Source organism: Lepidochelys olivacea (assembly GCF_965140295.1).
Source record: "Lepidochelys olivacea isolate rLepOli2 genome assembly, chromosome: 3".
Classification (NCBI taxonomy): Eukaryota; Metazoa; Chordata; order Testudines; family Cheloniidae; genus Lepidochelys; species Lepidochelys olivacea.
This window is the reverse complement of record NC_140413.1, coordinates 143,521,634-143,583,444: the sequence shown is the minus strand read 5'-3', so window position 1 is coordinate 143,583,444 and position 61,811 is coordinate 143,521,634. Positions and strand designations below refer to the sequence as shown.

Sequence of the window (61,811 nt, the reverse complement as noted above, 5' to 3'; positions counted from 1 at the left end):
CTGCAGTTCAGTTCAGGTGTGTATGATATTAGTATTCAGGTTCTCCAAAGACATCCTCCAATCAAAGACCCTGATTCATTAGCCACTTAAGTCCCACATTTTTAATGTGTCTTAAAAATCTGTGCGTCAGCACTTTGTTACATCTGATTCAAAGAGGGACCTTATTCCTGTTCTTTCAAAAGTAAAGTAAATAAAAAAGCAAAGATTTTGTTTAAAAATAACTTCAAGTACATCTGCAATTACATTAGAAAGAAGCAGTAATGGACGAGGGGTAATCATATTCTTTTAGCTTTGCAGTTCACCATTAAAAAATAGAACCAGTGTCTTTTTCTCTGTACAAGATTGCTTTGTTAAGCCTTCATATAATTATGAATATTTACTTTACTTTATCATTTGACTTTTACTGGTTTAGTTAAAATGGAACAGTGACTCAACCTTCATTTAAAAATGCTTTTTTTAGAAAAGGAAAAAGTAGAAAAAATAAAAGCATTTTCAGATGTTTGTAATCCCTGTGTGTAAAATACATGTTTTTTCACTTTGTCACAAAATGATCAATAAAAATGTATTGTTCTTTAGTACAGCATTAATGCACTTGCTTTATATGTACAATTATATCTTGGTAGTAGAAAAACACAATAACTGCTAGAGGCCTAAACTTGCACTCCTTAAGCAAGCAAAAATCTAATTAATTTTAATAGGAGTTTTGTCTGAGGAATGCCTCGAGATTTGTCTGGCATTAGGATCTTCCACCTGGGTTCTGTGTCTTTGCATCATACCCTGTAGCCAATAGTAAATAAATGTTTTTATACTGTTCAATAACTGACAGCCATTTTCAATTGTTGTCTTCAATTGTCAGCTCCATCTATCTACCTGCCAAATAATTGTGACACAAATCAGTTGTTTGTGTGCATTGCCATATTTCTGGGTTGGTCACACTTTCATTGTTGTTTTGTTGATATTGGTTGGAAATACACAAATAAATTCACAATATTAAGAAATGTTAATTTATGCCAAAACATGGGGAAAAAACACATCCAAAAGTCAGAAAATATTTGGTGTTGTCTAGTTCAAAAAACACTTAATTCCTTAAAGGACTGATTTTCTCATACTGCATAAAGCAAGAATGGGGAAAAGCCCTCTGGGAATAATTTTCTCTCATAACAAACTCAGTGTATAGGCTGCAATCCTGCAAGCTGATGCATGTGATGGCCCCTTGTGTCCATGTGGAGCATGGTTAATTGGGGAATCTACCATGTAAATCAGCTTGCAGAATCAGGGCCATAAACCATAACTCTGCACAACGGGAAAGCAGCCTTTTAACACAGAAGTAAGCAGGCAATGCTTTAAAAAACGTCACCAAGGTCTCAACCCTACAAACACTCTTTTAGGACATTGCTAGGGACATGTGCTGCTGCTGTTACCGTCTCATGGTTATTGAGAAGTTCAACTATTTAAATGCCGACAAATAACAGACAGCTGTAGTCATGTTTAATCATTGTTTAATGCAGGATGGTTGTAGGGCCTATTTTTCAGAAGTGTCCTAGTGTTGTCTTTTTAAAAGTGCTGAGCTACTAGCAACCCCACTGATGTCTGCTGGGGTTTTGGCTGTGCAAGTACCGCTTTTAAAAGAAAAAAGAAAATAAAAACTAGACCTTAAATTTCAGCCCCGTATAAAAAATATTTTTGATTAAGCACTAGATGTCAGCATTGTGCTTCTCAGCATTCTACACATAGCTTCTCCTCAAGAAGCTAATTTCTTCAGTTAGCATGCCCTAATGTCTGCAGAATTGGTAACCCCAAACATTAAAAAATCATGAGACAGGCTTTGAAATTGAGAGGTTTTTTTTGAAAATTTGCGTGGTTCTTTCCTTTCTGGTTTCTGAGCCTTTAGGGTACACTGAGGTTACATTTTCAGATGTTTCTCTGCAACTGTGAGGGCCAGAAATTTACTTTTAAAAAATAATAATAAAAAGTCAAAATGGAGATACTCACGTCTTATCAATTGTCACCAGGAGCGGAGGCTTTAAGTAAAGCACCAAATCTCTCAAGAGGTGGCAGTGCAGAGTCTATTAATGAAAAACAAATAACTGCTTATATAGTAAGGGTGAACATAAGAATGGCCATACTGGGTCAGGTCAAAGGTCAGTCTAGGCCAGTATCCTGTCTTCCGACAGTGGCTAATGCCTGGTGCACCAGAGGAAATGAACAGAACAGGTAATCATCAAGTGATCCATCCCCTGTCGCCCATTCCCAGCTTCTGGCAAACAGAGGCTACGGACACTGTCCCTGCCCATCCTGGCTAATAGCCATTGATGGACCTATCCTCCATGTATTTATCTAGTTCTTTTTTGAACTCTGTTATAGACTTGGCCCTCACAACATCCTCTGGTAAGGAGTTCCACAGGTTGACTGTGTTATGTGAAGAAATACTTCCTTTTGTTTGTTTTAAATCTGCAGCCTATTAAGTGAGCAGCTGATTGCTCAAAAGTGAGGCAATGTGAAGGTTAAAGTTGATCATGCAATTTCAACTTTGTCTCCGTGTCTGTATGCACAGTCTTGGATTATGTGTGCACATACTATTTGTCAAGTAATGCAAAAATGGCTGAACTGGTTTTGTTCATTTTTTTCCAAGAACATTATTCTTCAGACAGAAATCAAGAATTTCAGCCAAAAAAATGGAGGATTCCCTCCTCCCCCAAAGGTTGTAAATGTGTGAGAAAAAGTGGTGTGGTGAGAAAAAGGAGGTGAGTGGGCCGTCTGTGAAGGGGCTGGGGGGTGGGACTCCTCATCCCTAAGCACTGCTCAGGAGTCTCTACTTTGGCTCTGAAAAGGCTGGTGCAGGGGCTGCTGTGAGAACAATGCTATAGACATGGGATAAGTAGTTGTAATTAACCCCTTCCCTATGCCTTGTTTCGCATGAACAAATCAATGTTTGGGATACTTAGCTGAAGTTAGGTTTGAGGATTCTTTCAAATGGATCTATTTTATAAATCAAAATAGTATTTAGAGCTATATAAGAAATTACCAAGAGAGGCGAATAAACCTGATTTAAACCATAGCCAGTGCACATGGGGGAGGAATCCCAGCCCGCAAGTGCTCCAAATGCACCCCTCTTTGTGAAACTCGCTGTGGGGTTTAAGCAGTTCAAACAGTCTAGCAACTAGGTTGACAAGATAGCAAGTGTGAAAAATCAGGACGGGGGTGGGGGTGGGGGGTAATAGGCTTCTATATAAGAAAAAGTCCCGAATATCGGGACGATCCCTGTAAATTCGGGACATTTGGTCACCCTACATGCAACTGGGTAAATGCACAAAGGGCCTATGCCAAGTCCTTTGAAGTCAGTGTGGAATTTTCCTGTTGATTTCAGTGGCCTTTAGTTCAGGCCCTGATCTGCCACGGTTACTCAAACTGAGCAACAGAGCTTACGAAACCCTCTTACCCAGGATGAGTAGAAATGTTGTCCAGGTGTGTGGGGTTAGAGGAGGAACTGCTGTCTCCTTCTCTGGAGGGAAGGTTGTAGATGGGAAGCAAGGACCAAGGAGCACACTGGCTCAAGTGTGGCTGCTCCTTTCACAACATTGGAGGGGCAAAGGAGGGAACAGAGTTGTTAAGATGCCACTCATTGGTTTTGAGGAGGGAGTGGATCCAGCTGAAAAGTCTCTATGTACTTAGCTTTGCTACCTCTATGATTCTACCATCTGCAATTTCTGAATGAAAAACACCTTACATGGAGACATGAAGCAGCCACAAGGTGCAAAGACAGGCTTGTGTTTGTTTTGTTTCAGTTTAATTAGCTCCCAAAGCCTATAGTGCCCCTAGGAGTGTCCTAGGTTGGGCTACAGTTAGCAGGAAGTGTCCCTGCTTGGAAACTGATAAATCCATCCTAGCTGTGACAGATGCACTTTCATGGGCCACCTCAAAATGGTCTATTGTATGCTGTTTTATTCTGCATAGCTCCTTGTACCACCCTATCACCATAGTATCTGAGCACTTTCCAGTAGTGTATTAAGTAATGTGAATAACATCTGTCATGTGAGGTTCATTCTTTGCCTTACCTTGTCCCCAGAGGAAGAATTGTGCATGCAATTCAGTTTGGTAGGGTTTGCAGGATTTTTAATTTTGTAATGTACAGTAACTCCTCACTTAAAGTCGTCCTGGTTAACGTTGTTTCGTTGTTACGTTGCTGATCAGTTAGGGAACATGCTCGTTTAAAGTTGCACAATGCTCCCTTATAACATCATTTGGCAGCCGCCTGCTTTGTCCACTGCTTTCGGGAAGAGCAGCCCGTTGGAGCTAGCTGCTGGGGGCTTGGAACCAGGGTGTGCCGGCAGCCCCCCGCATTAGCTCCCCGCTCCCCTAGGTTCCCTGAACGGCAGCCACCCAGCAGGCTACCAATTGCCGGCAGTTCAGCTGTCCCTCCCCCACTGCCATGTGCTGCTCCTGCCCTCTGACTTGGAGCTGCTCCCAGGAGCCTCCTGCTTGCTGTGTGGCAGGTGAGAGGGGGGGCTAATGTCAGGGTGTCCCTCTCCCCCCGGTCCCGCCCCCCACTTACCCCATCTCCATAGAGCACGGGGGACACACAACAAGGCTCAGGACGGAGGGAGCTTCCTGGAAGCAGCTGCTGTCTCAGCTTGCTGGTTAACTTAAAAAGGCAATGTACTTTGAGTGGGCTCAGCGTACTTAAAGGAGAAATGCACATCTCTCTCTCACACATAGGGTGTGAGTGTCTGTCTTTGTCTGCCATGCTGTCTCCCCTCCCTCCGTTCGTGCTGCCTTGTAGAGTGTGAGGCTACATTAACAACAATGAGTTAACCCTTGAGGGCTCAGCTAGGGTGACCAGATGTCCTGATTTTATAGGGACAGTCCTGATTTTGGGGTCCTTTTCTTATATAGGCTCCTATTACCCCCCACCCCGTCCCGATTTTTCACATTTGCTGTTGTAGGCTCAGCCAATTACTAGTTCATCATTTAGCAGTAAGGCATCCCCTGGGAGGATGGTGACTTGCCCAGGGTCATCCAGCAAGTCAGTGGCAAAGCGGGGACTAGAACTCCGGTTCTCCTATGCTCTGTCCATTGGATCATGTGGCCTCAACATGAGCAATAAGAAAACTAGACCTGATAAGTTCCACGTTCTTTTTATGACCCATCCATCTGAGTCACCCTTTGTGTGTCTCTCTGCCTTATACAGCTACCCCTTTTTCATACCAACAGAATGACAAAACAAGTTTGGCTTTTTCTCTACCACCTCACACTTGACAGATTCTTAACACCGCCACCTTTGGGATTGTGTGTCCTGAAAAGAATTCGACAGAAAAAACACTCCAGCACTGATCATTCACATTAGTCTGAGAGGTGAACAACATGTAGCTAATTATTGAACCTTTCTCCCAACACACCTCAAAAAAAGAGAATGTTTATTTAAACTTTGGTATGAAAGGAAAGTGTGCTCCTACCTTTTGATCACTGAACTAAATGGCTACCCCTGAACAAAGGAGAAGAGACACAAAATAAGACCTGGCACCAAGCCTGATGTTTTAATAAGAAGTTGCATGCCACCAAGATTGTTTGTTGATGGGTTGGCCTGAGGGAGACAGAGAGGTCCATTGGATCGTGCACTGGAATGCAAACAAGAGGCCTGCTTTATATCCCAGCTCTGCAGCCTTGCGTCAGTCACAGCTTTCAATGCTTTAGTTTCACCACCTGTAGGATGGGGATAATGGGAAATGTCTCCTTTTGAAGGGTGTTTGAAAGCTACGGGTAAGAAGTGTTATGGTGACCCTCAGGGAGTCAGTCAGGGTATCTGCCAAGGCTTGATTGTTTTTGGCAGGCATTTGAACTTGGGGGAGGTAGTGTGGGGTAGGGCACGAGATACTTACTAAACCGATTAAGGCTGGAGTTTGTTAAAGGCAGAGGCTGCCTAAGATGTGTTGTATAATTTTATATTTAAGACATGACAGGGTGGATAAAGTTTTGTGGATGGGCATCTTTTAATGTCCTAATAAATCAACTTTGCAATAAACAACAGCCATGCACACAGAAACAGCCGTTGCAGCATGGTTGTGCCAGCTCTCTGTCACAGCCATAAAATTCTAACGGCCTTTGACAGCCTTTACAATACCCAATAGCCAGTATCCCAACATTCTGGGGATAACAATGGCAGCTGCTGATGAAAAGTGGCAGGTGGACAGCACTGGAGACCCTATTGCATGGTGCAACCATCTCCACATTACTCCCCGCTTCAGCTCCGAGCTACCTCAAGTGGTGTGGTGAGGTGGTAATTTATTTTTGGCTGACATCATTGCTTGGGAGACAGTGATTGGTGCAGTTTCTATTATCTAGTGAAGCAAATCCCTTTGCTTCCTCAAACAGTAAGGGCCCAGTGCTCCTGTTCCCAATGAAGTCAAGGAAATTCTACTACTGTTGCGGGAGGGGGAAGGACAAGTCCTTAACATAAGGGGAGGTTTAACATGGTTCTTTGGCTCTCAGATAGAAATATTCTCACTGACTTTTAAAATTCTCTGAGCAGTGGAAGAACAGAACTCCCACTATGGTCCCTGTAAAGAGGTGTGCGCCATGTTCTTAAATCTGTATCAGGAGCACAAGCAGAAGGGTTCGGCTGGTTCTAAGCACAACTCTAACACAGTATGTTTAGAGCTCAAACTAGCTACCTAGTCTTATAAAGATCCTGCTCTGTGTTAGGAGAAAACAAGTCTTTCTGAGCATCTTTATGCTTTCACATAACAAGCTCCAGTTGCTTTATCTATTGTGATTTCATTCACTCTGGCTCTCTTGCTCTAATTTCCTGGTATCTGTTGCAGTCTTATCCCTTATCAAAGGGCTTCAAAAACGTCCTAAGGTTGTAAAAATGGTTTCACCATGTCATAATCCATTGTTTCTGATGCAGCAATTTCTTCTATAAGCGAATATAAATGCTGGCCATTGAAAGCAAGCAGTTCTACATGCAATTCTTCAGGTCAATCAATATACAAAGCCCAGATTTTCTTGGAATTCTACCATTTTGTTTAACCAAGTACTCTATAGTTCTTTAAATGTGTTTTAATCTCTGACAGATGGTTCTGTCCGTTTGGCATTACTGAAGGGAATATGAGTCTTGATTTGCATGGAAAACTTAAAAAAACTAAACTATTAAAATAAACAACCATATTCTTTTCTTCCTGGGATCATGTGCCAAATCATCACTATTAAAGCTTAACACCAGGATGTGGGGAGGATCTGCATACAGCACTGATAGGATGCACTATTTCCCCCTGTGAAACATTCGTTCCTGGAAAAACTTCTGTGAACAAATCACTTTGGCCCTCAACGAAGGGTTTGGTTCAATTCTGACACTTTCTCAGGGAAGTCACTATATACTGTCAGCATTTGACACAGTCTTTGGTCTAAAGAGACAAGCCAAGATCCAAATGAGCTATACTCAGTGCTACATCTAAGGAGAGAAAGACATGACATAAAGGCACCATTGTGCTCCCCTGATCCTGGGAGACGTGTGGGACTGCGACAACCTTCAGTGTAAGTTAGAACAGTTCAAACTTCTGCCAGCTGCAGTGGCTCTCTGGGGGCCATGCTGCTGGCCTAGGATTGCTGGAATGGAAGGTGTTCTGGCCATTCTCCCTTCCACCCCCAGTATGTATCCTGTCCCTGGGGGCTGGCAGGGCTGACACAGAGCAGGTTATGCAGGGGGAACCCCCAGCTGCTCTGTTAGGATGGCCTTCTATCCCCAAGGATCTGGCCCACAGCTTCCAGCTGGCAGATAGTGGGGGTTGAGCCTCCAAAATCAGAATTGACTGAATTGCCGTTATTTTTTACTCCTGCAAGTATCCATCTATTATGGGAGCTATCAGGCCTTCTCTGCCCCTGCTAGAGGCATTGGCACCTTGATATCCCCTGCTCAAGAAATTCATACCTACACTGGGCTACCATGAAATCTTTGTCCTCCAGACGCCTAGAAGGGCCAGTAGGAGACAATGACCAATCACAAGCCGGCAGACCAGTTAAGTAGGCTTGACTGCTTCTTCTCAGGGTTAGTGAGGGTGAGACTGGGACAGAGAAAGAGCTTCTCAGTGCTAGCCCAGAACCCCAGGGCCAGGTGAAGGTTTTGCCTTCAAGCACTGCAACTAAACTCTTGCCTTTGAGTTTGGATTGATTATTTAAAGGTGCAGACAGCCAAATTCTGAGTTTTGGTCTCTTTAGTTAAATGTTCAGAGACTAATTGCGAATGTATGGCACATACCACCCTATTCTGAGCAGACAGCCACAACTTATGGACTAAAACAGGGAGTGCTTGCCCCACAGAGGGTGCTATCAAGCAGCCCCACCTATGACAACAGAAACAATGATGGCTAAAAAGATGGGAGAGACCCTACAAAGTCCATAAAACAGAGAAGTTGCCAACTTTAGAGGTTGATCTGACAATCACAGAGGTCAATGTAAGGTTCCCCGTTGGTTTTGATGGGAACTAGACTGTGTTGTTACATTGTTTTGAGAATGTGAAGTGTTGTTTAGAGGTGCTGTTGTCCTCAGATAATTAAAGAGAGCTTGCCTCTTGTGACAAAACAAGCAGTTATCTGTTAATTTTCCTGTTATATCACTTTAATACTCTCAGTCTGTAAAGACCTAAATTTCCAACTTCCAAATACAGTAAGAAAAATTTTTTAAAAGCACAGTCTGTACCAGTGCTGGGGAAGGATTATTCACTCTACATAAGGTCAGATAGTCTCATCTTGAGAAGAGCAGGGACAGGAAGGATGTGACCTGTGATGCTATATTGTTGTTTCCTGTTATAGTAAATCTTATATATATATATAGTAAAGTCCCAGAGATGAAGCCCTCTAAAAGAAAAAAAATCCTCTCTCCTACTAGAGTCTTTAGAAAGAGGGGTATGTCGCCTCCTAGAGCTGACTCTCGGGAGGCCTTGTGTACAGCCAAGGCTCCGGTTAATGCTGGGGCCAAATCCCAGTACTGCCTAAGAGGACTTGATGGAGAGGCCTTCACCCAAACAACACCAAGAAGCTACCTTGGTACCGTCTAACATCTCTGGGCATTGAGATGCATCCCAAACCAGGGTCTCTAAGACTATCTCAATGGCCCATGAACCATCATGATCTTGGAGCCACAGAGACCACCCAGACCAGCACCTAGCACCCTCTCCAATACCACTCTCTTTTTGGAACATCAGTGCTCCAAGCACAGTGACATCATTTTGCCAGCCTCTCTGGTACTGCATGCAGCATTCCGAGCCCTGCATCAGTTTCCGTTCTGGGCCCCAGTACTGCCTCTGGCTCCTGCCGCCTGCTATCATAGTTCCACAGCACACTCCAGTTTCCTTTCCCTGAGGGTCTCTTGGAGGAATCAGAGTTCCTCCTCCTCCGAAGGCGCACTGCCAGAGCCCTTCACTGGCACCGCTTTGACAGCTGGAGATAGAACACTTTCACATCGGAACAGATCAGATCCACTGCCTCTGATATCAGCACTGATGGTTGAAGTCGTTCCCCCACACACACGCTTTTCAGTTCAGGGATGAAATATCCTCAGTCTCTGAGGTCTCTGTACAGAGTTCTGTTTCAGCACCGTTCCACCACACTCCTCTAGGCATGTACCCTGAGGAAGACTTTCCAGAGCCCAGCAGGTGCATTATATCCCCTTTACCATTTATCCACAAATGTATTTATTCTTTCCTTCACAATTATTCTAAATCCTTGCATACTGCTGAGGTCAGACTAACCAGATCACCTTTTTCCCCTTTTTAAAATACAGGTATGACATTAACGATTTTCCAGTCATACGTTGGGACTACTCCCAAATAGATAGTTATTAAAAATCCTTGCTACTAGACTAGCAATCTCATTTGCCAGTTCTTTCAATATTCAGGGATGGGAATTATCCAATCCCCCCAGTTTGTGCACATTAAGCCCTTTAAATTTTTCTTCCACCTCAGATGTGGTAATTTCCATCTTGTGACACCATTTCCATCAAGCACACTTTCTTTATACACATGTTCTGTATTATCCTTATTGGAAACCAGGCACAGTATTCATTCAGTTTTTTTGGGCCATATATAGATTATCTTTAATCTCCTTCCCATCCACACCACACAGTAGCCCAACCGCATACTTCTTTATTCTCTTTTTATTTATATAACTAACTAAAAAAACAAAAAACCTCTCAGTTGGCAAGAGCTAATTCAGCTTGATTTTAGCAATTCTCACTTTATTCCTACATTTTCTAATCTTCATGATGTAGATTTCTTTGCTGCTCAATCCCCTTTTTCAGTCCCCATGTGCTCTCTGATTATTCATAATAACCTTTCTGAGGTAGCTATTCATCCAACTGGGCCTGAGGCCTTTCCCTACAAGTTTTCCCCCTTGCTTGGGGTGCAAATGTCAGGTAGTTTTAGGTTCGGAACATTGCCTATATCATATCTTCCCCTTTGGACTCTCCATGGTCCCGAGGATCTTTACAAAGGTCCTCTCAGTAGTAGTGGCCCAGCTCTGTCAGTGGGGCATCACAGTCTTTCCATATCTAGACAAATGGCTCCTCAGGGGAGGCTCCACTCAAGAAGCCCAGTTAGCAACCACCAATGCCCTACCTTTATTTCAGTCCCTGGGCCTTCACATCAATCTACAAAAGGCTACATTAAACGAGTCCAGCAGATAGATTTCATTGGAGCCACACTAGACTCTCTAACCACCAAGAAAAGATTCTCCACTATGGCCAGCCTGATTTCTACTTTACAGCACAACCCCCATTATGGCAAGCCTGATCTCTACTTTACAGCACAACATAGAAATGTAGGTGGGTAAGCATAGAGTAAGACATGGAGCCTGCTCTATAACTCCTAGGCCACATGCTGGCATCCATGTTCATTATGCCACATGTGAGACTGCATCTCAGATGTCTCCAGGCACAGGTAAGGACTATGTATACCTGAAACAGTCATAGTCTTTCCAAATTAATCAGTGTGCCCCTGCAAGCACTAGGCTCTCTCAAGTGATGGAAAGACCTTCTGAAGGTTTGCATGGAAATCCCATTCTCACATCTGTTACATTCAAAAATCTTCATGAGAGATACCTCTCTTCTGGGGTGGGAGGTACACCTATAAGGGGCTGTAGCACAGGGCAGATGGTCCCCACAAGAGATATCACTCCATATCAACATCAACTAATGGCAGTCCATTATCCATGTCAGCACTTCCTTTATGACATAGAGCACCACTCTGTCATGGTAATTTTGGACAACAGGGCAGCTATGTACATGGGTGGCAGGTATGGCAGGCCAGGAGAGACTTAGCCCCTCCGCCTCCCACCACACAGTCAGGAGTGACCCCTCCCATGCTTCACCCCATGCCCCTTCCTGCTTCCCATTCTTCCCCTGTGGTCTGGGCTGGGGTAGGGCAGGCTGGCCTGTGGCTTGGGACTCAGGGTGGCTGGGGCCAGTGCTCAGGCCGCCCGGCGCTCCGGGACCATGCTGCCTGGTGCTCCAGAGCTGGGAACGGTGGGGCCACTCACCCAGTGCTTCTGGAGTGGGGGCACTCGGCGGCTGCGGTGTGGAGCTTGGGCTTCCATTCACCTATAGAAGGGGTTTTGGTCAGATTCCTTGAAGGTTTACACAATTTATTATCCCTTGTCTGGAATTCAGTGCCTTCGTGGGATGTTAATTTAGGTCTCAATGTATTAAGAAATCCCCTGTTTGAACCAATGGCTACCTGTTCTCTCTCCCACCTCTCCCTTAATACTTCCTTTCTAATAGCCATCACCTCAACTAGATGAATAGGACAACTCAGGGCACTCATGCTACTTTCTTCCATGGCAGGGTCGCACTGCAGCCACATCCTCACTTCCTCCCTAAAGTCTCATCAGAGTTTCATATCAACCAAGAAATCTGTTTACCAGTATTTTATCCAAAGTCTCATAGACCTCAAGAGAGGAAGCTAGTCCTCAAACACTAGACACTAAGAGAGCCCTCATCTTCTACCTTAACAGGACTAAGACCTTTAGGGATTCTCCCAGACTCTTTGCATCTTTCCCAAAAGGATGAAGGACCAGCTAATTTCCACTCAAAGACTTTCAAAGTGGGTTTTCCAGTTATATCCTTACATGCTACAAAGTAGCTGGGACAGCCCACTCCACTAGGACTTAGTCCACTTCTATAGCTCTCCTTAAGGATGTCCCCATAACACACATCTGCAGGACTGCAATCTGGTCTTTAGTTCATACGTCCCCACACATTACGCCATCATACGTGCCCCCAGAGTTAGCTACCTTTGGTGATGCAGTCCTCCAAACTGTCTTGGCTTTGCCTCTTCATTACCCACCTTCAGGTTGAGATACTGCTTGGGAGTTTCCTGTAGCGGCGCACCCACAGGGATATACACTTGAAGGAGAGGTTACTTACCTTACAGTAACTTGCTGCAGACTCTCCAGGCTTCATGGTCGAAAAGGAACTGGAGTGGCAGTGGGGCTGTACCTCCTTAATACCCTCGCCTGGGAACAGTAGTTGCTGCTCTGTGCACGCAGATTCACTGACACTGCTCTTACAATCTCCATTCGATAGGGCACAGGCAAGTGCACATCCTATGGTGGAGCACCCATATGGAAAAAAACAAGTGATCTCTGCTTTCTCTCTGGAGTACAGGGCCCCTGGCTGAGCTCCCCACTGGAGGAACAGGTACACCAGTATCTCTGGAATGTCAGCAGGCAAGGATTTGACTGCTGGGAGCTCTACAAGTAGCTGAAGAATGAGGAAGGTGGAGCGCCCCCCCTCACCTGAGTAGGATGGCTCTGCTGAATGGATGATGTAAGGATGGCCTGCTGGAGGGGGCTGCTGCAGACACAGTAGATAACAAGAGGACACAATGGCCACAACACAACTGACTGTTACCTCGATTAGCTCCTCTCTGCAAGAGCTGAAAAGTTGGGTGAATGAAGCAGATAGGACAATGTGAATGGTGGAAGACGACATACAAGGGGTCTCAGCCCAAGTACAGAGAAGCCTCACAGACTTGAGGAAAGGTCTCACTGCTATAACTTGAGAATTAGGAGTACCTGAAGGAGCAGAGAGAGGCAATCCCACTAGAATTTGATGCCCGGCTCCTTTCAGAATTGCTCAGCCTGACAGATGATTTCAAATTTGCTTTAAAGAGAGAAGATAGGCTAAGCCAGCCTCAAATGCCAAACTTCATGCACTGATTGTCAGATTTCTCAGATTTACTGCAAAATAAACATTACTGATGCTAGCTTGTGGGAAAAAAAATAGCTGTTTGGGGATGCCATAAAATAATAATTTTTCAAGATGTGGTTGAACATAGAACATAGTTTAGAAGAGCAAGGGAGCTTGCCAAACAGAAAGGACTCAAATATTTTATGAAGTTTCCAGCTCAGTTTCATGTCAAGGTTGGTGAAAAAGAGCATTTCAAGAAGCAGTACTTTTTTAAAAAGACCCTACAGTGAATTGAGTACATTTTCTGTTTTACACCAAATTTACTTTCCAGTTGTTATGTCTGCCCTTATGAGCTTATCCAGTTACTGTGACTAACTTAGTGATTTGGAGTCTCTCTTCTGCTCCAGGCTTATACTTATTAACTTTTGGGACATATAGATCAATTATCCTTAAATGGCTGAGTGTGAAGCACCTCAGCAACAAAGTTAAGGGAACACCTTATCGCAAATTGATCTCACGGGGGGGTGAATTGACTGTGGAAAAGATTTATTTAAATAATATATTAGCAATATAAAGTGCCTTTGCTCCTGCACTTGTTCTGGGGAATTAATGAAACATCCCTAAATGAACAGATCAGCATGAACTATTTGTTTGTGATTATACAAGGCCTGCACGTTATCTTGGCTCAGACATATACCAAAAAGATCAGGGTGCACTGCAGCTCCCTGTTTCTCTGTAGCAGTTTGAGGGCTGCAATACCACTTTTAAAAATCGATGCCAGTGGGAGCCCCTGCTGTGTCACCAAGCTTTACTGCTAGGGTTCTCATAGCCTGGCAGCTTGGCATCCCTTGTGCTGGAAGTGTAAGAGACAGCTCCCCTCCCTGGAAGTCATCATGGAAAGCTGCACAGGAGCTAAGTTAGTTGTGTGGTGGTGTGGTTCCCCGCTGTCCCAGAGAGAGGCGAGTCCCTCCGGACACCAGAGTGGGTGGAGCCATGGAGTGCTGAGCCCACCCCCCAGAGGGTCAGGCGTTGCCCCGGAAGTATAAAGGCCCGACCTCAGAGCTCACTGGCCTAGCTCGCGATTGGGAAACCCGAGGACTGGCCCAACCTGCCCCACGCCAGCTACCCGGAAGAGTTGCCAAGTCTGCTCCTCGCCAACTATCCCAAGGAACCCATGGTCCTGGACGCTCAGGAGAACACCATCCTGACCCAGGTACCTCAAGAGGGGGAGTCGGGGAGTCACCCGGGGGCAGCCGACCCTAGTTTGGCTGCAGCTCTGCCAGAGCCCATGTCAGTGTGGTGCAGCCAGGATCCCCACTGACGCAGCAACGGGTCTTCTGCCGCTGCTAGGGCCCCGGGCTGGGACGCAGTGGAGTGGGAGGGCCTGCGTCCTCCCTGCCACCCAACTCGCGGGTGGCAGTCTCCCCCTCTCCCAGGCCCTTGGGAACCCGGGGCCTGGGCCTACTGTTTCTGTACTGTTGTTGCTCAGCCCCTGCTTGAGGGCCTGAGCGCCTGACTCCCCATTGCCCCGCCCTGACCCAGGGCTTGGGCTTACTGTGTTTAATTCTGCCCTCACAAAGGCCGCAGAGGAAGACTCCTGCGGCCGAACTAATTCCCCACAAGACATCTTCCCTAGTTTAGTGTGGCGGTGTGGTTCCCCACCGCCCCGGAGAGAGACAAGCCCCATCTATCCTCTCTACAGCAAGAAACAGCCATCTAGATGGAAATGTAATTCTTCACTTTCATTCAATCTGCATTTCAAAATTCTTATTGAAAAAGAGATGGGCCTGTTCCTGGATCCAAACAAACCCTCAACATCTTTTAGCAGGCTAGTGTAGGACAGGGGTTTTCAACCTTTTTCTTTCTGATACCCCCTGCCAACGTGCTATAAAAACTCCATGGCTCACCTGTGCGGCCACAGCTGGTTTTCTGCATACAAAAACCAGGGATGGCATTAGGGGGTAGCAACCAGGGCAGTTGCCTGGGGCCCCACGCCACAGTGGGCTCCGTGAAGCTAAGTTGCTCAGGCTTCAACTTCAGCACCAGGTGGCAGAGCTCAGGGCCCTGGGCTTCAGCTCTGCACAGCGAGGCTTCGGCTTTCTGCCCTGGGCTCCAGTGAGTCTAACACTGGCCCTGCTTGGTGGACCCCCTGAAACCTGCTCACGGCCCCCCCCCCCCAAGGGGCCCCAGACCCCTGGTTGAGAACTACCAGAGTAGGAGACACTCAAGGCTTGCTTAAGAGTAGAATTATAAGTTTCACGGCTGTCAAAAAGAAGGAACACAGAAAATCTGATAACCTTTGAGAAAAAAGTAAAAAAGAGATTTATTTGTCTTATATCACAGCTCCATCTCAAGATTTTCTGCAATCCCTGATTAATTGCAGATATGAACTCAGTAAGCTGCACTTGGCATAGGCTGAATTTTCTCCATTTCAACTCAGGCAGGGCTTCTGGGAATCAGGTGAAAAAGCTGGCAAGTTGCTGGCATAGCACCAAAGACCTCTGCATAGAGAATAACAACCATCTGTGATAAATATGGTAAATTATATACATCAGCAACAGGTATTAATAAAGAGTTCTTTAATTTCTATTAAAAAATCTTACGAATTGGAGACACAACCCCCGCACAGATGCTTTGGATCATTTTAAAAAAAATATTACAGCAAATTACTGCAGCCCAGCATAGAAACCTTGATGTGCCCCAATGTAGGATGAATCAGCTGAGACTATTAAGCATATGGACGTATGAGTTTGAAGAACTTTGGATGCTGTTACTTGTTACATTTGGATAAAGAATGCTGCTTAGATAGCTCAGCTAATGCCAGACTTCCTTTCCACCTGATCTCTCTGCTTTTTCTCTCTGTTTTCCCCCATCCCATCCTTTCCTTTTTCGCCTATTTATGTATGTCATTTGTTTATTTATTGTGACCCCACCCTGAAAGGTTATCTTTAGTGTAATGTTTTCTGATTTTTTTTTTTTTGGTACTGTCTGGTCTTGCCACTTTGACAAGTTTAAAGATGCATAATTTTATTGGCTAGCCTTTGAAATGTGTGGCATTTGGTATTTTTGTAGGTTTTATTTGTTTCTTTATTAAATCTAATTTTAAAAAGTTAATAGGATGATTTTAAGGGCTTTAGAATGTGTATTATTTTCCATTAAATTCTCTAGGACTTTTCTGTAGGGGGTTGAGGAAGTATCTTCACTGTGCAATGTGGGCAGAGCAGTCACACTGCCCCAGTGAGCACTTCTGGTAGAGAAGGATGGCCCAGTGGGTAGCCTGGGACTTGGGAGATATAGCTTCAGTTCCCTGCTCCACTAGACACTTCCAATGGTGCCTAGATATCTTTGAGAATCTGGGTCTTGGTCCCTCTGTTCCCCGTCTGTAAAACAGGGGTAACTAATTCCCTACTTCAAAGGACTGTTGTGAGGCTAAGTACATCAAAGACACATCAAATACTACAGTAATGGGGATTATGTAAATAGCATAGATAATGCTGTACTTCCTATATGCCTTGCCTGATCCACCTCCCAGAAGCTATTTTCCAGCAATATTCCATATATGAATGAGTGGTTTTGCAATAATTAGAGGTGGAGGTCGGTGCATGGTGTCATCAACGTTAGCCTTACAAAGAAAAGTATCTTGCTCCTTTAATTATGGATATACTCCGCTGGCAACAGAATCTGCTGATATGTTTCTTCTATTCCTGGGCAGGTTTTAAATTGTTTATAAAAGACAGGGGAATCCACCCCCAGAAATGCTGTATAGTGTCAACTCCACTATTTAATTAAAAATAAATTAAATGTCCCTAGCTGTAATCAAAGTTTGAGTAAGTAAATATATGACAACTGTGGGAGAGTCCTGTCCCACAGCAGGCCTCAGACAGTAGAAATGGTCTGGTTCCTCTGAGCTGGCAGAAGAGAAGTGCATGCTGAAGGCATGAATCCCTGAATGCTACTACACAGAAGGGGTGGTACTAAACAATCTATTACTACATAGACTCACTAGCCACTGTGCCCCATTGAGTAAGAACTCAGGAGTGGTGGGAGTTGCTGCAATGAAGACCCAGTCAGACACACCAGTTCTGGAAACACTGGATCTGATTCAAAGTTACCTTGTAGTCCTCTTAGACTGGCAATAGCAGCTCAAAAGGGCAGCAAAGCAGCCATGTGGGCCCCCTAGAGAACGCCCCCTGTCATAAATATAAAGTGAAGGGTAAACCCCTTTGAAATCTCTCCTGGCCAGGGGAAAGCTCCTCTCACCTGTAAAGGGTTAAGAAGCTAAAGGTAACCTCGCTGGCACCTGACCAAAATGACCAATGAGGAGACAAGATACTTTCAAAAGCTGGGAGGAGGGAGAGAAACAAAGGGTCTGTGTCTGTCTATATGCTGGTCTTTACCGGGGATAGACCAGGAATGGAGTCTTAGAACTTTTAGTAAGTAATCTAGCTAGGTATGTGTTAGATTATGATTTCTTTAAATGGCTGAGAAAAGAATTGTGCTGAATAGAATAACTATTTCTGTCTGTGTATCTTTTTTGTAACTTAAGGTTTTTGCCTAGAGGGGTTCTCTATGTTTTTGAATCTAATTACCCTGTAAGATATCTACCATCCTGATTTTACAGGGGGGATTTCTTTATTTCTATTTACTTCTATTTTTTATTAAAAGTCTTCTTGTAAAAAACTGAATGCTTTTTCATTGTTCTCAGATCCAAGGGTTTGGGTCTGTGGTCACCTATGCAAATTGGTGAGGCTTTTTATCCAACATTTCCCAGGAAAGGGGGGGTGCAAGTGTTGGGAGGATTGTTCATTGTTCTTAAGATCCAAGGGTCTGGGTCTGTAGTCACCTAGGCAAATTGGTGAGGCTTTTTACCAAACCTTGTCCAGGAAGTGGGGTGCAAGGTTTTGGGAAGTATTTTGGGGGGAAGGACGCGTCCAAACAGCTCTTCCCCAGTAACCAGTATTAGTTTGGTGGTGGTAGCGGCCAGTCCAAGGACAATGGGTGGAATATTTTGTACCTTGGGGAAGTTTTGACCTAAGCTGGTAAAGATAAGCTTAGGAGGTTTTTCATGCAGGTCCCCACATCTGTACCCTAGAGTTCAGAGTGGGGGAGGAACCTTGACACCCCCAGTGCAAAAGTGCTGCTATAGGAGCCATAGCATCCACTATAGGAGACTTGAAGAAGACAGTAGGAATTCTGTGCTAAGAGAGAAGTGAGCAGGAGGCATGGCAGGCATGGAGGACCAGTGGACTGGACTGGACATTTTAAGTCCCACCAATGGCAGCGGTGCAACTTAGGGTATCTCTAGCCTGTGCCAGGGGATGCGCCAGTCCCTGAACAGGGGTCCAAAGTTTCCCAAGATTAGGTATCTGAGGCAGAAGGGAATGCAGTCCATGCGCCCAGGGGGTCCAACTGAATGCTGTGTTGCCAGTGCTCATGATTTTATCAACCGTGTCACAATATTTCTCAAAACATAGCTCCTGGAACCTTGTGAATATGGGAGAATATCAGCTTTCATTTACAAAAAAAAAAGTTTCTAGCTATCATGCTTGTGGAAATGTGACTTGAATATGAACAAATGGTTAAAAAAAAGCAGAAGGCAAAAAAAAGACCCCCCTCCCATGTATTATTTCTTTAAAACCTTATTATATTTAAGCCAAACTCTTGACTTGGGGTGGTGGGGTCTGATTCATGATTCTGAATGCTTGGAATGGAAATACTGTGAATGGCTCTTTTCAGCGATAAAAATCAGCATTTATCTGGTAGTAGCTTTCAGAGACCCAAATTAATTCGTGCAGGATTGTTATCTCCAGAGCCAAAAGCACAGTCTAGATCTAGAGGGGGAGGCAGATGCTGTGGGTTCTATTCCTGGCTCTACTAATGATTCACTGTGTGAGTGACTTAACCTCTCTGTTCAGCTGTAAAAAAAAAAAAAAAAAAAAAAAAAAGAGCAGGAGTGGGGTTAGTATACCCACCACAGCAGAGTGTTTTAAGGCTAAAGTCATTGTTTAAAAAGTCTTTTAAGATCCTTGGATCTGCTATATAAGTGCAAAGTATTATAAAGTCCCTGCCAGAGTGACTATAGAATACATACATTCTCATTAACAGGGACTATTCTAAATATATAGTAGATAGCACTTTATAGAAATAAAAATATGCCACAGAAAGATCTTTGAAAAGCTCCATGCATAATCCAAGAGCGCCTCTTGCTCCGGAAAGGGGCATCTATTCTTTTTTCCTTTTCCCTTCTCTTGTCTTCTCTTTATGTATCTGTATTTGCTTGGGAAAATAGACTTGAACACACCAAGTGATTTGTCACAGAACTAGTTGGAAAATGGTGGAAAAATTCATGAAAATGATGTAAATTCCATCCTCACCCTCCCGTACACACATCCTTTATCTTTTAAAAATGGAAAATGCAACAAAACATTTCTTCAACATGTATAAATTTGAAAAAATTCAACCAGTTCTCTGTTGGGTGGTACTCAGTTATCATTTCCATCACTCAAGAAAAAGATTAAGAAAGAAATGCTGATTTTTTGCCTTGTAATTCTCCTGCATGTGTGTGAGATTATTACAGAATTTGTCTTACACCATGAAAATGCGCCCTGATGTTCTAGCACAGGAGTTCTCAAACAGGGGTCAGGACCCCTTAGGGGGTCGTAAGGTTATTACATGGGGGGGTTGCAAGCTGTCAGCCTCCACCCCAAACCCTGCTTTGCCTCCAGCATTCATAAAGGTGTTAAATATATAAAAAGGTATTTTTAATTTATAAGGGGGGTTGCACTCAGAGGCTGCTATGTGAAAGGGGTCACCACTACAAAAGTTTGAGAGCCTCTAGCACAAGCTGAACTTGTGGGGTGTACGAATTAACATCTAATTAACTCCCATGCCATGCCAGTTTGGGAGCTTGTCTGGGCTAAAAAGCGTTAAATTAGTGTCTCCCCACAGAACATCTTTTCTCGCTGGGGTGGCTCAATTTCCAACAACAAAAAGGGTGTTGTGAGAGTGGTTTGTTTTGCTTCTTTGAAATTGTTTTCAACTGTTTTTCTTACATGCTTTTGGAAATGCTGGTAATGAGAGTAATGTTCTCTTATTTCTTTGTCTTTATAATAAAATTACCAGCTGCAGACACACAAGCTTTTACCCTGAGAAACTATAGAAGGATGCAGAAGGGAAACTAACCCAACAGGTGCTGACTTGCACACTGATAAAGATTCTGTAATTATTGAAATGGTAGTTATAGCCTGTCTCCTTGACAGATCAAAGTCCTATGGGGTCTTTGGTGCTTTAAGATACTAGGTTTGAAGTTAGAGGAGATAAATTTTTCACCTGTAACATTGGGTATTTCACAAGTTTCAGACCTTATCAGTCATTGCTTGCAAATCTAATTCATTTTGCACTCAAATTCCACAAATGTAATGTCCATGTATTAGCTGACTGGCTACCTCATCTCCAGTACCTATGGGATCAGTGGAAAGCAGCAGGAAGAATAGGTTAAAGGTGCAGCATTAAATGACACTGTATCAGTCCTTTCTGGCCTCTCCGAGACAGATGATTCAATTGTTTGCCTGAGTGGGAACTAATTTTTATTTGATACCCCTATTTCAAACAGCTCAATGGGGCAAATCAAAGAATCAAGGGGAAGAGACTGACTCCCTTCAAATATAAAAAGGTCAGCTGGCCCAGGAAAATCAAAGACTAGAAGAGGTCTCAGGAGAATGTGAGTTTATTTATGGAAAGTCACAGGGCATGAACAGACTGAAGAAAAAACTGCAGAAAACTCAGGAAAAACAGAATGACTACAAAACTGCTCATAGTCAGGTGACAGCGGAAAAAGAAAGGGTTGTTGAGTTGTGAACGATACTAGATCCCATGTTGTTTAATACATTTATTGATGATTTGGAAAGAAGGATCATTAGTGAGGTAGCAAAATCTGCAGAAGACATGTACTTACTTAGATTAAACTGTGAGGACCTTCAGACACGCCTAAACAAGCTAGGTGAATGGGCAAGATAATGGCAATTGAAATTCAGTGTTGATAAATGCAAAGAAATGCAGGTTTGAGACTAACAGTTAACCTACTCTTACATTTTGCAGAGATCTTAAATAATTGTATCAACCCAAGAAAGGGATCTGGATATCACTTTAAGCAGCTCATTGAAGACCTCTGCTCAATATACAGCTGAGGTCAAAAAAGTAAACAATATATTAGGTTGCATAAGGAATGAGATGGTAAACACTGTGGAGAATATTACAATGCCTTTACATAAATCAATGGTGCAGCCTTATCTAGAATATTTTGTGCAGTGCTGGACACCCTGTCTGAAAAAGGATATTACTGAACTAGAGGGGATTCAGAAAAAAGAGACGAGAATGATCACAAACCAGGAAAAGCTCTTATGAGGAGAGATTGAAAAGACCAAGACCATTAGCTTAGAAAGGAGATGAATAAGGGGAGACATGACAAAAATATATAACCTAAAGCAGAGGTTCTCAAACTGTGGTCTGTGGATAATTTCCTCTAAGGTGTGCACCCTGGGCAGCTGCACACGAGAGAACGAAGGGCTGCCTACCTAATTAGGGGAGCCATGCAGGTGTGCCTGGACCCTGGAGAAGATGCACATGTACGGTGAGGTGGTGGCCTTGGGGGGGAAATAAGGAGTAGGTGGGAGGGGGCAGTGGGGTGAGGTGGGGGAAATAGGAGATAGGTCGGGGGGACAGTTGGGTGAGAAGAGCGAGTTGGGGGAATTTGGGATGTGCAGGGCTGCGGCAGACAGAGAAAGAAGTAACTTTCCCCAGCTCCATGGCTGTGGCTGCCGGGGAGACCCCCCACCTCCTTCCCAGCCCTAGCTTGGGGGCTGCCACGGCAGGGGAGAGAGGGAGAGACACTCCCTTCCCCAGCTTGGTCGCTGCTGCTGCAGAGGAGAGACAGTTCTCCCCAAACTACTGCTAAAACTTAATGGAAATCACTGATCCAGACAAAAAGAAAAGGAGGACTTGTGGCACCTTAGAGACTAACCAATTTATTTGAGCATCAGCTTTCATGAGCTACAGCTCACTTCATCGGAGCATGCATCCGATGAAGTGAGCTGTAGCTCACGAAAGCTGATGCTCAAATAAATTGGTTTAGTCTCTAAGGTGCCACAAGTACTGCTTTTCTTTTTGCGAATACAGACTAACACGGCTGTTACTCTGAAACTTGTCCAGACAAGTGATTTCCATTATGTTTGGGGAGAAGTCTGGAAACCATTAAGGCCAGATCTGTGTTATCTGGTATAGTTCTGCCTCTTCAGAGTACTTCCATTGACTCTTAAGTAGCAAGCAGTACTAGGTTTGGTGGGGGTGTTGCTAGGTGTTTTGTAGGATAAAGACCTTATCTGCAAGCTCTTTGAAGCAGGGATCTGTCTGCAAAATCCAAGCCATGTGTTAATGTGCTCCAGGGCTTGTAAAAACTCAGTGAGTCCACTGTGAGTTTTTAAGTTGGTGACACACACAATGTGAAACTAGGAGAACTTTGCCTGTTTCTACAGGGCTCTGTTGCATTTGCACAGCATGGGTCCTAAACACCCATTTAAAATACCCATAACGAACCGCTTGATATTTTACTTCTCTTTGTATTTTCAGTGTTGTCACTTGTTTGTTTTGTGGCTTTGTTTTGCTGTTTGTGTCACTTTATTAGTTATTTTTACTGTTCTATGTGTGTGAAGTGTTAATCAAATTAAGAGTTGACATCTCAGAGAAATTGCATAAGCTTGTGTGAATGCTTTTTACTCTCCTTTCCAGTATCTGAAAATATTGTATTAATATTTGCAATGAGAGCATGACTGTTTCTAGTTGACTCACAGATTTGTTTAGCATCTTAAAGCTGAGCTATGGGTGCAGATAATATGCATGCAAGAGGGATAGTTAATTATTATTGTTTTTTTTTATATAGCACTTTTATCCAAAGCACAATACAATAATTAGCTAATGGTACAAACAACATTTGGAAAGATCATTAAGTGGTCCGCCAAGACCCTCAGTGATTTTCAAGTGGTCTGTGGGGAAAAAAAAAGTTTGAGAACCACCAACCTAAAGAATGGTCTCAAGACATTGGATTGGGTGCTTCTGTTCTCCCTATCTCATTACAGATGAACAAGGGGATATTCAATTAAATTAAAAGGTGGCAAATTTGAAACTGATAAAAAGAAATACTTTTTCACACCATGTATAATTAGACTGTGGAACTCACAGCCACAAGAAGTCATTGAGATCAAGAACTTAACAAGATTCAAAAAAGGATTGGCTCTTTATATGGATAAGAATATCCAGAGTTATCATAACAAAACATTTGGAAGGGATATTAAATTTTCTGCTTCCACACTTAAGACAATCTCTAGCTATTACAGACCAGGATGAGACCTAATGTGGGGGAGAGATTATCCCATCTCTGCCTACTGTGGGGTCCTTACATCTTCCTCTTAATCATCTGGTAGTAGTCACTGTCAAAGCTGTGATACCAGATGGGCCTTTGTTCTGATCCAATATGGAAATTCCTAAACAAAGAAATAAGAAGGTTGGTTAGAGAGCTGGATGAGGTACCACGGCTGTAAGGAAAGCACAGTTTGATTAAAACAACTGAGACTGAAGTGTTGGTACAATGACTTGATTCAACAAAGCTGTTTAAACCCTGGGTCAATGGATCTTACGCCCATGCTTAAAGCTAAACATGGCCTTAAGTCCTTTACTGAATAGGGATGAGATTATTCATGTGCTTAAAGTTAAGCCCCTAGAAGTGCTTTGGCCGATTGGGAACAAAGGGAAGGAATAGTGTTACCAATGCTATTTTTGTGCCAGCTACTACATCTGTTCATAATTTGAACAAAGAAATTTGGCAGATAAATTACACTATAGAAAGGTTTGAACCAAAGCAGAAAGGCCGGGATATAGATCAATATCTGATCTGGCATATGGAGGCAATTAATACTGGAAAAACCTCACTGGTATGAAAGCAGGATGAATGTCATGGGGATAGAGATTGATCCAGATGGATTAAAGCCACATACTAAAAGGGTTCAAATTATTCATAACTTAAAAGCACCCAAGAATTAGACAGAACTGCAAAGTTTTCTAGAATTTTCAATTATTCTGGACAACGTATTTCAGGCTATCCTGAAATAGCAATGGCACTGAATACATTGCCTGGATCTTGGTTGGTGCCTCTGTGTGATTCTGTAATACAAATTAATAATAACAATTGAACCCATGGAGCCGGGCCCATGATCAGATGGGGCCCCAGCCTGCTCCATTTGCACTGCTCCCCAAGACCCTGCCAGCCCGCTGGCTGCCCCCCGCCCACCACTTATTCCTCTCAGTCAGCCCACCAGCCGGCCAAGGGCTCCTCTCCACCCCCTAGCCCCACACGCCGGTTCCTCTCTGCCCCCTGGCCAGTCTCTGCTTCCCACCATCTGTGGGGCCCTGCCTGTCTCCCCCAGAACTGAGCCACCTGGGACTGATGCAGAAGCCTGGCAGTCTCAGTCAGGAATGTGTGTGGGGACAGTGTGGGAGGTTTGGCTTGGCCCCCTCCAGGAAAGTGGGCCCTGAGGGAGCCCAGCTGGGACAGGCCCTGGCTTGCTGATTGCGCCTCTCCAGAGCGGCCGGAGCAATTCCCCACCCCGGGACCAGCCCTGGCTGCGCTGCCGGTTCAGCCTGGCAGACACAGTCACCTCCCAGCAGGGAGGCAGGGCATGGGGGAGTGGGTCTCTGGAGGGCCTAGGGGGGTGCTGGGCTGTGCGAGGGTGGGGAAGATCTGTGTGTGTTGGGGCACTAGGGAGTGGGGGCTCTGTGTGAGGTGCTGGGCAGTTGTGGTGGGGCTGTGGGCAGAGGGGCACTTGGCAGGGGTGGTGTTGTGCAGGGGTTGTGAATTTTGTCGCAGGGTCTGGGGGGCGCTGGGCATAGTGGGTCCGGGGGGGCTCTGGCCATAGGGAATCGGGGTGGGGAAGTGTGGGGTGGGAGGGGCTGTGTGGCTCCGCATGGCCCGCCCCAAGGAGAAGGGGCATGCTGGCAGTACACGGCTCTGGGAACTGACCTTCCCGCACCATGTCCATTGCCTCCATGGGGGCCCACAAAAGGTTAGTCCAGCTCTGTCTCTACTCCCTCAAGGCTCTACTCTCTCAAGGCAGTAGGTCGGACAGAAATTCCATGAAACAGAGGATCCTCTGGCTCCACCCATGAATGTTTCTGCCCTGTGACTGGCTCCTCTGTGCGGCCCCTGAACAGACCCTGCAAACTCTATCCCATGCTTGAACTGCAGTGGTTTCACTGCCAGTAGGGCTCTCTGCAGCCAGAGAGAGGCTAGGCTTGCCCTGAACGGGAAAACTCCTCCTCTCACACAAAGCCCCAGTTTAGTTTTTAAACAAAACATCTCAAAAGAGACAATTCTGATCTTTATGAGAGATAAATGACCTTTGCAGAGAGGCAAAACACATTTTGTAAAACAAGCACATGCCTATTTATAAAAGAACAATGTCCCGCCTGCAATAGAGGGACAACTCATATTACTCTTTTTTTCTTTTTTCTTTTTTAAGTGCTACACTTTCCATAACAGCAACTGTTTTTTCCCTACATAGGAGCAGGAAGCTCATAGTTTAATGCAAAGTCATACTTTTGTCTGGTTTATTTAAGGAAGGAAACTCATGACTTTTCAAGGCAAACAGGACTCCTATATTGAAATCCATGTCATGAATTATTGAGGTAGAAGTACTTGATATGAAACTCTCCATAGAAAGCCTTAAACATAGAGGGCCTGATTCGGAAATCAGTGGGATTACTCAGGGAGTAAGCTACTAGCCAGCATAAGGATGGCATAACTGCACTCAGGGCTCTGATCAATGTACCTCACAAGGGCTGGCTGTACAAACTGGACTGTGACAATCATGAAGGGACTTATGTGAATTAAGCCCTCTGTTTTGCTAGATAAAGATTTGCTGCTCCGTTGCACTGTAGTGGCAGCTGCCCCAGTTTGAGGAGTTCCTTTGTGTTGCAATGCAATATGGACTGAAAGAAGGGCCATTTTCTAGAGCTCACATGAGCTATTCCATGCTCAGTAGAGAGGATGCCATGTTGTTATACCATTTGACTTTGAACTAAGGGATATCCCAGGCAGGACACAGGAACAGGCACTGTGTTGAGGGCAGGACGGAGAGACCAAAGGCTAGAAAGTGGCTTTCCACCTAAAGGTAAACACAGTGGGGGTTTTAGTTGGATTTTCTGTAAGAGGAATTCCTTTGTGCAGTTTATTCTTGTTTTCACCAGTTCTGTTCCATGTAAGGAGGACTTCTGTAGGTAACTCATGCTTCTGTGGCTGTTTCTTTTAAACAGCAGTAGTCAGTTTTGTGTTGTTTTATTGCCAGAACAGTGGATCAGCTGTCCACTGACTCCAGCTAGTCTGGGACTAGCAAGTAAACATAGGGCAAAAAAAGGTAATGAACCCTTGAAACATGTTCAGTAGGGAATCTCCAAGAGTGGAGACTAATTCTACACCCAAGTATAAAGAAAAAAAGGGCACCAGAATTCAGACTCTTCAGTTAGTTCAGCCAGACCCAGAGGAAGACAACCATACCACAAGGGATGTGAAGATCTCTGCCCTGAGGGCTGATGCTCATAGGTCTGCTTTTACTAATTGCAGCAATAAGATAACCACATGGAGAAAGATACCAGCCTATTCAAAGAACTGGGCGCCTGCTGCTTGTTCAGCTCTGGACAGTGTGGTGACATTCATGCCAAATCAGTGGTGCATGTTTTAAATGAATAAGATTTGTTCCCTGTGCATCTTTTTGGTACTGAAGAAATCTACATGTTTGATACTTTTCAGAGTAGCAGCTGTGTTAGTCTGTATCCGCAAAAAGAAAAGGAGTACTTGTGGCACCTTAGAGACTAATACATTTATTTGAGCATGTTTGATACTATTATTTTTGGTTTGCATAGTATTTGCTGTATTGATAAGACTATGTTTAGACTGAGGAGCCGTAGTTAACCCCCAAATTGTCTTCTTATAAACTTAAAGGATCTTTTTAGTCTGAGCAGCTTTACTACATTGTGGTGTCTTTATTCCAAAACTGGAGCCATTCTGGGTACCGGTATCCATAACTGTTCAAATTTGTATATTTATCTTATGTGTTATTATCCACAGGTGGGAGTTCTGCTGTCAAAAGAGACTGAACCTGCTCACTATTCCTGCGGTAAAATGGAATTATAGTGAGTACTTGCATAATCAAAATTTAGGGGGTACATAAGTTTTAAAAATTGTGGTGCCTGAACGAGGACAGCGCCATCCTGTGGTTGAAGATTGTAATTTTTAATTGACTTTCCCTGGAGTTGCTCAGAATGAATTTAGTTTGTGTATTGTTGTGACCATGGAACTTCACAAGCTTGATCCAGACCACTCAATTAGATTGGGTTTCACCCTACTGTTACAGCTGAGGAATTGACCCATGGTTTGAGAGAATATGGGGCAGTAACAAGACTTAAGAGACTACACAGTACTATGCAAGGTATTGCAACTTGTGAATATAGTGAGAAGTGTGCAGCTCAAATGTTAAGAAAAGAACATGAATAGGTTACACTGAATAGTAAATGGAATGTGATTCCCATTAGATTGAAAAAATATATATATACCCAAAGTACTTCAGATGACAGGTTTCCAGCAGATGACAAGTCTTTAACAGCAGAAGGGATTCCAGAGGGTAGCGCAATTAATACTAACCAGCCAGGTAATGCTGCACTTACATATGCTAGAGAGAAGTATATATTCTCCTCCCCTGACATTCAAATGCATTATACTCACTCATTCCTGAGGGGGTACATAAAGTGGTAGTAGACAATGTGGTAAAATCTACCATCATACATCCTAAAAACTGAAGTGTTTCTCAGTCCGTTCACCACAACCCAATGGGGAGGTAGATTTTGATACATGGAAGTTGTATATACAACAGCTACTGGATGATCCCGAATTGTCTTCCAAGGCAAGAAAAAGGAAGTTAATAGAAAGCTTGTAATCTCCAGCCTTGAATGAAGCCTTAAATGCAGGGAAATCTGCCACTGCAGAAGAATGTTTGATAGAGCTGGAAAAAAAGTATGGTGCCATTTCCAGCAGTGATGAATTGTATGCACAATTCCTAGAGACCTTTCAGAAGTCCATGGAAAAACCCGCTGAGTATTTGGCAAGATTAAACAGCTGTTAGAGAAAGGTAATGGAGCAGAAGACACAGATGCCAAGAAAACCCTAATATACAGCCAAAAAAGCAATTTATTCATGGATATTGGGGTGAGTCCCTGATTACACAGCTACTTCTGAGAGACCATTTGGAAACTATTGCTATTTTCAAGATAGCACTCTCAACTGCTGTACAAAATCTGCCAATTTGAAAAGAAAGACGTGAAAGAGCAACGAAGACTTACGCAGCCAGGAAAATCAGTCTAAGCCTAGCAGCTCAAGCCATACCATAGAACCTGAAAGCAGCTTGAGTTCTGCTGTGGGAGAGTCAAGGAAGATGGAAAACCATATTGCTTAACTTGAAGGAGCCATAGCTAAGTTAATGGAAGGACCTGCCACTCCAAAGAGGCAGCACCCACCAAAGCAGGATAGCTGGCTGAAATTTCAGAAAACACCCTCGGCTGCTGTGGAATGTATTGCAAACAATACGTGGTTCTTTTGTTGCAATTGTGGTAAGGAGGATCATTCTAGTACTACGTGCACTGAGCCACTCAATGCTGAGTTAGTACAAGAGAAGTTACTTTCTAGACGGAGGTGACCTTAACTGAAAAAAGCTCCAAAATCTTAGAAACCAGCTGGAAATTGTAAGATTGAAGCTAAGCTTTGAGGGGTCAACAAGACAACTAAATGGAAGGACATGCTAAGTGAACTGTTAGGAGAACCATGTTCATTGAGGAAGGTATGCAAATACTTAATAGATACAGGTTCCTAGGTAACCTGCATAACTCAAGAATTTTACAAAGAACATTTGGCACATATAGAATTGCATCCAATGGAAGAAGTACTCCAGGTAATAGGAGCTGGAAGTCATGAAGTTTCTTATTTGGTATACGTCATTGCCTCAGTCCAATTCCCAAAGAAAGCTGGGGAACAGACAAGAAACAGATATCCTTTGCACTTATATGCCCTGATCAGAATCTACCAGTTTCAGTGCCAGTTAGTGTGGGCACCCATGTTATACAAAAATTTAAGGAAGACTGTGAGTGACTGGCAGGCTCACATTTCCTGCAGAGATTGCAAATCGGTACTGTAGAGGCTGAGGCATACACTGCAGAGTGCTCTGAAGAGGACTCAGATGAGAACTGCAAAGAGGATTGTAAGAGTTGCAGGGGGAAAGCAAGTGACACTATCTCTAGGTGAAGTAAAGGAAGTTACGGAAGTGTAAGGACGTTACCAAGAGAGGAACAATTCAAAATCATACTAGAAGATGCAGAAAACCAAAGTGTTCCAGGAGATCTAGTGGTAAAACTTAGTTTGCCACAGCAGCCACAGCTTGCTATAATAGGATCACTGTATTACTGCGGAATGTAAGTTCTCATGGAATCATGCTACCCAGAAAGTTCATGATTGCTAAGGGAGAAGTTGTGGACTGGGTCAAGCCGATGCCAGCAATAAAAGGAGATGACAGTACCCCTCTTTCTTTGGACTTTGTTGATTCCCCTATAAGTTCTGAGAAGAGAAACTCCCAAGAAGTGTGAGCAGCTTCCTCCAGACATGATTTGGGTTTAGATCACATCAGGGGAATGACTCATGCTATTCACCTGTCAGAAAATATGCCTTTCAAAGACAGGACAAGGACAGTTTCACCAGCTGTGACAGGGTCGGGCCGGATGGCTACAGGAGAGTAATAGAAGGTAGATATATTAGCCCCAGGTTAAGTAGGTCCCTTTTCCCTGGGTACGGTAACAGGGAAGGTTCTAGAACAATCAGGAACCTTCTGGAGACAATTAAGACAGACAGGCTGATTAGAACACCTGCAGCCAATCAAGAAGCTGCTACAATCAATTAAGGCAGCCTAATCAGGGCACCTGGGTTTAAAAAGGAGCTCACTTCAGTTTGTGGTGCGCGTGCAAGGAGCTGGGAGGAAGGTCCTATGGTGAGGACAAAGAAGGTGTTGGGAGGAGGCCATGGGGAAGTAGCCCGGGGAGTTGTAGCTGTTGCACAGCTGTTCCAGGAGGCACTCTAGACAGCTGCATTCCACAGGGCCCTGGGCTGGAACCTGGAGTAGAGGGTGGGCCCGGATTCCCCACAAACCTCCCCACTCCTGGTCAGACACAGGAGGAGTTGACCTGGACTGTGGGTTCACAAAAACGGCCAAACTGAGGGCTGCCGTGAAGCTCCAAGGTGAGCAAATCTGCCAATAAGCACAAGACCCACCAAGGTAGAGGAGGAACTTTGTCACATAGCTGATTTCAAGGAATTGTGACAGCACCTCTATGAACTGTTAGCAAGTGTGGTCACAGAGGAATCAAATAGGCCTTATGCTTCTCCAACTTTTTTACTCAGAAAGAAGACTGGTGCCTTAAGGATGGTGGTGGATTACAGATAACTTAATACAGCATGGCCAGGGAGGATGTCTACTCTTTACCAATGATAGAGGAAGCTCTGTCTTTGCTTTCTGGATCCAAGTGGGTCACTGTTTCCAGTTTGAAAAGCAGGTACTACCAAATTGAGGTGGAGAAGGAGGATAGACTGAAGACATGATTCACTTTGCTAATGGGAAATTGGCATTTTTGTATGATGCCACAAGGACTGACTGATGGCCCTGCCACGTTCCAACAGATGATGGACTGCCATAGCATTCCTGGATGACTTGATAATATTCTCAGCAACCCTAGCGGAAATGAAGCTCAGCTAATGAAGGTTTTTTAACATTTGTTAGAACATGGGTTGAAGCACTCAGTTTCCAAGTGCAAGTTTTTTCAGATGTTTCTTAAGTATTTGAGACATACAGTCTCACAGGAGGGTATACAATCTAACTCTGACAAACTGTCTGCTTTAAAGAATTGGTCAAGGCCAAGGTCTGTGAGAGAAGTAAGGACATTCCTGTGATTTTCAGGATACTACAGAAGATTTGTAGAGAAGTATTCAGCTATTGCTAAGCCTTTGACCTCATTTCTTGTGGGAAGAGGTCAAGGATCATAGACTCATAGACTTTAAGGTCAGAAGGGACCATTATGATCGTCTAGTCTGACCTCCTGCACAATGCAGGCCACAGAATTTCACCCACCCACTCTTGTAACAAACCTCTAACCTATGTCTGAGCTACTGAAGCCCTCAAATCGTGGTTTAAAGACTTCAAGGTGCAGAAAATCCTCCAGAAAGTGACCCGTGCCCCATGCTGCAGAGGAAGGCGAAAACCCCCCAGGGCCTCTGCCAATCTGCCCTGGAGGAAAATTCCTTCCCGACCCCAAATATGGCGATCAGCTAAACTCTGAGCATGTGGGCAAGACTCACCAGCCAGCCACCGAGGAAAGAATTCTCTGTAGTAACTCAGATCCCACCCCATCTAACATCCCATCACAGGCCATTGGGCATATCTACGGCTAAGAGGTGAAGATCAATTAATTGCCAAAATTAGGCTGTCCCATCATATCATCCCTTCCATAAATTTATCAAGCTTAGTCTTGAAGCCAGATGTCTTTTGCCCCCACTACTTCCCTTGGAAGGCTGTTCCAGAACTTCACTCCTCTGATGGTTAAAAACCTTCATCTAATTTCAAGTCTAAACTTCCTGATGGCCAGTTTATATCCATTTGTTCTTGTCCACATTGGTACTGAGCTTAAATAATTCTTCTCCCTCCATGGTATTTATCCCTCTGATATATTTATAGAGAGCAATCATATCTCCCCTCAGCCTTCTTTTGGTTACGCTAAACAAGCCATGCTCTTTGAGTCTCCTTTCATAAGATAGGTTTTCCATTCCTTGGATTATCCTAGTAGCCCTTCTCTGTACCTGTTCCAGTTTGAATTAATCTTTCTTAAACATGGAAGACCAGAACTGCACACAATATTCTAGATGAGGTCTCACCAGTGCCTTGTATAATGGTACTAACACCTCCTTATCTCTACTGCAAATACTTTGCCTGATGCATTCCAAGACCGCATTAGCTTTTTTCACTGCCATATCCCACTGGCGGCTCATAGTCATCCTGTGATCAACCAATACTCCGAGGTCCTTCTCCTCCTCTGTTACTTCCAAGTGATGCGTCCCCAATTTATAACAAAAATTCTTGTTATTAATCCCTAAGTGCATGACCTTGCACTTTCCACTAAAAATTTCATCCTATTACTATTACTCCAGTTTACAAGGTCATCCAGATTTTCCTGTATGATAGCCTGATCCTTCTCTGTATTGGCAATACCTCCCAGCTTCGTGTCATCTGCAAACTTTATTAGCACATTGCTGCTTTTTGTGCCAAGGTCAGTAATAAAAAGATTAAATAAGACTGGTCCCAAAACTGATCCCTGAGGAACTCCACTAGTAACCTCCTTCCAGCCTGACAGTTCACCTTTCAGTGTGACCCATTGTAATCTCCCCTTTAACCAGTTCCTTATCCACCTTTCAGTTTGCTAATTGATCCCCATCTTTTCCAATTTAGCTAATAATTCCACATGTGGAACCGTATCAAATGCCTTACTGAAATCAAGGTAAATTAGATCCACTGCATTTCCTTTGTCTAAAAAATATGTTACCTTCTCAAAGAAGAAGATGATCGGGTTGGTTTGACATGATCTACCTTTTGTAAAACCATGTTGTATTTTGTCCCAATTACCATTGACCTCAATGTCCTTAACTACTTTCTCCTTCAATTTTTTTTCCAGGACTTTGCATACTACCGATGTCAAACTAACAGGCCGGTAGTTACCTGGATCACTCTTTTTTTCCTTTCTTAAAAATAGGAACTATGTTAGCAACTCTCCAGTCATATGGTACAACCCCTGAGTTTACAGATTCATTAAAATTTTTTGCTAATGGGCTTGCAATTTCATGTGCCAGTTCCTTTAATATTCTTGGATGAAGATTATCTGCCCCCCCCCCCGATTTAGTCCTATTAAGCTGTTCAAGTTTGGCTTCTTCCTCTGATGTGGTAATATCTACCTCCATATCCTCCTTCCCATTTGTTGTCCTACCATTATCCCTAAGATCCTCATTAGCCTCATTAAAGACTGAGGCAAAGTATTTGTTTAGATATTGGGTCATGCCTAGATTATCCTTAACCTCCACTCCATCCTCCATGTTTAGTGGTCCCACTTCTTCTTTCTTTGTTTTCTTCTTATTTATGTGGCTATAGCACCTTTTACTATTGGTTTTCATTCCCTTTGCAAGGTCCAACTCTACATAGCTTTTGGCCTTTCTCACTTTATTCCTACATCTTCTGACCTCAATAAGGTAGCTTTCCTTGCTAATCCCTCCCATCTTCCACTCTTTGTAGGCTTTCTGCTTTTTCTTAATCACCTCTCTAAGGTGCTTGCTCATCCAGCTTGCTCTACAACTCCTGCCTATTAATTTTTCCCCCTTTCTTGGGATGCAGGCTTCTGATAGTTTCTGTAACTTTGACTTGAAGTAATTCCAGGCCTCCTCCGCCTTTAGATCCATAAGTTTTTCGTCCAATCCACTTCCCTAACTAATTTCCTTAATTTTTTTAAAATTAGCTCTTTTGAAATCAAAAACCCTAGTCACACATCTATTTTTGTTTATCCTTCCATTTAGTTTGAACTGAATTAGCTCATGATCGCTCGAACCAAGGTTGTCCCCTACAACCATTTCTTCTATGAGGTCCTCACTATTCACCAAATCTAAAATGGCATCCCCTCTTGTTAGTTCAGCAACTACTTGGTGAAGAAATCCATCAGCTATCGCATCCAGGAAAATCTGAACCCTATTATTATTACTAGCACTTGTCCTCCAGTCTATATCTGGCAAGTTAAAGTCTCCCATAATGAATATGAAATGATGAAAGGATATCATGGTATAGGCAAAAGCGCATAAGAGCTAATGGATCAATGGACTAACAGTTGTCAGGAAGGCTTTGAAACCATAAAAGATCTGTTAACTACTGCACTCGTCTTGGGGTTTGCCAGCTGGAAGCTTCCATATATATTCCATACAGACGCTAGCTTGACAGGATTGGGAGCAGCACCGTATCAAGAACAAGGAGTAATTGCATATGTCAGTTGAGGATTGAGTGCAAGTGAATGGAACTATCCTGTGCATAAACTTGAGTCCTTAGCTCTCAAATGGGCTGTTTCTAAAAAATTCCATGACTATTTGAATGAAGTAAAATTTGAGGTTGTGACTGATAATAATCCTCAGTCTAACATACATTCTTAAAACTGCAAAGTTGGATGCCACATCTCCTCACTGGCTGCCAGCATTAGTAATTTATGACTTCACCATCAGACACAAATCAGGCAAACTGAATAAGAATCCAGACGGTTAATCACACAGACTGCTTGACTCTGATGTTTGCATTAAAGCTCCAAGAGAGAGTTTCAGAAATCAGAGTAACAGCCGTGTTAGTCTGTATTCGCAAAAAGAAAAGGAGTACTTGTGGCACCTTAGAGACTAACCAATTTATTTGAGCATAAGCTTTCGTGAGCTACAGCTCACTTCATCGGATGCATACTGTGGAAAATACAGAAGATGTTTTTGTACACACAAACCATGAAAAAATGGGTGTTTATCACTACAAAAGGTTTTCTCTCCCCCCACCCTACTCTCTTGCTGGTAATAGCTTATCTAAAGTGATCACTCTCCTTACAATGTGTATGATAATCAAGGTGGGCCATTTCCAGCACAAATCCAGGGTTTAACAAGAACGTCTGAGGAACAGTGGGGGTGGAGGGATTGGGGGGTGGTGGAAGGAATAAACAAGGGGAAATAGGTTACTTTTTATAATAACTCAACCATTCCCAGTCTCTATTCAAGCCTAAGTTAATTGTATCCAATTTGCAAATGAATTCCAATTCAGCAGTCTCTCGTTGGAGTCTGTTTTCAAAGTTTTTTTGTTGAAGGATAGTCACTTTGAGATCAGAAATCAAGTGACCAGAGAGATTGAAGTGTTCTCCAACTGGTTTTTGGATGTTATAATTCTTGACATCTGATTTGTGTCCATTTATTTTTTTATGTAGAGACTTCCAGTTTGCCCAATGTACATGGCACAGGGGCATTGCTGGCACATAATGGCATATATCACATTGGTGGATGTGCAGGTGAACGAGCCTTTGATAGTGTGGCTGATGTTATTAGGCCCTGTGATGGTGTCCCCTGAATAGATATGTGGGCACAGTTGGCAACGGGCTTTGTTGCAAGGATAGGTTCCTGGGTTAGTGGTTCTGTTGTGTGGTATGTGGTTGCTGGCAAGTATTCGCTTCAGGTTGGGGGGCTGTCTGTAGGCAAGGACTGGCCTGTCTCCCAAGATTTGTGAGAATGTTGGGTCATCCTTCAGGATAGGTTGTAGATCCTTGATAATGCATTGGAGGGGTTTTAGTTGGGGGGCTGAAGGTGACGGCTAGTGGCGTTCTGTTATTTTCTTTGTTAGGCCTGTCCTGTAGTAGGTGACTTCTGGGAACTCTTCTGGCTCTATCAATCTGTTTCTTCACTTCCACAGGTGGGTATTGTAGTTGTAAGAATGCTTGATAGAGATCTTGTAGGTGTTTGTCTCTGTCTGAGGGGTCGGAGCAAATGTGGTTGTATCGCAGAGCTTGGCTGTAGACAATGGATCGTGTGGTGTGGTCAGGGTGAAAGCTGGAGGCATGTAGGTAGGAATAGCGGTCAGTAGGTTTCCGGTATAGGGTGGTGTTTATGTGACCATCGTTTATTAGCACTGTAGTGTCCAGGAAGTGGATCTCTTGTGTGGACTGGACCAGGCTGAGGTTGATGGTGGGATGGAAATTGTTGAAATCATGGTGGAATTCCACAAGGGCTTCTTTTCCATGGGTCCAGATGATGAAGATGTCATCAATATAGCGCAAGTAGAGTAGGGGCATTAGGGGACGAGAGCTGAGGAAGTTCTAAGTCAGCCATAAATATGTTGGCATACTGTGGGGCCATGCGGGTACCCATAGCAGTGCCGCTGATTTGAAGGTATACATTGTCCCCAAATGTAAAATAGTTATGGGTAAGGACAAAGTCACAAAGTTCAGCCACCAGGTTAGCCGTGACATTATCGGGGATAGTGTTCTTGACGGCTTGTAGTCCATCTTTGTGTGGAATGTTGGTGTAGAGGGCTTCTGCATCCATAGTGGCCAGGATGGTGTCATCAGGAAGATCACCGATGGATTGTAGTTTCCTGAGGAAGTCAGTGGTGTCTCGAAGGTAGCTGAGAGTGCTGGTAGCGTAGGGCCTGAGGAGGGAGTCTACATAGCCAGACGGTCCTGTTGTCAGGGTGCCAATGCCTGAGATGATGGGGTGCCCAGGATTTCCAGGTTTATGGATCTTGGGTAGTAGATAGAATATCCCAGGTCGGAGTTCCAGGGGTTGTGTCTGTGTGGATTTGATCTTGTGCTTTTTCAGGGAGTTTCCTGAGCAAATGCTGTAGTTTCTTTTGGCAACTCTCAGTGGGATCAGAGGGATTCTAGGTGGACTCCTCCTGAAGGTCGAGACAGCAGACTGGACTTCTACATAGAGTGCTTCTGCCGACGTGCACGGGCTGAAATTGTGGAAAAACAGCATCACTTGCCCCACAACCTCAGTCGTGCAGAACACAATGCCATCCACAGCCTCAGAAACAACTCTGACATCATAATCAAAAAGGCTGACAAAGGAGGTGCTGTTGTCATCATGAATAGGTCGGAATATGAACAAGAGGCTGCTCGGCAGCTCTCCAACACCACTTTCTACAAGCCATTACCCTCTGATGCACAATATACCAACATTTTTATGGCTGACTTAGAACAACGCTTCCTCAGCTCTCGTCCCCTAATGCCCCTACTCTGCTTGCGCTATATTGATGACATCTTCATCATCTGGACCCATGGAAAAGAAGCCCTTGAGGAATTCCACCATGATTTCAACAATTTCCATCCCACCATCAACCTCAGCCTGGTCCAGTCCACACAAGAGATCCACTTCCTGGACACTACAGTGCTCATAAACGATGGTCACATAAACACCACCTTATACCAGAAACCTACTGACCGCTATTCCTACCTACATGCCTCCAGCTTTCACCCTGACCACACCACACGATCCATTGTCTACAGCCAAGCTCTGCGATACAACCGCATTTGCTCCGACCCCTCAGACAGAGACAAACACCTACAAGATCTCTATCAAGCACTCTTACAACCACAATAACCACCTGCGGAAGTGAAGAAACAGATTGATAACGTCAGAAGAGTTCCCAGAAGTCACCTACTACAGGACAGGCCTAACAAAGAAAATCATAGAATCATAGAATATCAGGGTTGGAAGGGACCCCAGAAGGTCATCTAGTCCAACCCCCTGCTCAAAGCAGGACCAATTCCCAGTTAAATCATCCCAGCCAGGGCTTTGTCAAGCCTGACCTTAAAAACCTCTAAGGAAGGAGATTCTACCACCTCCCTAGGTAACGCATTCCAGTGTTTCACCACCCTCTTAGTGAAAAAGTTTTTCCTAATATCCAATCTAAACCTCCCCCACTGCAACTTGAGACCATTACTCCTCGTTCTGTCATCTGCTACCATTGAGAACAGTCTAGAGCCATCCTCTTTGGAACCCCCTTTCAGGTAGTTGAAAGCAGCTATCAAATCCCCCCTCATTCTTCTCTTCTGCAGGCTAAACAATCCCAGCTCCCTCAGCCTCTCCTCATAACTCATGTGTTCCAGTCCCCTAATCATTTTTGTTGCCCTTCGCTGGACTCTCTCCAATTTATCCATATCCTTCTTGAAGTGTGGGGCCCAAAACTGGACACAGTACTCCAGATGAGGCCTCACCAATGTCGAATAGAGGGGAACGATCACGTCCCTCGATCTGCTCGCTATGCCCCTACTTATACATCCCAAAATGCCATTGGCCTTCTTGGCAACAAGGGCACACTGCTGACTCATATCCAGCTTCTCGTCCACTGTCACCCCTAGGTCCTTTTCTGCAGAACTGCTGCCTAGCCATTCGGTCCCTAGTCTGTAGCTGTGCATTGGGTTCTTCCGTCCTAAATAACAGAACGCCACTAGTCGTCACCTTCAGCCCCCAACTAAAACCCCTCCAACGCATTATCAAGGATCTACAACCTATCCTGAAGGATGACCCAACACTCTCACAAATCTTGGGAGACAGGCCAGTCCTTGCCTACAGACAGCCCCCCAACCTGAAGCAAATACTCACCAGCAACCACATACCACACAACAGAACCACTAACCGAGGAACCTTTCCTTGCAACAAAGCCCGTTGCCAACTGTGCCCACATATCTATTCAGGGGACACCATCACAGGGCCTAATAACATCAGCCACACTATCAGAGGCTCATTCACCTGCACATCCACCAATGTGATATATGCCATCATGTGCCAGCAATGCCCCTCTGCCATGTACATTGGTCAAACTGGACAGTCTCTACGTAAAAGAATAAATGGACACAAATCAGATGTCAAGAATTATAACATTCATAAACCAGTCGGTGAACACTTCAATCTCTCTGGTCATGCGATTACAGACATGAAAGTTGCGATATTACAAAAAAAACCCCTTCAAATCCAGACTCCAGCGAGAGACTGTTGAATTGGAATTCATTTGCAAATTGGATACAATTAACTTAGGCTTGAATAGAGACTGGGAGTGGCTAAGTCATTATGCAAGGTAACCTATTTCCCCTTGTTTTTTCCTACACCCCCACCCCCAGACGTTCTTGTTAAACCCTGGATTTGTGCTGGAAATGGCCCACCTTGATTATCATACAGATTGTAAGGAGAGTGATCATTTTAGATAAGCTATTATCAGCAGGACAGTGGGTGGGAGTGGGGGGAGAGAAAACCTTTTGTAGTGATACACACCCATTTTTTCATGGTTTGTGTGTATAAAAACATCTTCTGTATTTTCCACAGTATGCATCCGATGAAGTGAGCTGTAGCTCACAAAAGCTTTATGCTCAAATAAATTGGTTAGTCTCTAAGGTGCCACAAGTACTCCTTTTCAGTTTCAGAAATGTTATCCAGACCCAAACTTATGTCTGAAGACTGGGAACAACTGTCAGCAGCGACCTATATTGCTATGTGTCAAAAACAAACAGTACATATTATGGTGCAAACGTGGAGAAGATACTAGTAAAGATAGTCCTTTGACTGAATTGCTGTCATGTGATTATAGTGCTGTGCCAGATGAGTACAAATGCTGGGAGTTATGGCCAGGAAACCCAAGTATACTTGGACTTCATGTTGGAAATTTGAGAAAGATACAGAAGAAGATAAATGAGTTGGAAGAATAATTCAGCTGATGAAAAAACATAAAAGGCTTAGTAGGAGAGAGGAAGGACAGGAATCTCCTGAGGTTTGTTTGCTATTGAGAGAATGGAATCAACTTCACTTTGATGAAGGGGTACTCTATTGAAGACTGATGTGGAGAGAAGAAGTCATTAATCAGTTAGTACTCCCATATTCTCATCAGTATTCTGCTACAAGGTATCCAGGATTAAATGGACATATGGACACAGAGTGAACTTTAGAATTACCCAGAGACCACTTCTGTTGGCCTAGAATGGCAGTTGATGTCAACCATAAGTGCAGAACCTGTGAGAGGTGTATCAGAAATACAGCTCAAGCAGAGAAGACAGCGCCTTTAATGAATATTAAGGTTTATTCACCTTTGGAGCTAATATGCATATATTTCTTAGTAATAGAACCTGATGACTATGATACAAGGAACATTTTGGTGGTGGCTGATTATTTTACTGGGTTGTACCCAAGCATATCCTACTAAAGACCAAACAGCCAAAAATGTTGCAAGTGCGCTATGGGAATTTCCATTGTCATTATGGTTTTCTAAAAAGGATACACAGTGATCAAGGAACAAACACTGAATTGCAGATGATAGCTGAGCTATGCACCTTAGAAGGGGTGAAATCAAGAACTACTCTCTATCACCCACGAGGAAACCCCATTGAGTAATTCAACAGAATGCTGTTGAGCATGGTAGGAACCTTGGAGGATTTAAAAAAACCTCAGTGGATGAAATATGTCAAACCATTGGTTCATGTTTGCAGTTACACCAGAAATGACAGAACTGGAGAGTCCCCATATTTCTTAATGTTTGGCAGATAGCCATTATTGCCAATTGACTTGTAGCTTAATGCCAAAACACAAGGCAAATCTGAAATAACTCATCAACAGTATGTGAAGAGTCTTAAGAGAAAACTGAAGCATTCTTATGAGTTGGCAAGAAAAGAATTGTAGAAAAGTCAGAAAGCTAAAAAGAGGAAGTGGGATGCAAATTAGGCTTTCACACATCTGATGGTGACAGGGTCCTACTTCGCAATCTCAACTTACGAGGGAAACACAAGTTAGCATTCAGATGGGAATCCCAGATGTGTTATGGTCTGATAACTGCAGGCTGACCCTCCTGTTTACATAGTGAAACCAGAAGATAGTATTACACCTGAAATAACACTACATCATGATTTATTGAGACCACGTGGTTTTATTTTTACTACAGAAAAAGATGAGGTTCAACATAACTGTTCTGAAAGTAACTTATTGGGAGTGAGCTGATTTGACCCTCAAGGAGATAATCTCTTTGGATCAGAGGAAGCTGAAATAACTTTTGAACTGAATCCTGAAGCATCAAAATTTACACAGGAAGATTCTGTTTTTTCGTATGCAGTTGATACATGGCAACCTGATGCGCAAAGCACAGTATTAATGAACTCAGATGACACTGTACCAAAGAAGCAAGAGGATAAATTGCCAAATGTGTCAGTAGAGCTCCCTTTGTACAATCAAGATGCTACTCTTTCACATACACTTGATGAAGAGCCTGATGTTTCTATCAAATTTCAAATAAAAGAAGCATATACAGAATAAGATGTAACACAGAACTCAGATATATCAACTAAGGAAGTTGTAGCTGAGAATTTGCTTCAGAGGGAACAGAGACAAAGCCATTGAAATTTCAGGACTATGTGCATAGCCACTCCTGCACTATACTTAGAATCATAGAAGATTAAGGTTGGAAGAGACCTCAGCAGGTCATCTAGTCCAACCCCCTGCTCAAAGCAGGACCAACCCCAACTAAATCACCCCAGCCAGGGCTTTGTCAAGCCAGGCGTTAAAAACCTCTAAGAATGGAGATTCCACCACCTCCCTAGATAAACCAATCCAGTGCTTCACCACCCTCCTAGTGAAATAGTTTTCCTAATATCCAACCTAGACCTCCCCCACTGCAACTTGAGACCATTGCTCCTTGTTCTGTCATCTGCCTCCACTGAGAACAGCCTAGCTCCATCCTCTTTGGAACCCCCTTCAGGTAGTTGAAGGCTGCTAGCAAATCCCCCCCCCACTCTTCTCTTCTGCAGACTAAATAAGCCAAGTTCCCTCAGCCTTTCCTCATAAGTCATGTTTCCCAGTCCCCTAATCATTTTTGTTGCCCTTCACTGGAGCTCTCTCCAATTTGTTCACATCCTTTCTGTAGTGGGGGCCCCAAAAGTGGACACAGTACTCCAGATGTGGCCTCACCAGTGCTGAATAGAGGAGAATAATCACTTCCCTCGATCTGCTGGCAATGCTGCTATTAATGCAGCCCAATCTACCGTTAGCCTTCTTGGCAACAAGTGCACACTGTTGACTCATATCCAGCTTCTCATCCACTGTAATCCCCAGGCCCTTTTCTGCAGAACTGCCACTTAGCCAGTTGGTCCACAGCCTGTAGCAGTGCATGGAATTCTTCCATCCCAAGTGCAGAACTCTGCACTTGTCCTTGTTGAACCTCATCAGATTTCTTTTGGCCCAGTCGTCCAATTTGTCTAGGTCACTCTGGACCCTATCCCTACCCTCCAGCCTATCTACCTCTCCCCCCATTTTAGTGTCATCCGCGAACTTGCTGGGGGTGCAATTAATCCCATCATCCAGATCATTGATAAAGATGTTGAACAAAACGGGCCCCAGGACTGACCCCTGGGGCACTACGCTTGATACCAGCTGCCAACTAGACATCAAGCCATTGATCACTACAGCTTTCTATCCACCTTATAGTCCATTCATCCAATCCATACTTCTTTAACTTGCTGGCAAGAATACTGTATCAAAAGCTTTGCTAAAGTCAAGGTATATCATGTCTACCGCTTTCCCCATATCCACAGAGCCAGTTATCTCATCATAGAAGGCAAACAGGTTGGTTAGGCATGACTTGCCCTTGGTGAATCCACGCTGACTGTTCCTGATCACCTTCTTCTCCTCCAAGTGCTTCAGAATGGATTCCTTGAGGACCTGCTCCATGATTTTCCTGGGGACAGAGGTGAGGCTGACCAGTCTGTAGCTCCCCGGGTTCTCCTTCTTCCCCTTTTAAAAGATGGGCACTACAGTTGCCTTTTTCCAGTCATCCGGGACCTCTCCCAGTTGCCATGAGTTTTCAAAGATAATGGCCAATGGCTCTGCAATCACATCAGCCAACTCCCTCAGCACCCTCGGATGCATTGCACCCGGCCCCATGGACATGTGCATGTCCAGATTTTCTAAATAGTCCTTAACCTGTTCTTTCACCACTGAGGGCTGCTCACCTCCTCCCCATATTGTGCTGCCCAGTGCAGCAGTCTGGGAGCTGACCTTGTCTGCATGCTCAAGCAATATTTTTATACTCCTCCCTAGTCATCTGTCCAAGTTTCCACTTCTTGTAAGCTTTCTTTTTGTGTTTAAGATCACCGAAGATTTCTCTGTTAAGCCAAGCTGGTCGCCTGCCATATTTGCTATTCCTTCTGCACATCAGGATGATTTGTTCCTGCACCCTCAATAATGTGTCTTTAAAATACAGCCAGCTCTCCTGGACTCCTTTCCCCCTCATATTAGCCTTCCATGGGATCCTGCCCATCAGTTTCCTGAGGGAGTCAGTCTGCTTTTTTGAAGTCCAGGATCTGTCTTCTGCTACTTTCCTTTCTTCTTTTTGTCAGGATCCTGAACCTGTACCTTATGACACAATATGGGCACAAATAGTGGATTCATTAGCATTACAACATTTAGAGTATTTGCTGACACAGTAGGACCTAACATGATTGGTAAACATTTTAGGTCCTACTGTGTCAGTGAATACTGTCCACTAGCCTACCCTAGCAGGTAAACAAAGAGGGGGGAAAGGTCATGAACCATTGGAGCATTGTTCAGTAGGGCATCTCCAGGGGTGGGGGGCCAAGTATAAAGAAAAAAAAGGCATCAAACCCTTCAGTTAGTTCAGCCAGACCTAGAGGGAGACAACCATACAAGAGGGGATGTGAAGATCTCTGCTCTGAGGGCTGATGCTCATAGGGCTGTTTTTACTAATTGCAGCAATAAGATAACCACATGGAGAAGGATACCAGCCTATTCAAAGAACTGGGCGCTTGCTGCTTGTTCAGCTCCGGACAGTGTGGTGACATTAATGCCAAATCAGTGGTGCATGATTTAAATGAATAGGATTTGTGCCCTGTGCAGCTTTTTGGTACTGAAGAAATCTGTATGTTTGATACTGTTTGTTTGTTTGTTTGCATAGTACTTGCTGTATTGATAAGATTGTGTTTAGATTGAATAGTTGTAGTTAACCCTCATATTGTCATCTTATAAACTTAAGGATCTTTTTAATGTGAGAAGCTTTAATACATTGTGACGTCTTTATTCCAAACTGGAGCAACTTAGGGTACAGGCATCCACAATTGTCCGAATCTGCATATTTATTTTGTGTGTTATTATCCAGAGGTGGGTGTTCTGCTGTCAAAAGAGACTGAACCCACTCACTATCCCTGCAGAAAAAATGAGTTATAATAAGTACGTGTGTAATTTACATTTTGTGAATAAAACAGACTATGGAAAAATAAGTCTGTGTGACTTATTTTGCTTCCGGTGGGAAACTGCTTCACTGCAAAGTCACAAATCTGTTCCAGTTGTGCAAAGGGGCAATGCTGGTATCAGAGTGGGATAAAGTTTCCAAAGAGAGAAATTGATCTGGTATGAGGGGCGGCAACCTGTATGGGACCATGATGCCCGTGCTCCAAGAATATTCAGAGCATGGGGGCCCGGCTTCACCAATGTTTGGATCCGGGTCTCTCCCCTTGCCCTGCCTGCCGCCCTCGCGCGCCTCCCCCAGAGTGACTCCCAGCCCCGCCTGCTGCCCCTGAGCAATTTAAAAGGGCCTGGGGCCCCCGCCTCCACTACCGGCAGTGCAGCTAGGTTAAAGTGGCTTCCTGCCCGCCCTCGCTCCGTGTGGCGCGCCACTGCCGGAAGCGGCCGACACATCACTGCAGTCCCTGGGTGGGGGTGTGTCCATGCACTGCCCCTGCCCCGAGCGCCAACTCTGCCATTGGAACGTGGCCAATGGGAGCTGCGGGGGCGGTGCCTACAGGCAGCGGTGCATGGAGACCCCTGGCCCCCCCTGCCTAGGAGCCACTGCCAGAGGGGTGTGTGGGTCACTTTTGGGAGCCACCCAAGCTAAGCGCTGCAACCCTCACCCCCTTCTGCACCCCAATCCCTTGCCCCAGCCCAGAGCCCGCACCCCACACCCAAACTCCCTCCCAGAGCCCGCCGCCCCGCATCTCCTCCTGCACCCCTGCCCCAGCCCAGAGCCTACACCCACACTCCCTCCCAAAGCCCGCCCCCGCACCCTTTCCTGCACCCTAACCCTCTGCCCCAGCCCAGAGCCCGCACCCAAACTCCCTCCCAGAGCCTGCACCCTTCCCCCCCGCACCCAAACTCCCACCCAGAACCTGCACCGCAACCTCCTGCCCCAACCCAGAGCCAGCACCCAAACTCCCTCCCAGAGCCTTAGGCAGGTGTGATGGGGAGGGCGGGATTGGGACCCGTTCTGGGCACCACCAAAAATTATGCAAACTTGCCACCCCTGTCTGGTATTTCTGTGCATCGAGATGGGAAAATTAGCTGAATTCTTACAGAAATCAAGGCCAGCCAAGAAGCAGCAAAAACAGGTTAAGAAAAAGCTTCTCAGGCAGTAATGTGAGATAACCAGAATGCAGAGAGCAAATCTCAAAACAAAATCTGTGCTGGATCAAAATGTCTGGAAAAAATCTAGAAACCCAGCTCTAAAATGCCCCATCTGTATCTTGATCAGTGGAACTGGAGTCAGAGGTCCCATGTTCCTTGATGGGACTGTTATTGAGAGGATGCCAAAATGTGAGGAGTTGGGCTGGAAATAAGGCAGCCACATGTCCAGAGCAGCACCCAGGGTTTGATCAAGTTCCAATTGTTCAACTTAATTTGCATTCAACTTCACTCTTTGCTAATGAAAGATGATGGCTGCATCTGAGCCGTGAGTTCTCTGCAGTGCTGCAGCTGGCAGGGTGAGCCATGAAACCCAGTATGGAGCTCCCTGGAGCCATGGATTTTGCAGACACAAATCTACCCCAGCTAGGGACTGGCTGGAAGGAGTCGTCTGAGCTTCACCCAGATCTGGCAATGCAGGAGTACAACACGGGCAACAAAACTGTACTTTTACCTTATCGGGGAACAAGACAGAGAAGTCTGCAGCACTCTGAAGCTTACCACTGCCTCAGGCCTCACAGCAGTCGTAGGAACCCTGAAGACTTATTGCTTCCCAAAGTAGAAACTATGGAGCAGCACAGGTTTCTCGCTAGAGGCCAATCCAAAGTGGGAGGGGACAGACCCCTGTGTTACAGCCTTATGCACACTGACTGCTACATAAAGTTTTGGGGAATTGATAGATTCCCTAATTTGGGACAGCATAGTCTGCAGCACTTGGGATCACCACCTGAGGGAGTGGCTGCTCTAGGAAAGGTTTCAGAGTAACAGCCGTGTTAGTCTGTATTCGCAAAAAGAAAAGGAGTACTTGTGGCACCTTAGAGACTAACCAATTTATTAGAGCATAAACTTTCGTGAGCTACAGCTCACTTCATCAGATGCATATCGTGGAAACTGCAGCAGACTTTATATATACACAGAGAATATGAACCAATACCTCCTCCCACCCCACTGTCCTGCTGGTAATAGCTTATCTAAAGTGATCATCAGGTGGGCCATTTCCAGCACAAATCCAGGTTTTCTCACCCTCCACCCCCCCACACACAAATTCACTCACACAAGTTTGTGTGTGTATGGGGGTGGGGGGGATGTGAGAAAACCTGGATTTGTGCAGGATGTGAGAAAACCTGGATTTGTGCAGGAAATAGCCCATCTTGATTGTCATGCACATTGTGTAAAGAGTTGTCACTTTGGATGGGCTATCACCAGCAGGAGAGTGAATTTGTGTGTGGGGGGGGTGGAGGGTGAGAAAACCTGGATTTGTGCTGGAAATGGCCCACCTGATGATCACTTTAGATAAGCTATTACCAGCAGGACAGTGGGGTGGGAGGAGGTATTGGTTCATATTCTCTGTGTATATATAAAGTCTGCTGCAGTTTCCACGATATGCATCTGATGAAGTGAGCTGTAGCTCACGAAAGCTTATGCTCTAATAAATTGGTTAGTCTCTAAGGTGCCACAAGTACTCCTTTTCTTTTTGCTCTAGGAAAGTGATTTCAAGTTAGACAGATGTTTAGACATGGGGCACGCAGCGGAAGCCTCAAGAGAAAGGATGAAAGCCTTAGGCGGCACAGCAACTCCAGAAGTACATGCAGTAGGGTGACCAGATGTCCCAATTTTATAGGGACAGTCCCGATTTTTGGGTCTTTTTCTTATATAGGCTCCTATTAACCCCCATCCCCTGTCCCGATTTTTCACACTTGCCGTCTGGTCACCCTAACATGCAGTGAGACAAAAGCAAAGGAAAGCAAGTGGCCCGGGTTCCATATCCATAGTGAGATGCATGTTGTGTGGGAGACAGCATAAGTGGGTAAAGGAGAAGCACTCTACAAAGACAGGATTGCCAGGAATGTGTCAAGTTGAACTGTTTTAGCAGTGTGTGCAAGAGCAGAGGAAGCTCTCAGACAGATTCAGTTAAACTTACCAGGAGGGGAATGGCACATCAGACAGCAGTGATGACGTCATGACTCTCTCCTTGGGTTCAAGAGGCTATCAGGTTCAGGCAACAAGGGACAATACTAAACTCTGTGCATGCAACAGTGGTAATAGGGAAATGCCCTTTGCAATTTCAGCTGGGTAGTGGGGGCCTCCCGTAATGTGACTCCTTGGGGTGAACTGGACTTGAACACACCCATTACAAAGAGTAGGCACAATCTAATGTAGAATGAGAGCATAATGCAGCCCATAGGAAAATGTGATCTCCTAGGAGCTAACCAGTTAGTACAGCCTTATTTTTCTGATGTTTGTGCTGGTGGTGGATGATAAGCACCACAGACCCCTCTTGGGGAACACAGCGATACAAGCCATGGATCGGATCAGGATGCAGCATGAGAATTTTATAGTTGCAGTGCAAGAAGCACAAGGAGTCCCCTGGACAAATGAGGCAATTTTAAAAGCATATGGGAATGTTTTCAAAGGCAACGGGTGCCCCGAAGGAAAGCTACGACTGGAAGTAGGTTCCACTGTGGGCTCTATTACTTAACACAAAGGAAAATTCCAGTGGCACTAATTAATCCACTATGGAAGGAGCCTAAATGTCTGTAAAGAAGGGGTATCATAGCATATGTAGAGGCCAATGCAGCCTTAGGGGAAGGAGAATGATGGTGGTCATAAAGAGGTCATTAAGCAAATTACACATCTGCATAGCCCAAAGCCACTGAACCAGGCATTGAAAAGATACCACTATCACCTGCCCACAATTAATGACATCTTGCCAGAACTTTCTAAACCCAGAATCTTTATGGTCTGTGATATGAGTAACAGGTTTTGGCACATAAACCCAGATAGAGTCCAGCATGCTGACAACCTTTGCAACACCACTTGCCCACTACAGGTGACTGTGCATGCCAATGGGCATAAGCCCAGCACCACAGTGTTCCAGAGAAGACTCATCCAAGTGTTGGAAAGACTGCCCAGGGTGAAGGGCATAATGATACAGAAGCTGAACAAGACCACGACAGAAAATTACAAGATTTTCTACAACAATGCAGGGGCATAAAACTTAACCCAGAAAAAATGCAACTCAAACGATGTGAGGTGACATATGTTGGACATCTGCTCACAATAGAAGCACTGAAAGTAGATCTCAAGAAGATCAAGGCAATCAGAGACATGCCAACTCCAGTGGATGTGAAAGGGGTACAGCTCTTCATATTAATTATAAATTTTCTGTCCAAGCTCTGTCCATTCCTGCCTGGAGTAGAGGAACCCACATGTCAGTTCACAAGGGAGGATGCTAGGGAGACTGGGCAAGTCCCTGACAACAAGCATCTGACATGCTGAAACAAAGGTTAATGGATGCCCCTGTCCTGAAGTACTATCAGTCAGGAAAGCCACTGATGCTCCAGTGTGATGCATCGGAGAAAGGACAGGGTATAGCTCTTTTGTAGAAGCATCTGTTTGCTCATGCCAGCAGAGCCCTTTCAGAGATGGGCACACCCAGATAGAAAAGGAACTTTTGATTATGGTATTTGGAGTGGAGTGATTCTATCAGTACACATAGGGCCACCCAGTAACAGTGCAATCAGATCACAAAGCCCTGAAGACAGTCATGGCAAAGCTCCATCTTAGTTCTCCAAAGAGATTGCAGGGACTGTTGATGCACCTTCAGTGCTCCTAGGTAGAGATCAGATAATTCCATTAGGTAAAGATCCTAGATAATTCTGCTAGGTGGAGATCCAGGACAATTAGTGGTGTTAGTTGACACCCCGAGCAGGGCATATATACCCAACATCAGTGAACTGGGTGTTGTACCAATAAAATAAAAACCAGCAGGATCTTATTAAAGGGAAAAAGGCAAAATACCACATTTATTGTGAATACAGAAAGAATCATAGTAAGCAGTTAGTTATAGCTATAACATTCCATTCAATCTCATATTTATTCTCACATTCATTCATTCAAACACACACACACACACCCACACACAGGTTCTGCAAGGTTGTTATCATAGTTACCAGCCTTAGAGTTGCTCATGCCAAGTCACTGGCCAGGTGGCCTGGACATGAGGAGGGAGCAGGGCCTTGTCAGATGCTCATCTGATGCTCCTGGAAGTTGGTTTGCAGAATCAGACCCCAAAGTTCTCACTTTTTAGAGTCTATTTTTATAGGAATTTCTTCCTATGCCAGTCTATGGGAATTGCTTCATCATGCTGTTGCTGAATCAATCAGCAGATAGCACATTCCTGACGGCTCCAAGATGTTATCTTGTTCTTTGGTTCTCCCATTCTTGAGGCTGTTGGGTGGATTCCAGTCTGCCCTCCGGGTGGGGTCCTCTGGTTATTTCCACTTGACGCCTTCTTCAGCCGATGGACACTGGATTCTTAGGCTGGCACCTCCCTGATCATTCAGTTATTATCCACACCAAGCATCCATCCAGATACATCCTCTATCTCTATTTTAATCACAATTGTTAATACAACAAAAGGGTGGGGAGTCTCTGGGTGCTGTTTCTGTTGTTAGAGTATTGCTTTGAGTCTCTCTCTCTTGTGAATTGCTTTGAGAACAGACTCTGTCTTAGAATGTACTAACACAGTTAGCAGCTTGCAAGTTTCATACATAGAGGGAGAGAAACAGTACCAAAAATCAAGAGACCTCTTAATTAGTAATACCCTGGAATTTAAACTCTGGGGAACCAAACTCATTTGTGATTTTAATACAGAACTTCTTTAATATGATCCAACATGGGGATCAGGATATTGAATTATTTTAACATGCTGCACTCCCTCCCAGTTTCAACAGAGAAGCTGATGGAAATCAACAAGGTTACAGAAAAGGACATCTGACTAAAGGAACTCAGGAGAATGATACTAGCAGGGTAGCTAGAAGATAAAAGCCAAGTACCGGTATGGGGAAGAACTATGTTTTCAAATTAAAGGTGAGCTGAGTGTGCAGGTTGGAATGATATTTAAAGACCTATTGTCCCCAACTCATTACCTAATGATGTCAGGCAAAAAACACATGCCTCACACCTGGACATTGACAGTAGTTTTCGACAGGCTTGAGCGTGTCTTCACTGGCTAGAAATGAATATACAATTCCACTCCTTGATAGAAGGGTGTGATGGCTTCTGGTTGTGTGTTAATCACCAGCAGAAAGACTCTGTGACCACATAAGCTGCCCACCCAACTATGGGAAAAGGTGGAAGCAGTCTTATTTACCTTTAATGAAAATCAATATATGATTACAATGGACTGTTGTTCAAATTTTTGGGAGGTTAGTGCCTGGCCTTATACAAGACTCAAGTCAGTGATTGGCAAATTGAAGTTCCACTTTGTGAGATATGGCATTCCAGACACTGTGTTCACCAACAACAGACCCCAGTTTGCCTCAGAAGAATTCAAGGAATTTCCACACAAATGGGAGTTTGATTATCACACCTCCTCCCTAGCATAGTCACAGAGTAATGGTAAGGTAGAATCAGCTGTGAAAACAGCGAAGAGACTGTTACACAAGGCTGTTTCTTCTGGTTCAGACCTTTTGTTAGCAATTTTGGCACATAGGAATACTCCATCACAGGTATTATAAATGATATGGCATCAATTATTTGTTTTCAATGTTTATATTAAAATATTTGTAAAATAGGGAATATGTATCATGATCAGTGGAACTGGAGTCAGAGGGCCTAAGTACCCTGCAGGGAATGTTATTGGTGGGACACCAGGAAAACAGGAAATGTGAGAAGTTGGGCTGGAGCGTGGAAGCAACGAGCAAAACAGCTATGTAGACAAAACAGTGCACAGGATTTAATAAAGTTCTACTTGTTCACGTTTACCAGCATTCAGCCTCACTCTTTGCAAATGAAACACCATTTAGTCTGGTAAAATGGGCTGAAGAGGTGGCCAACTGCTTGACCACCTTACACCATAAAGTTTTCCGGGAAATAGAAAAGGAAGCTTTGGCTAACATGGAACTTGCTAACAGAGAAGAGTTGCAACAAGACTTAAGGAGCTTAGAAACCACTTGGGAAAGAAACTGCAGAGCTTGCAGACCACCCTGTAAGTCAGCTGCTTGAATGAGGAATTTGGAGATCAGAGACCTTGTGTAAAAACAGATTTAAAATATTTAAAACTTTTTAAATTTTATTTGTACCTGACAGCTCCAGATGGGAGAGACAAAACTGTCCCTGAGTAATACAAAAGCCTCTATTTGGAGGGCAGCACAGTTATGTTGAGGGGCTGAGCAATAGCAGAGGGGTACAGTATTCTCTAGCATATTTGTTTGCTTCTGCATCATGTCTGGTATCCTTTTTGTGTTTGTCCTTTTCCTTGCCCATTCACTCCATAGCTGCCTTGTCAGCTTCTCAAAATGATCCCTATCCTTCTCTCATAGATTCATAGATATTTAGGTCAGAAGGGACCATTATGATCATCTAGTCTGACTTCCTGCACAACGCAGGCCACAGAATTTCACCCACCACTCCTGCAAAAAACCTCACACCTAAATCTGTGCTATTGAAGTCCTCAAATCGTAGTTTAAAGACTTCAAGGCGCAGAGAATCCTCCAGCAAGTGACCCGTGCCCCATGCTACAGAGGAAGGCGAAAAACTTCCAGGGCTTCTTCCAATCTGCCCTGGAGGAAAATTCCTTCCCGACCCCAAATATGGCGATCAGCTAAACCCTGAGCATATGGGCAAGACTCATCAGCCAGATACTACAGAAAATTCTTTCCTGGGTAATTCAGATCCCACCCCATCTAATATCCCATCACAGGCCATTGGGCCTATTTAGCATGAATATTTAATTACCAAAACCATGTTATCCCATCATACCATCTCCTTCATAAACTTATCAAGTTTAATCTTAAAGCCAGATAGATCTTTTGCCCCCATTGCTTCCCTTGGAAGGCTATGCCAAAACTTCACTCCTCTGATAGTTAGAAACCTTCCTCTAATTTCTAGTCTAAATTTCCTGGTGGTCAGTTTATATCCATTTATTCTTGTGTCCACATTGGTACTGAGCTTAAATAATTCCTCTCCCTCTCCGGTATTTATCCCTCTGATATATTTATAGAGAGCAATCATATCTCCCCTCAACCTTCTTTTAGTTAGGCTAAACAAGTCAAGCTCCTTGAGTCTCCTTTCATAAGACAAGTTTTCCATTCCTCAGATCATCCTAGTAGCCCTTCTCTGTACCTGTTCCAGTTTGAATTAATCCTTCTTAAACCTGGGAGACCAGCACAGCACACAGTATTCCAGGTGAGGTCTCACCAGTGCCTTGTATAACAGTACTAACACCTCCTTATCCCTCCCTCTCCCTCATTCTTGTCCTGTAGCATGTAGCCCTTCCTCTAATGAAGTGCCTCTGAACCTTTCCAGATGACTGTACTCCTTTCAGGAGTCTAATTTGTCTTGTGTACCCCCAAGTTTCACCTCACTTAAAAATTACTTGCTTACAAAATCAGACATAAAAATACAAAAGTGTCACAGCACTCTGTTTCTGAAAAATTGCTGACTTTCTCATCTTTACCATATAATTATATAATTAATCAATTGGAATATAAATATTGTGCTTACATTTCAGTGTATAATATATAGAGCAGTATAAACAAGTCATTGACTCTATGAAATTTCAGTTGTAGTTTAACTTTAGTGTGTTGTAGCTCACGAAAGCTCATGCTCAAATAAATTGGTTAGTCTCTAAGGTGCCACAAGTACTCCTTTTCTTTTTGCGAATACAGACTAACACGGCTGTTACTCTGAAACCTAGGGATTTTATGTAGCCTGTTGTAAAACTAGGCAAATATCTAGATGAGTTGATCTACCCCCTGGAAGACCTCTGCGTACCCCCAGGGGTATGTGTACCTCTGGTTGAAAAGCATTGCTCTAATCTTTGGTCCTTTGTGTCATCTGCTGAGAATCATTCATGAGATTAGCAAACATTTCCTCTGGGGCTACTGTGGCAATGGCCCCAAGTAACTGAAGGAGGCAGGGTCAGGACTTCAAGAGCAGAGGGAGGCAAAAGATGGGGGGATAGGAACAAGAGGGGGAGAGTGGCAGTAACAGGGGGACAAGAGCAGTGTTTCCTCTAATTTTGGTGCACATAACAAAACTCATGTGGTGGGGGTGGGGCCGAGGGGTTTGAAGTGTGGGAAGGGGCTCAGGGCTGGTGCAGGGGTGTGAGGGCTCCAGCTGGGGGTGCGGGCTCTGGGGTGGGGCTGGGGATGAGGGGCTCAGGGCTGGGGCAGAGGGTTGGGGTGCTGGGGTGTGAGGGCTCAGGGTTGGTATACAGATGTGGGAGGGCTCCAGCTGGGGATGCAGGCTCTGGGGTGGGGCCGGGGATGAGGGGTTTAGGTACAGGAGGGTGCTCCAGGGCTACGTTGGGAAGAGGACTCCCCACAGCTCTCTCTCCCCGCAGCAGCACCTGGGCTCAGGGGGAGAGGTGCCTCTCTCTGCCGTGGCAGCGCTGGGGCTGCAGGATAGGCCCCCCTTCCACGGACCTAGCTGGTCCAGGCCGCGCCTGGATCTGGGCTGCACTGCCCCTGCCGAGTTTGGGGCCAGGCCAGGCCACTCTGGCCGCACCTTGGTCCGTGCCGCCCCGGCCGTGGAAGGGCCAGGGTGCAGCAGAGTTGGGGCCAGTGGGGTGGCGCCCCAGCCATGGCAGATTGGGGGCTGGGGCACCCCTCCCCTGGCCGGTCCCTGGGCAGGATCCCTGCACGGCGCTAAATAGGCTGCTGTGCAGCCGCGCAGCTTACAGGGAACTCAAGGCAAGAGTCAGGAGTGGAGGAGAACAGGAGGATAAAGGAAAGAAGGAGACATGGGTGGGCGCAGGGGAAGGAACATAGGAGCAGAGGGAGGAGGGGTGGTTATTGAAAGCACAGGTTTGCTTCCTGCTTGTAGTTTCAGTGCCCAGCCCCAACGCTAAGACTGCGGCATAAGTCCTGCTTAGTCCCCAGTTGGAGCATGATTTTTGAGGATGGAACTTCCATAGATTCTAGCTGCTAAATTTTAAGAAATCTTTACTGAGCATGTGCAAATTGAGATATTTCAAAGGTTTATATAATTTGGCCACATTTGGGTGGATTTTCATAGGTGAAACTAAAAGCACATCCCTGATACAAAGGTCACCCCGTACCCAACAAATTTCCAGTCCCTGCTTCAAAGCATGTGGGCGATAAAGCTTTTCAAAGAGAAGGTTGCCAGAATTTTTTAACATGGGCAAAACAATGTATTTTTCCCTTGCCTCGTTCTTGCAAATGGCTGGACTGTTTTGGCTTAAATTTTCACACAACAAATAAATAAGTCAGCCTGAGATTGATATCCAGTGTGGAAAAGTTCAGCCCAAGTTAAAATCTGGCAAAGTTACAAGAAACTGAAAACAGGGTCTTATAATCGGAAGTGTTGGACACCCTTAATAATAGGCAGTGGTACCAGCCCTGCCTTTAATATGGCCAACATAGACCTACGTGCTGAACAGACAGGAAAGAAGTCAAAACCTGCACTAAAGAGGTCAAAACCTGCATCTGTACACAGAAACTAATCAGCAATAATGTATTACATTTTATGCCACAGTTTTTATGATATTCAGCGTACTTAACTGGAGACCATTTGGCATATTAATTAGCCAAAACCAGTACACTAATAAGGAGCGCTCAGGATCTCAAGAAAGGGTTTAGTGTCCTAACTACTAGATATACAGATTTCAAACTTACGGTGCAGTAATGGCTCTAGCAGCTCTTTCTGAGGATTGTACTTGATAAAGCCAACTTTCGAGTTGTGCATTCAGCTGGGGTCCTGCAAAAAGACCGGGAAATATTGAAATAAAGGAACAGCGTAAAGGACAATTTAAAATATAACCAAGTACAATAAATCATCTCAAAATACTGCCATGGGATTAAAAAACATTATAAATAAAATCAGTCTTGTGTTTTAAAAGCACAAACAAACAAAATACCCTGTCAGCTATAAAAGCATTCTGACTCATATTGTTTATGGTCACCTCAGGAATGTTTTAGCCTCCCAAATTGGGAAATTTTACTCATTTCATCATTTGCACAATGAGTTTTGTGTTTCGTTCTATACACAGAACACATTACACATACTGTGCCAAGAGCCACAACTGCCAGTGATAAGCTCACAAGAAGATGGTAATATACATTCAGTCCGTTTATTTCTTAAGTACTTTCTGTCATAAGTACTTATATGGTCCCTGTTACTGTAGTATGTGAGCACCTCACAATCCTTAATGCAATTATCCTCCCAACAATCCTGTGAGTTTGGGAAGTACCATTGTCCCCATTTTACAGATGGGGAACTGAGGCACAGAGTGGTTTGCCCAAAGTCACACAGGACACTTATGGCACAGCTAGGAATTGAATCTAGCTCTCCTGAGTTCCAGTCTAACCACTGGACCATCCTTCCTCCTGTTAAACTTCTACTGTATAGTTTTCAAAATGCATAACTAGGACAATGGTCCAGTCTAAAGAGAAGAGTGAAAAAATTCACGGGAGCCATGGGCTTCACACTGAGTATTGCTGATTAAATATAACACAAAAGGATGGCCAATGTTAACTGACTTACGGGCGTGATCCAAACCTGCTGAAGTCAATGGAAGTCTTTTAACCTCAATGGGTTTTGGATCAAGCTCTAAGAGCAGAGCATTTAGCAAGCTCAGAGAAGTAGAAATCTGTAAAACAGATACGTTGCTGACTGAAGTGAGAAATATCCAGATATGTATGTAGAAAAAGTACAGTATTTGGAGTAAGCTGAGAGTTTGATTTAGTTGGGGATTGGTCCTGCTTTGAGCAGGGGGTTGGACTAGATGACTTCCTGAGGTCCCTTCCAACCCTGATATTCTATGATTCTATGATTCAGTAAAGAGCCCTGTAGAAGCAGTATCCATACCACTTGATAGTGTTAACTCTGCATTTAGGGCTTGATCCAGGAAGGTGCTGAGCACTCTGTCTTTATCCATCAAAGACCTTAAACTCATGAAATCACAGACTACAGTATAGTTGGGTACAAAACTGCAACTTCAGATCCTATGCTCTAGAACTCTAATTGTAATGACACAAATCTGCACCGGTTTGTTTAAGTTCCTGTGTATAGATAATAATAGAATCACAGAATCATAGACTTTAAGGTCAGAAGGGACCATTATGATCATCTAGTCTGACCTCCTGCACAATGCTGGCCACAGAATCTCATCTACCCACTCCTGTAACAAACCCCTCACCTATGTCTGAGCTACTGAAGTCCTCAAATCATGGTTTAAAGACTTCAAGTGTCTAATGTCAGAGTACATTTATCTTTGTTTACCCTCAAGGAGAATTACACTTTTTCCTCAAACTGCCAGACAGAACTCTGTTTCCCTCTCACGTTACATGATAAATTAATTAATTAATGATCCTTCTGCTGCTTGTTATACTGCCTGGAGTGATAGGCAGTGGAAGTTAGCAAATAGCATGCCTCCATCCATGTTTTTAGAGCTCAAGACACAGCAATGCGTGTTATGTTTGTGACAGGCTGGATCACAGAAACCCCTTTGGGACTGCCACCTGATGTGCCTAGACTACCTCTGAGCCTGTTTTCCCTGCCAGCTTGGGACTTCAGTCCCTTGCCTGATTTGAGCCAGACATGCTTGCTTGCTGCAAACACAGATCCAAGTCTGAACCACGTCCCCCACAAGCTGCAGGCTTAACTGAAAACAGCTTAAGAAGTGCTCCTGTCTTCAGCACTCAGATACCCAACTCCCAGGGGAGTCCAAACCCCAAATAAATCCGTTTTACTATGTATAAAGTTTATACAGGATAAACTCATAAATTGTTTGTCCTCTATAACACTGATACAGAGATATGCACAGCTGTTCCCCTCCCCCCCCCCCCGGTATTAATACTTACTCTGGGTTAATTAATAAGTAAAAAGTGATTTTATTAAATACAAAAAGTAGGCTGAATGGGTTTCTCCAGCTTCTTCATCCCAAACTGCCTATTGCCTACTTCATAGCCGTGCCAGGCCTTCATATTTGGGGACAGACTGCTTGGTCTCCAATGGTGCCAAAGAGTTTGTAAATAAATGTGCTCCCTCTGCATACTCTTGGTTAGGAGGAGAGCACTGGACAACTGTGCTGGTAAAGACTTTTTTTTTTAGAGGAATGAAAATTTCCTAATTTTAATGAAAAAATTCAAATAATTTTCAACTGTTGCAAGGTCCTTTAGCAGATCAAATATATTTTGGTCCAAATATTAACTGAAACCACAACTCTGCTTTTGTCTGGCTCTAAAATGTTTGTTTTAAAATCTCTCTTTGATGTTCTTTGTGAATACTAGTGTTCTCTAGTTTCATCAAAGCCAAATTCAGACTCTCAGTTTAAACAGGCAGTCTTCCTTCTCTGTTAGTCTTCTCCAAAGACTTTGTTCTACTTTATTTAATAAAATGTTATCTGGCCTGCCTTTTTAAAAACATTGTGTTCTACTGTCATTGCCAATACCTTGTGGGAAATCTAGTCATTCATTTAATAATTTTTATAGACCTTTTATTTACAAAGTAATCCTTGAAAACATTAACCAGATGTAAACCAATGCAGTGTTGCTTTTGTGAGACCTGGTCTATACTTAAAATTTAGATCAGCATATCTATTCATACCCCTGAGCACTTGTTAAGCTAACCTAACACCCAGTGTAGAGTTTTCTAAATTTTATATAATTTTTGTTGCTCTCTTCTGGACTCTCCAATTTTTCCACATCTTTCTTTAAGTGTGGCACTCAAAACTGGACACAGTATTTCAGCTCAGCCTTCACTAGTGCTGAGTAGATCAAGATAATTACCTCCCATGTCTTACATACAACATTCCTGTTAATATACCCCAGAATGATATTAGCCTTTTTCACAACTGAATCACATTGTTGGCTCATATTCAATTTGTGATCCCCTATGGCCCCATATTTTTTTCAGCAATACTACTGTATGGCCTGTTATTCCCTGCTTTGTTTTTGTGCATTTGATTTTTTCCTTCCTAAGTGCAGTACTTAGAACTTGTCTTTACTGAATTTCTACTTGTTGATTTCATGCCAATTCTCCAATTTGTCAAGGTTGTTTTGAATTTTCATTCTGTCCTCCACAGTGCTTGCAATCCCTTCCAGCTCGGTGTCATCTGCATATTTTTAAGCATACTCTCCACTCCACTATACAAGTCATTAATTAAAAATTGAATAGTACTGGACCCAGGAAAGACCTCTGTGGCAACTCACCAGATACGTCCTCCCATTTTGACAGTGAACCATTGATAACTTCATAGTAATTTTAATCTAGACCACATTTTGCTAATTTGCTTATGAGAATACCATGTGGGACAGTGTCAAAAGCTTTATTACAAGTCAAGCTAAATCATATCTATTGCTTCACATCATCCAGTAATTCTGTTAATAAAGGAAATTAGGTTGGTTTGACATGATTTGTTCTTCACAAAGCTATGTTTGCTATTACATATCCCTATCATAAATGTCAGGTAAGGCTATGCCTGCTACCGTAATGAGAGTATATGATACTAACTGCGGCTCATCAAACCCACTGCCTTGTGGGTAACCTGGGAGGACATAAGGCTAAGGGAGCAACCCCTAACAGAAAAGCCCCACTACCTTGTGGGTGAATTAGGGAAAATGTAAGGCTATGAGAGTAAACTCAGACAGAAAATCTGGAGTGGAGCCCTAGATACTAACGTCTTAGTATCTTTCTGGCAACTCCTGCAGTGGATCAGGTACCAGATGTGTAGATTCTTCCTCTCCTTTGGATTTTACTAGTGACACCGAGAGGAGGATCCTGATGCATGGACAACTCAGGGCCTCCATATCATCTGCCCAGGCTTGCGCCCTGGAGTGGTACTCCAGCATCCCTATCATTTTTAGGTGCTTACACACTGATTGTTTAACCATTTGCTCCAATATCTTACCAGGTATTGAAGTTAGGCTAAGTGGTCTATAATTCCCACATCTTCTGTGTTCCCCTTGAGTCCTCTGTGCCTTACGTCCCCATCTCTAAAATGGGGACAATACCATCCTGTCATCTCACAGGGATGTTGTGAAAATAAATTAGTTAATGTTTCTGAAGCACTCAGATACTATAGCGATAAGTGCCATAGAGAAGCCCATGAGAAAATCAATAATTCTGTCTTCAGTGCAGGGTTTGAATAGTGTGCAATAAACAAGGCATGGGGCCACATGTTGAATGATAAGGATAAAACAAAATATCGAATAGCTGCACATTCAAAGTGAGGTCTTGTATAAAAAATAGTATGTGATCATGTAATTAAAGACTGTATCATAATTCATGCACACAAGGGGGCTGAATTAAGGTTGCTCGGGCAACTTTAATTCGGCATTTCCTAATTTTTCAGTGCTTGACATTAAAAGAACATTATTAAGGTTGCAATGTAGTTGTTGTATGTATTATATATTTTGCATACATCCACTTTTGCCCTCCACCTCCTTCAGGTCCTGCACCAAGCACAGCTCAGAATTTGGGAACCATATTTTTAATGTGTTGCTTTATATTTTAGGATACACATTGGAATTTATTTTCCAAGACAATGAATCAAATCCTGCTCCCTCTAAAGTCAATGTTAAAACCGACTTTTTTTTAACTGGGAGGAGGCTCTAGATCTCTCTATTTCTTATAGCATTAAAAATGAATAAATGTCATGCATAAAGTAAGTAAACAAAATATTTCTTAAAATATGGAGGACTTATCCTAGAATGTGATTTTTGTGTACATTCACAAACGAACTGAGCCTAGTTTCTGGTCTTTTTTTTTTGTTTGTTTTTTGGCACATTGTATTTTAAGGTTCTGAAGGTGTTTTTTATTATAAGAGTTTTGGTTCAGTATAAATGAACTAGGCATTCGTTTGATCATGTTTTCATATCTTCTTGTAACATTCAGTATGCAATGTAGTTGTAGCTGTGTCAGTCCCTGGATATTAGAGAGAAAAGGTGGGTGAGAAATCTTTGGACCAACTTCTGTTGGTGAGAGAGACAAGCTTTCACATCACACACAGCTCTTCTGCGGTGACACTCAGAGTACCTTTCCCAGACCTGAAGAAGAGCTCTGTGTGGCTTGAAAGTTTGTCTTTCTCACCAATAGAAGCTGATCTAAGAAAAGATAGTACCTCATCCACCATGACTCTGTAACATGCAGTGTAAGTTTGTTTTAATTCAAAGGAAGTAAAAAAATACTTTTTTAAAAAAATATTTGGCAACATAAAATCTTCCTATGGTTGCTGAAGGAGCCGCATAGTTGAAGATCAAAATAAAATATGATAAAAATAAAATTAGATTATAAATAAGATCTAAATGCATCTTGAGAGTCGGGAATCTTTGGGCTTGATTTTGATCTCACAGGAGTTTTGCACAGTTACTCTACTGATTACAGAGCAGTTACTCCTCATTTAAAGTCGTGTAAGTAGTTCCAGGTCCTTTGAGAGGAAAATAAATGTAATAAAATATTAATATTCTCCCTACACTTTTCTTTTTAGTTCATAGCCAGGAACTGTCTTAAAAAAATTATGTTCAAAAATTAATTATTTGCCACAAAACTTTGTTTGTGAACAAAGTAAAAAGCCTAAAATCCCCGCTGCAGAGATATTTCTCCCTCCTCCTATTAAACATTTTAAGCATTTTGTCAGACAGAAGTGGCTCTAAAATTTGGCTCAGAAGCCATCTAGCACAGGGGCTTTCCCCACTTTCATACTCTTTATTGCCTCAATTAACTCATCCTCCATTAGGGGCTCATCATGGTTTCTATATAGGGCTGAAATAATTTGCAGGAATATTTTTGAAAAATTTATCCAAAGTATTTGTGGAGGGGGTCGTGTCCAATATGTACAGGTCTTTATAGAAATTAACATACTTCTAAATAATATCTTTAGCTAGATGTATATAATTTGCCATATATATCATGGCTGGCCATGATTCTACATGCAGAGGTCTTTGGTCTTAGTTGGTATCCCAGCAACTCGCTAGCTTTTTCACCTGATTTCTAGAAGTCCTTCCTAAGTTGAAATAGACCAGATTCTGCTTCCACCAAGCATACTTTATTGAGTTCATATCTACAGTTAATCAGGGATGACAGCAAATCTTGAGATGGGGCTATGGCATAAGGCAAATCAATCTCTTTTGATATTTTCTCAAGGCCTATCATATTTTCTCCACGTTCCCTCTTTCTGGTAGATGTGAAACTTATAATTCTATCCTTCAAATAGGCTTTGAATGTCTCCCAGACTAGCTCACTAGCGAAGATATCGACTTGAGGGTTCATTTGTTTCCAGGAACTGTCCCTTTTCTTTTTCAATAAAAATTCTGAAATGCCGATCTAATAAAAGTAAAGAATTAAATCTCCATCTACTTGGCTGTATCTCACCTGAATCTCTTGCTATTTGAAGAGTTATAGGGCAATGACCAGAGACAGTAATTGGAACATGGAGGCATCAATTACAGAATTAACCAAGGTCCTGGAGAGCAAAAATAAATCTATA

The 61,811-nt window shown here is 43.8% G+C and overlaps 1 long non-coding RNA gene across 2 annotated transcripts; it reads right to left on the bottom strand.

Moving 5' to 3' along the window:
- Positions 1 to 15,525: 15,525 nt before the first annotated feature.
- Positions 15,526 to 45,944, bottom strand: LOC311517332. 2 transcript variants are annotated; one of them, XR_014710670.1, is made up of 3 exons: positions 45,810 to 45,944; positions 23,628 to 23,711; positions 15,526 to 15,699 (listed from the first exon to the last, which is right to left on the bottom strand). It is a non-coding gene; the product is annotated as an uncharacterized lncRNA (long non-coding RNA). The 2 variants fall into 2 exon arrangements; XR_014710671.1 differs by having other exon boundaries at positions 15,526 to 15,677.
- Positions 45,945 to 61,811: the final 15,867 nt, after the last annotated feature.